The following is a 51,343-nucleotide window of genomic DNA, read 5'->3' as shown; positions in this document are numbered from 1 at the left end:
CCTCCTAAAATTTTTATCACATCGAATGTTTAGATACTAATTAGGAGTATTAAACATAGACTAATTACAAAACCAATTGTACAGATGGAGGCTAATTTGCGAGGTGAATCTATTAAGCCTATTTAGTCCATTATTTGACAGTATGGTGCTACAGTAAACATGTGCTAATGATGAATTAATTAAGCTTAATAGATTCGTTTTGGGAATTAGCCTCCATCTGTGTAATTAGTTTTATAATTAGCTCATATTTTAGTTCTTTTAATTAATCTTCAAATATTTGATGTGACATGAATTTTAGTCGGGATTAAATAGATAGAAATATCCATTTTGGAGTACGCAAATAGAGTACGAGGAGCGCGGGAGCTCGCAAGGCGGTGCCTGGCAGGCGGCTGCCTGCCTGCTCTCCCTGGAGCAGGAGCACACTGCTAGCAGCTTTACGCCTTGCAAGGGACGCATCGGAAACCGCACAATAAATTTCGCGCCTTCCGAGAAAATACAGTGCCGCGCGCACCGCATGCCGTATCTTCTCTTTTTCGACGTGCTTCCTACACCCACTGGCTACTGCGGTGCCTGTGTGCATGGGCTCTAGGCCTATAGCTTCCCAGCATAGCCGCTTGACCTTCAAAGCTCGACCCGGCCGATCGAGACGAGATGCCAGCACGACGACGACGGAGGAGGGACGAGATACGGGACGACTAAATCCGGCAATTTCTTGCTTTTGCACTGCCACCACAAAGTGTCGATCGATCGGTGATCGGAGAAAATTACTGTATACTTGCGCTGCTGGTGAGTGATGAAACGAAATCATTCGCACGTACTGTACGCACTGCATGCATCGATCAAGCAGAGGAAGAGGCAATTCGGAGGGTATGTGTATGTATCCGGGAGGGCATCTTCTCCTGGCTGACGCGTGGAAGAAAGAGGTATGGCTGTGTCAGAAATTAAGCTAGTGGAGTAGTTAATGGAATCATGTTACTTCCGCTTAAACAATAGCATGTGCAGGACTGCAGTACCAAGGTCCTTCCAACGTCTTTTCTTATATCACAAGTATTTCACGTTTTTCCCTCGTAAACAATTCACAGCACAAAGTAACAATTCTTTTATTGCTAAAAATCGTTTCATTATTTCCATCATTAACAAATTTACAGACAAAAACCTTTAAAATTTCTAATTCATATTTTTCTAAAAAAAATGCATGCGCATGTTTAGTCCCAATTCTAAAAATTCATCCACAAAAATCAAATAAAATGTCTTGCATCACCAAGAATGTTCATGAACACATCATAGAATTACAAATTACAGCGACAAAACCAAAATCACGAAAAGATTTATTCACCCGTGTGCATCCTGGAGCATCAACGAGCAATGTTGCACATCATAGAGGGCGACATGGACGGCCAAAGGCCCAAAGGCAGCGGCGGTGTCTCGAGCTTCATGATGTTGGCATCTTCCAGCATGGGACGGCTCACCGTCAGGACTTTCATACGTCGTCGGGATCCGAGCGGAATCGTCGCGCGCTACTGCCGGGATCCATGGAAGCCGGTGCTCCTCCCTCACGGATTGTGCCACGGCCACCATGGCATCGTCTAGATCCGAGCACGCGGAGGCGGGGAAGTCTGTCGGCGGCTCCCTGACGACGGGGAAGTCCGAGGAGGCCCTTTCCTCCATGGATGAGGCGTCAAGTCCCCATCGACGCCCGGCTGACGCGAGCGCCGGACCGGATCTTGCCTCCGCGGTGTCAGGGAAGATGGGGAGGGCCTCCATCCTTAATTGTCATGCCGGCGTCGATTGCATCGCTGGAGTTGAAGGAGAGGCGAGAGAGGATTTGAGAGGAGGGAGGATTTCTCAGGAGAGAGAGACGCGGCGGTTGTGCGGTAATTAAGGAACAGTAATTTTCCCCCTCCGATCTCTCACCTCCCTTCTAATTCTGCTTGCATCTCCTCTCGTTGATTTGAAAATCGACGGCAGCTCAAAACAACCGCCGCGGCAGTTGCCCTCCGGAAGGGATATTCGTCAAGGAGACCAAAGTGTTGTGTCCCCAGGTCACCAAAATCCTAAAGTGCTGATGACCTCTCCGAGTCAATCGACTCACTAACAACGCACGAATTAACAATCCCGACCAATTACAGTACACCACATACTAGCTAGGCAGAAGAACGGAAAGACGGCAACGATGCCATGCATGCCTGCCTGCCTAGAACTGGGGCAAAGGGTGGGCCGGCGGTCCGCGAGTGGACGTCGTCTGGGCCCACAAAGCCATCTCAGGCAGCAGCGGCGCGTGTTGCCCCACATGGCCGCCGCCGCTCCCAGCACCACCGCCGAGCCCCACGGCCCCGCCACCGTAGGCACCCAGCCCCACAACGTCGCCGGCGCGCGCAGCCGCCGCGGCCTGCACCTGCTGCTGCTGGGAAGAATGATGGAGATGCCTCCCCTCCTCACGGCCCACGCCGCGCCCGTCGCCGTCCTCGTCCTCCGCGCCAGCAGCCGCGGGCAGCCGGTGCACCTCGGCGCTGCCGAACGTGGCGGCCACCAGCACCACCCCGTCCGCCGCCATCATCTCCCCGGCCAGCGTCCCGCCGATCACCTGCCCGCCGGCACCCGCCAGCGACACCGAGAACGGCTGCGGCGGCGGCGACGGCGCGGCCACCGCCCCCTCCGTCGACGGCAGCACGGTCCCGGACAGGGACAGCACCTCGAACCGCCCGTGCAGCGTCACCGTGGACGCGGTCGAGGGCGAGGTAGCCAGGCGCAGCCTGACGGCGGCCACCGCGCCGCGGCCGCAGAGCACGGACACGCCCACGCGGCGGCGGCGCGCGAACGCGGCCACCGCGGAGACCACGTCGCAGCCCGGCGCGAGCTCCAGCACCACGGGGCGCATCGCGCCCTCGCTCTCCAGCGTCACCACCACCGGCGGCTTGGGCTTGTTCTTGGACCCTGGAGGACGGCCCCGCAGCTTCCTCCCCGTCACGGGCTCCGCCGGCAGCGCCGGCGCCGGGGCAGGCTCGATCAGCTCCGCTCGGGACGATGCACCCTCATCGGCCATCGGATCGATCGAACGCCGCACGAGCTTATATACAGGAAGCAAACTTTTAGCTGGTACAGTAGTATGAATAGTAAAATGGCTCCAAACTCTTGGCTCTTGCAGTTCAGCAGTAGAGCAGCCAGTGGGAGCTTAAAATATGTGAGGGCTATAGACTAGCAAGGTGTGGGGTTTTTGAAGAGGAGGGAAGCGCGACGCTGTACGGTGGCGGGCGAGCGGTCAGCGGTGATCGGCACCGTCGGTTTCCCGTGCTCACGACTCTCGGTGGCGACCGATGCGTGCCGAGACGTCCAATCCGACGACGCCGTGGGCTCGGTAACCGCCGCCTGCTCTGCCGCCTTTCGCCATGGGTCTCGCGTCTCGGGTCAAATCAGGCGACACTTGCCGCAGCCCCGGTGCAGGAGCGCAGGCTGAGCAACGGGGCTCCTGGTGTGGTCAAACGCAGTTAAAGGCCGGTGGCAACTGGCAAGAACGGTTGCCGCGTGAATCATGGCTCCGCCTGCATAGCATTGCACCACTGCTGCGGTTTCTCCACTGAGATGGGCTCCGCCCGCTATCGCTTTTCTCCGGCGAGCCACGAGCAACCGGCAACGGGCAATCGTGTCCAGGCTTTGCGGCTTGGAGTTGGAGACCAGATCAACTGCATTTCTCTCAACTTCAGCGAATGATTAGGGCCAGTTTGGTGCGTGCGTTACCGTAGCGACGAGCCGAAACGCGAATCAAGACCCAGAATGAACTACAAAAGAGGAGTCAGAAAAAACTGACTTCCCCGGCTCCAGCTCCTCCTCGCTATAATAATGCTACACGAGTGCTACAGGAGGAGGAACCGCACCAAATTAGTCCTTACTCCATTAGGTTTGAACGTAATTTCATATGCCAACGAGAAATCAAAATGGACTGAGACCATGTTTGGAGGGGGTGCTAAAGTTTAGCATCCCACTTTTATCCCACTTTTAGCATTTTTTAGCACTTGTGGTGCCAAACAAGGGTGCTAGACAGCTAAAGTTAGGTGCTAAAGTTTCACACCCCCTTTCCTTTAGCCCCTCCAAGGGGTGCTAAAGTGTGTTAAAAGTGGTCCCCGGTCCCATTTTTTTCCTTGGTTGCCCCCCTTCCTGCACTCCCTCTCTCTCTCCTCCCCGCCACGCCGCCTTCGCTCGGCCCCGTCGCCTCCGCACCCAGCCGCAAATCCCCACCTCTCCATCCCTCCCTCCCTCCGTCCCCACTCCCGCTTCGCCGCCTCGCGCTCTCCGGCGTCCCTCGCGGCAGCTCCGTCGGCAGAGAAGAGGGAGGCGACAGTGGGGCTAGGCCGCGCGAGGAGATCGTGGAAGTGGGGTGGCGGTAGGGATCCGGGCAGGTGGAAGGAGGCGCGCGGCGAGGCGAGCGCGTCCGGCAACGCGCTGGCGCCGGCGGCAGTGTGGGTGAAGGCAGCACGGAGGAGCTGGAGGGCGAGCGTGGCAAAGGCGAGGGTCTCCTGCTCCCGCTACTCGTGCACGGGAGGGGTTGGTGGGAGGTCGTGGGGTCCGTCTCCAACAAGTGTCCTGCCGTGTTGGTTTTGGTTGAGATCTCGGGCTTGATCCGTGCTAGGCACCGCGACGAGGAGCTCCAGCCCCAATAGCGATAGCGAGCGAAGGCAAGGGTCGGCAGTCCGGCAGCCAGGGAGCGGTAGCCGACACGGACCGGACGCGGTGGGGAAGGCGGCGGGGGAGCGGTGGCCCCGCGTTCTGGCTCTGGAGATTTGTGTGGCAAGAACAGGAGACGAGAAGAAAGAGAACAGGAGAGAATGAGAGAGAACAATGCAGTTGAATGAAGGGGTAAATATATATTTTGCAAATCAAGGTGTTAAAGTTTAGCACTGTATCTAAACATTTGAGGGGACTAAAAACTTTATCTATGAGTTAAACTTTAGCATCCGGTTCCAAACAGGATCTACGTCTAATTCCCAGGATGCAACAGCAGACCCGTGGCATTTGGGCATCCGAAGGCGGCAGGCCCGCAGCTGGAACACGAACACCTACTGTCTGCTCCGGTGTTCCCGTTGGATGGCTGCGCGCTCCGGTCCTGCTGCGGCGCACAGTCCACTTCGCCTCGACGCGCAGTCGCCCACCCGTTGGTGGTGGCAAGTGCAGGGTCAAAAGGCTGAAACATAGAGCAGCCCGTAGACGACACAGCAGAGCTGAAAAAGTCTGAGGCTGTAGTCTTCCTCGTGGCCTGCGGCATGAGGCTTCGCGTGCTCCATTTCTGCAGAAAGAGGATACTGTATGACTGCAACTCATTACCAGCTGCATCAGTAAACGGCCTGCCGCCGCATTCCTCGAGCTGTAGCTTTGGACCATCCACCGCGGATTATGAAAGATAGCTAAGGCCCGTTTGGATCGGATTTTGATTACAGATTGTTAGGCCCTCCTCAACAGTATCAATTGTGGGGATTTATAACCTAGAATCGGTCGATTGTGGAAGCCGAAGCATATTAGATTGTAAGAATTGGATATTATTTTTACTGATTTTGTTTGGGAAACTACTCGTTGCACCAATTAGCAAATCTTTTTCTTTTTTATCTTTACTGACATAGGATTTTTTTTATAAAAACGCCCACGTCTTATACCTGATTTATATTTGATAAAGTTATTTGTCGTGGAAGCTGCCCACCAGGGTTTGAGTTCTCGACTCGACACCGGTGCTCGTATTTTTTCTGGATCTATTTCAGGATTTTACCAATTATATTCTTTCAGTGGCAGGCGACGTGCCCGTCGACAACGAGGCGCTAGTGGGTGACTTCGTCAATCTCGAGAATTTGCCGGTTCAATCTTTCGAAGGTGCTCATAGAGGTAATATTGCGTGCGTGTATGTGAGCGTATGCGGCTATACGGTGTGATTCGAAAAAAAAATAACCGGTAAAAGGAATCATGCAGCAAAATTCTATCAGTGGTAGGCGACGTACCCGTCGACAGCGAGGTGCCAGTGGTGACTTCGTTAATCTCGAGGATTTACCAGCTCAATCTTTCGGAGGTGCTTATAGGGGTAGGATTGCGTGTGTGTACGTGAGGTGTATGGCTATATTATAATCAAATTTGCAAAGTCTTCCCCGTCATCGCATTCATGGATAGAAGGATATTATTTCTTTTGGAGAAAACTCGGCAAATATTGGCCTAAAGCTGCTAATGGGCCTTTGTTATGTGGACGCGCAAGGCTGGCTGGTTATATACCAGTGGTCCAAATTACTGCTAAAAAGCGGGCTACCACATAGTGGCATTACCCCCTTGTTTTTCTCAGACGCGCACGAGGGAGGAGAGGAGCGTGGATCCTGTACAGCTTTCGGTAGCCAGTTAGCTATTTGACTTCTGGTGGTTGAGATCCGTGCACGCGATATTATCCATTGGATCCTCCTCAAACCCTAGCCCAAGCCCAAGCCCTGCGCCACCCCCGTCTTAGGTCCCGCCGCCACCCCAGCTCGCGTGCCGCCTCGGGCCGAGCGCGTCGCTGCAGGTGCGCCGGCCGAGCCCGCTACGTGTCGCTGGCCGCGGGGCTCCGTGTGTCGGGCTGAGCGCGCTGCCGCACCTGGGGGCGCCGCCCGAGCGTGCCACGCGCCGCCAGCAGCTGGCCACGGGCTGCGCCGCCTTACCAGAGTTGGAGAAGAAGACTATTTTTTTAAAAATGTTGAATCTTGTTTGAAAAAATGTTGTATCGGGTTTGTTCAAATGTTGAAGTAGGAGGTGAAAGATGTTGAAAGTAATTATTTTTCTAAAAATATTGAAATATAGTATTTTCAGAATGTTGATCTATTTTTTGAAATGTTGAATGTAATCTTTTGATATGTTGAATTTATTTATCTATAAGTTAGGCCTACGAGTCTTAAAGCCATGTTGACGCGGAGAACGACCCAGATGGCGGGTAAAGGCCTGAGATGGGCTAGAGAATGGGCCACCCACCTGCAGGGGCAGAATTCCATGAAGTGCGCAGCTGATGAAGTCACGCTCTCGTAGGCCGCTCTCATCATCGGAGAGGTTCCCTTTCTCTGTTCCGTCGGGCCGCCTTCGGCCGAGGACGAGCCGGCGGCTGCCAGACTGAGGGCCCGGGTAGCCACCTCTGCTGCGCGTTTGACTAATCCGTGACACTCCTTTTCCTTTGTATAGTATCCGATATCGTCGGTGCGCACTCAGATATCGTCGGCACTCCTCTGCTCCATGACCAAGCTGGCAGCCGTCAGCTAGCCCGAGCTTTTCCATTCCCAGCTGACAGAGCCGAGTGGTCGGCTCCGTATTTATTGGGACGGGGGTTCCCTTCCCCTTCCGTCCTCGCAAGCCATCCGGACGATCCCCGATCCCCGAGCACACTCGACGTCGACTCCTCGACTCCCAACTCCCAAGTCCATGGAAGCTGCGGCGGCGAAGCCCGTCCTCCGCGTGGCCGCCATCTGCGGCTCCCTCCGCAAGACCTCCTTCAACCGCGGCCTCCTCCGCGCCGGTACGCCTCCCTTCGCCGCCTGCTGCTCTTCGCTTCGCTAGCTCCTCGTGCCAACTCACATCTTCGTATCGACCCGGCAGCCGCGGAGGTGTGCGAGGACTCCATCCCGGGGCTGCGCGTCGACCAGCTCGACATCTCCGACCTCCCCATCATCAACACCGACCTCGAGACCGACGGCGGCTTCCCGCCCGCAGTCGAGGCCTTCCGCGCCAAGGTCTGCCAGGCCGACTGCTTCCTCTTCGGCGCGCCCGAGTACAACTACTCCATCGCAAGTACGTTTCTAGCCCTGTCCTCGTTTCAGATCTCTTGCCTGCTTCCTCCCCCTCGGATCGGATTTCGATTCGGGACGTATTTTGGTCCCTGAAAACTGCAATTCAATTGGCGATGTTCCACTTCAATAGTTCAATTCAATTGGGGAATATGTTTTGGTTTCATTGAGCAATGAAGTCATCACGAAGATCAATTAAACAGAGCGATGCAAATTACAGGTTACGCACTACTGAACTGTAGCTCAGAGGTTCAGGTCTTCATGTGCATTGCTGCAAAATTAGGTTCCCATCTGGTTGTCATGGTGCACAATGGGTGGGACCGATTTCATCCCCAGTTCACATGTTGCACAGTTATTGGAATGGGTTGGTTCATCTAGTTCTTTGAGAAACAGGATTTACAGGACCTTTGAGGACAGTCCAGGTATAGTGTGTCGGCCATAATCAAATTCCTACACTAATTGAGAAAAATTAGGGGTATTTAGCCTTTAGCAAAAGCATGTCTCCATGATGTGTTGGCTTTTTCCTTTATTCCTTTCTTGCCAAAACACTGCCAAGAAAAAGGAACACCTCATTATTCTTTCCTTCAGACTTTCTGCTGAATATAATCTTTAGTTTAGTTTCTCAGATTACTGTATGCTACTACATTGGCATCCCCTTTGCCCCTGAGGCCTTGAGCAGAAGAAAGCCCATTCCCAACCTCATGGCTGTTCCATGTGAATATGACAACTTCCAGTTTATTAGTGCCCAAGATGCTTGTTATAGCACCTAATCTAATTTAGTATAATGTTTGCACATATCTATGCTGCTTTGGCATGCATAGTTACATCCCGTTATCCAGGAGATGAATCTAAGTTGTCATTCCAAAGCCAATCAGTTTCACTTCCAGAAATTCAACCAGTGTTTTAACATATGGAGTGTGACCTTGAGCTATATCAGTATCCCACTCGTTTACCGCCCATGTATACTCTATATTTTAAAGAACACGGCACTTAACATTGTTCAACATCATTTGCGCCCCATCTCCTTCTTTACATGTCCGCCTGTAATGTAGATTGTAATATATTCTGTGATGCCGAATAATACTTCGCCTACCATGCAGTCAAGAGTGAAGCTAGGACACTGGTATTATATGATTGCTCGTTTGTTCATCTTATGCAGCTGTCCTCTTATAGATAGATAACGGTTCACAATTGTGTGGCAAACCTTGTATCGGATTTTGTGCACCAATGTCCTTCTTTATAAAATAAACACATCAAGCTTTTTCATGTTTGCAAAATCCTGTAGTAGTGTCTGTATTATTGTATTTGTGCCTGTGACATAACTAAAATTAGTTTCTAAATATGTTCTTGTTATAACTTGTTTGTCAGGTAATATGTAATGTGTGCAATGTTAACCATGCAGTTGATTGATATTGATTCCACATTGTCATGTGCTTCTACGTGTGCCTCTTCATTTGTCTGATCATGAGTACATTTTTTTGGTTGACATTTTCATAAATTGCATTTGTGAACTAGTCTAATACTGACATGAGTAGTCCATTGCATAAATCATGTTGATGTAATAAAGTGTCCAAAACTACTCAAGTCGATCTACGTTTTATATATGTTTTATGCTTGCTTTACATGGTTTGTGTTACAATTGTAGCCCCCCTGAAGAATGCACTTGACTGGGCATCTAGAGGAAAGAACTGTTGGGCAGACAAACCTGCTGCGATTGTCAGTGCAGGAGGTGGCTTTGGAGGAGGGAGATCACAGTACCATCTCCGTCAGGTTGGGGTATTCTTGGACCTTCATTTCATCAACAAGCCAGAACTGTGCGTCCAAGCATTTCAGCAGCCACCAAAGTTTGACAATGATGGAAATCTGATTGACGATCAAATCAGGGAGAGGCTGAAGCAAGTGCTCTTATCCCTTCAAGCCTTCACACTCAGGCTCCAGAAGGACTGAATCAACTCAGGACCCTTGCAGTCTGTGCTTCCCTTAAGAAGTGTTTATGACTTCAGTGTATCACATACCATGCTTGGGATTGGGACCTGTAATGCATTGTGGACAGCCTGAAAATTGTAATAAACCCCTGGAGAAATATTCTCCTTTTATGCAGATTATTGAAGATTGGACCACATCTGAACATTCTAAATATTGTGTTTACCTTTCCCAGAGACTTGACACCTTCCCTTTAGTGCAGCAATTTTACATTGCTTACCATATTGGTCATGCACACTTCTATGTTCTTTGTTATGGGCAGTCGGTTGGGCTGACTGGGCCTTTTGGGCTGCTTCAATGTGCAAATTTTGTAATTTTAATATTTTTAGCAACATTACTTTTCAATAGCCACTTGGTAAATTTGGCGTTTTTATGATTAAACAGCTGAAGTTAGGCTAAATTTCGTTATTATACAACCACAGTTATGTAAAATCTCATCTGAATGGGTACTGCAAATCACATAATTCTGTATTTTTTTCTCTGCAGGTATTGAATTCCATCTTATTAAATTTCCATCGTGCATTATCTGGTTTTGATCATATTGCTTGGGGGCCTGCCGTACTACCATGAAGTGGTAAGTAATATTTTTGACAAAAGCCAAATGTGTCCCTTTTGGTTTCGATTAAACTGTTTATATTGCTTGTGCAGGTGCATACTGCAGCATGAATATGACATACAAGGCAACTTTGCACCAAAACAAGAAGTAAAAGAAGAATATAGGTTTGGCAGAAGTTGAATTCATGGACGAACTGAAGAAACTGTCAAGATTTGACAATGTGATAGCAAGAGGTACTACAGTATTCCAGCAAGGACATCTTGTCTACAACCTGTACATGATTGTGATTTTGGCATTCACGATTGGGAGCTTGCTGATTATGCCGTTGTGAAAGACTGACTGCAGAAAGTTGTCTTAGTTCATACTGTCGTCATGTGACAAGAGTTAGGTGAGAATAGTTAGGCCTGGATGCCGTACCTTTTCTTCTGGCTTATTGGACAAGGACAGCATTTCGGAAACTGAAAATTGCCAATGAATCGCTTGTGCCATTAAACATTCAGCAGATCACTAAAGTATACAAACAGATATCAGTAGTAATGCCTTAACTGGCTTGTTGATTCTTATGCAGGGTTCGACGCAGGAGGCAATGAGTTCCAGAGAGCTGCAGAGTTCCAACGAGCAGAGCCACCTGTATGTATCCACCTCCATTTGGAGCTTCTGCCATGGCGCTTCGCAGAAGTTGGGAGTCCATCAGCGTTATGCGTCAGTGTGGACTTCTGGAAGCACTCGTTGCTGCAAAAGAAATGACCGACACGGGACCCCTTTGAGCTCTCAAATCATGCAATGCTAAAGACCAAAGTGGCTTGGGACCTAATCCAACCGAACTCCCCCCTCTGGTTTCTGTGAAGGCAACCCTTCACTTTTTCAACCTCTGCTGGACTTGCAGGACACGGCGTGGTGTGAACAAGCGTGACAGGCACGCACGCACGACCCGACCGACCGAGGACCAACCGTTGCTCATTGCTGCTGCACAATGTATGGAGGCACCAGCTGCTGCCACTTTGCCACTGCTCTGTGTCCATTAGCTTGCTCTTCTTTTGCAAGGTCGTTGTTGCCAGTTGACAGTTGCCGGAGTAGTGGCTAAGCTCATCATCACTGGACCCATGGCCAGGGAAAGATGTTCTTGGGCTTGTTTGGCGTCGTGTATCACGGCCTCTACCACCATCCCTTCCACTTGTTTCATGTAAATGGGAGACCACAGAGCATGGAAAATAGTTGCACGGTTCACCACTCGATCTGGTATGATCACTAGTCAACAGTGAACGCCGGAGTGCTGGTCCCTTGAAGAAGTATCTGAAATTTCGTGGTTTTCCACGGCCTTCCTAGATCAGTACTGTGTATTAGTAAGTGGCACGCGTTGATCACAATTGCTAGTATTTGACTAATTGCCAAGCTAGCATGGCGGCCAGTTAGTAAGCTGCTGAAGGGCTAACGAACGAACCACCACAACCACTGCAGTATAGCTTACCAAATAATCTCAAAAGGGTAGAATGCGACGAGTTCAAGTGAGGCCTAACTTTTGGCTTTACTCCCGTGTTTTGAGCATGTCATTATGCAGAAGTTTCATGGCTTTCAGCTACTACTTAAACATGCTGTCCTAATAAGATCATCTTTTACTCTCGATCGTGTTTCATGCTGGGTTACTGTCATAGGCCAGGATCTTGCCACCCTTTTACCTGATAGATATGAAAAAAGGATGATGGTGGAGGGCAGGAGCGATTGGTGTAGTGGTCGTTCAATCACGAAAACAAAGTCGTTATCTGGAAAAGGAGTAGAGTAAAAGCATTGTAACGTCATCAGATTTTAGCATCTCGAATTTGGTGACGGCAGCATATGCACTCGATTTTTTTTTATATGGGAAGACTAGAAATGCATGATGCTTCTCTCGAACCATTAGCCAGTCTCATATTTTGCTTTTATTAAAAAAATAAAATCAAAACCATTGGTCAGTCAGTAAAATAAAAAAAAATCGTGCGTGTATGGACGATGATGTTTGTGAGACAGACGACTCGTCGGCGGTTGGTGGTGGCGCTTGATGCTGGGTTGGGTGGCCTTCACTTTCGATGTTTAATCTGCAAGTGTGCTCCAGCCAATCTGGTTGACAAAGGCCTCGACCGGCCGATTTCTACGCCACCACTCGCCTCTCACTCTTGTCTGAAGAAAATCCCGGCCGCGTCCACTCGTATAGTAGTGTTTCGCACCCTTCCTTTCAACGCGTCGCCACACCACGCCTACGTGCGGCCGGTGTGCCGGAGACGTCGCCGCTCTGCCGCCGGACATGCCTGCTGCAGATCCCAGGCCAAGTTGCGACTCCAGGACGGACGAGCTAGACCTGCATCGTACGGCATCTGAATTATGCTAGTGCTAGCTTGGCTTCTAGAAGGCCAACTGTGCTAGGATGCAGTGTGGTGTGGAATCCACAAGCCACTGCCATGCATGGTTGTGTTTATTTGGATCCAGTTCGGTTCATTTTTAATATTTTTATACATATGATGTATACTTTCCTAGGAAGCTAACCTTTTGGGCTCAACATTAAGAGGCTGGAGTTGATATTACATACTCCATTTATTTCAAATTATAAGTTATTTCCACTTTATTAAAGACTCAAATTATTTTATGTTTGACCAAAACTATAGAGAATCATAAATCTTTATGGTACCGAATTTATATACTATGAAAATATATTTAATGAAGAAACTAATGGTACTGGTATCATGAATATTAGTACTTTATTGTATAAATTTGGTCAAACTTGAGATGTTTTGACTCTCCAATAAAATTGGAATGACTTATAATTTGAAACGGAGGGAGGACGTCTGTTACTTCCCCAGCAGCAGCAATCTTATTTTGGAGTTGTCCAGCCGCTAATTAATTAACCTGATTGCTGAATGGATTCTCCAAGAGATCTTGATCGAGCCTTAAAAAACGTTGTTCATCAAAAAAAGAAAAACGTTGTTGTCGTCTCCCACATCAACGGAGACGCTACTCTACACTAATTATTATATGTTTATATGCAGCGATGATGTATCTCTTGTCTAGATAAACGCACGCAGCATTATCTAGCGTAACAACTGCATGACAGTGAAGCCGATGCGAGCGTGTGGACAAGCGCAAGGGGGGCGACGAAAAGGAGCTCCTCCAAGTTCATCGATGGCTGCGGTGTGCGAGCTACGTGATGATGTGTGAGCACTAGCTGGGAGGGGTGGGTAGTTGGGCCTCTCTTCTCATGTGGCCCCTGCCCTTCTCATTCGCCTCACCGGCCGGCCGAGCCGAACCTCTTGTGGAGCTGTGGTCTGATGGTCTGTGGTCTCTCTCACACGGTCAGAGACACACACACAGAGCGAGCATCCCGGGTTTCTTGGTCACCTACTCCCCGCCTGACTTTTGGAAGGGCGCAAGCTGTTGCAAGAACACAGCAAGAAGCAAAGCAAGCAACAAGGGGAACAAGGCCGCTTGCTGAGCTACAAGTTACGGTCCAGGCTTTTGGAGCCCGTTGCCTGCCGGTATCTATTGTACAGATAAAGACACACGAGAACAGTCATATAGCATACACCTGGAGGACTGGACCTGGTGTGGAAGCAAGGCATCCTCGCCCTTTGGAAAAATCCAGACGCATGCACAAGGGCTTCCTCTTGCAACTACTCTCTACTCCTACTACCGGCCACTCCACCTTGCCCTCGCGTGCACAGCACACACCGTCTATACTGCTGCTACTGCTACCCTTGCAAGCTACAAAACTTTGCGTCAAGCTTTGCATCTCGGCCTCCTCAAGGCACCAAACCAACATCTTCCTCTTCTTCTTCCAGCCTCTCTCCACGATAACTGTGAGTAGAACATTCCTGCTGCCCTGTCCAGGCTCTGTTTTGTTGTCTGCTACTGTTCCAATCCTTTGAACTTTCATCCGATCCATTCAGTTTGTCCTGGATTACCAGGCCAGGATCATCATCCAAGAAGCCAAGGAATCCGATTGATTCCTTTGATGGAGTCGGCGAGGTCTCGGTACGAGCGGCCGGACGAAGGCGGCGGAGCAGAGGAGGGGAGCAGCAGCCAGGTCGCCGAGCAGGAGGAGGTCCCCTGCGTGCTGGACATCTACATGCACCACGCGCGGGGCATCCACAACATCTGCATCTACGCCAACCAGGACGTGTACGCCAGGTTCGCGCTCACCTCGTCGCCCGACGACGACGCGTCCCTCTCCACGCGCGTCGCGGCGGGGGGCGGCGCCAGCCCGCGCTTCGACGAGCGCCTCCCGCCGCTGCGCGTCCGACCCGGGAGGGTCGCCGTCGACGTGCTCAAGTGCGAGGTTTGGATGCGCAGCTGCGCCAGGCGGATGCTCGACGACCAGCTCCTCGGCTTCGCGCTCGTCCCGCTCGCCGCCGTCGCGGCCGCCGCCGGCGCGCGCCTCAACGACCGGGACTTCGAGCTCTCGTCCACCGACCTCTTCCACTCGCCCGCGGGGACCATACGGCTCTCGCTCGCCCTCCGCTCCGGGGTCCCCGGCGACGCGTGCCCGCCGCCGGACCGCGGCGCCGAGCCGTCGATCGCGTCGGAGGTCGTCATCCTCCAGCCCCCGCCGCCGCCGCCCGTTGACTACTCGAGGATCGAGTTCGATGACCTCAAAGTGGACCGAGAGAACCAAGCCATGGCCGTCCAGTACCTGCCGTTCTTGCACCTCGGGGAGACGCCGCGGCCGCCGGTGGTGGCCATGGAGGACGCCGAGATGAGCACGAGCCCGCGCGGGGAGATCAAGGCAGCGTCCTCGGACGCCAGCAAGAACGCCTCGACGACCAGCACGGTCAGCGACGACAGGGCGGTCTCTGCTTCCGCCGGGGCGGTAGAGAAGCCGGTCGACGAGGCCACCACGGTCCCGATGTCCTGCCGCTCGCCGGACACGCCGACGTCCTGCAGCGGGGAGAGGGCCGACGACGTGTTCAAGTCGCCGCTGGGGGGCATCGACATGGAGGCGGAGCAGAGCGCGATGCAGCGGCAGATCATGGAGATGTACGTGAAGAGCATGCGGCAGTTCAGCGAGTCGCTGCCCAAGGTGCAGCTGCCGTTGGAGCTTGACGGTGTCGTCGTCCAGAAGGAGGAGAAGCCTGACGACAAGGTGATCCACATCCAGAAGCAGCAGGTGAAGAAGGATGGGGCGAGGGTGTTCTACGGGAGCAGAGCTTTCTTCTGAACAAAATCTGCAGAGAGGAAAAATGCACGCAAAGAGCAATCATCGTGCCGCTTGGTAATCAGGTTTTGCTTGCCGATTGATGTTGTTAACTTAATTCATTTGATCATAATAAAAAAGGTACAAATCACATCCTGTAATGTAGTTGAGACTTGAAGAGTAATAGATGGACTAAAATTTTGCGTGACCAGTGTAAGTAGGCTTTCAGTCTTCAGAAACTCGACTCTGGGAAGCCAGATAAGAGTGTGAAGTTTGTGCATTAGCAACAGAGCGTGTGACACGGCAAGAGTTTGAATCAAAGCTACTGCCTAGGGTGTTAACCGGACCTGTTCACGTGTACCAAAGGAATGAAGGATTTCAGATATCTGCAGCTCCCTTTTTTTTTTATGGGAAAAGCAATATCTGCAGCTCCTGATCCTGATGAAGGCATCATGCGTTTCTCTTCAGCTTACAGAGCTTCCAGACAAAGTGACTTCTGCATTATTCTCTTCAGGTCTGGTTTTGTTTAAGAAGCAAGCAACCGGTTGGTGATTAAATTAGCCGCTTTGTTCCGGTAAAAAAAAAATTAGCCTCTTTCTTGAACAACGAGTATGCAAAGGCAATCATGCTAATCAATGGATCCAATCGAGCCTAAACTTGGTGCGTCGCAAACTATCTTTTTTAATATGAACCAAGCTGCAAATAAGTAAAAACCGTTGCTATTTTTCTCTTTCTTATTATGGCGACTTGGACGCGATTGGCAACAGCTGCATTTTGGAAATGCCAGAAGTTGCAAAATGAGAAGGTCCAAGGCCCACGGGCCTGCAACGCATCTCAACAACAGTAATCTACATTCTACATTGAGCACTCCGTACAGGCTAGGCCCAGTTAGCATCAAGCGGCAAGCGGGTTCTGACCCAACAGCACGTAGGAAGGCCCGGGTTTTTTTTACCAAACTTTCAGGCCTAGAGCTTTATTGGCCCCCTTTTCCTAGCCCACATTTGACAGGGCAGCACAGCACGCGATTTGATCAATGTAAAAGATTATTTTCTACCAACCTGATGGGACTGTCCTAAAAAAAAACCAACCTGATCGGACGTCTGCCTGACTATTTTCATACGAGTGTACCTGAAATTTTTTTATTCTTTATTCATTCACTAAAAAAATTTACAAGTACTTATTACTATCTAGCTTACTCATTATGTGAAGCAGGAATATTATCGGGTTTTTGTATGTAAAAAAATAACCTGTAGATTTACCGTGGGAACTTTTTTGTTACTAAAGATCAAGCTAAACATATCTACAAAATAAAATCAAGGGAAAATGGTCCAATTTCTTATCTCAAGTAGTCCCTCCATACCATAATATATATTTTTGTTTAAGTCATCGCATTACAAGATTTGTAGTTTTTTGCCAACAGTGTCTTTGCATAAATGGCCAACAGTGGTAAAAAAAATGTGGGTAATGAGTTTGTGGGGATTATATTGTAGGCAATTGCAAAAACTGTAGGAAAAGATGGAAAATTATACTACAAATCCTGTTGGCCACTTAGAAAGATAATACTAATAGTGCTAACACTGTGGGCAACTTCAAAAGAACTGTCGGGAAAGATGTAGATTCTTGTAGTGTCGAGTATCGCTTAAATCTGGATAACTCTGTAGTTTTCTTGTTTGATCTATTACCTGCAACTATGCATTTGACCTGATCTATCCTCTTGCTAAGATAAGTTCTTTCTATTTCTCAATGCCTAAGTGAAGCATAACTTAATACATTATGATTTTTTCATCATTATTTTTTTACACATTTTTATTGTTGGGGTTAATTTATTATTAGATTCCTAGGCTATTACAATAATAACAAAGAAATAACATACATTATGGGGTTGAGCACTCTGTTCGTTGCCACATACAGTGCACCTCGAGAAGAACTAGCGCGGAGTGGCACTGGCAGACTGGCACTCTGGCAGTGATATGATATACTGTAACGGTCGCCTTCGTGCCAGGTGTCGCGAGGAGACGCCACCCCGCACGAGAAGCGGGCGCCCCGGGCACGCGCCGGCACGCGCCATCCCCGTTCCTTCACGCTCACCGCGCGTGTCGCCTGCATGTCGACACCCTCACGCTCCGTGGTTCTCATTCCCCGTCACCGATGCGGCAGCCGCGATTAGACTAATCACCCCCCGCCATTTTTTTAAACGCTAAAGCCGTAGGGTGAGGCTACATCCCCCTGCACCTGCAGGTATCTCCGTCATTACCGTATGCATGTGTACAAGCTGAAATGGCTGGGAAGGACGGTGATGATCTCATATAAGCCTACCAAACTAATGGTGATGATCAGTGCACTAACATATACTAATGGAGGCATTGATCCGATCGGGTCCGTGCATTGCATTTAACTTGTTAGCAGATAGTACTGACCATGACCTTTTGAATCAAAATTTTGGGGGTGCATGCATGGATCATGGTTGTCGCGCTATGTGCATACACTGACCAGATACAACATGCATGGGGGATTAATAAGCTGTTTATGGTTTCAGATGATCACATAGGCATGTAGGGTTGCTTTTGGTCCGACCAACGACTTGCTATACCAATAATTAAAGCAGTAGTAGTCTAGATTTCGTTTATTCAGTTGACCAATAATTATATTGGGGTGCGAGATATGGCTCTCTTTTTTTTTGTCCACAACTAATCAAGCATATGCCATCTCTTCAGGGGGGAAAGGAGAGGGAGAATACCCCTAAACAGCATATGCCTTCTAGAAAACACGCCTCCACAGAGAATTTATAGGTTCGTGCAAGAAAACAATATATGAGTATTATTTAGTATCTTTTGCAGAGGAAAACCAACCTAATAGCACTTTCATACTGCCTTTGTTAACTAGGTTAGGGGTGAGGCTCTGTTTCTTTTTATAACTAATTAACAGCCAGAGGCCCAGTTAATTCACTCATCACGGCACACCGGTTACGCTCCGAGTCTTGGTAATTAATAATAATGTATATTATTAAGAAAGTAATCTCTCTTTGTTATTGTAACTGTTTCATTTTGCTTTATTACTTGTGTGCCACGCTCATTGAATTTCAGCCATCCATTTATCACATGTGGGTAATTTACTAATTAGACCACCGTTTAGGCAAACACGGAGTATACTAAATTAATCTGCATGTGCAGTGAGCTAGCAACCATAGTACTACTAGGATGTACAGCCAGCAAGGGCATAGTACAACCAAATAGCTAGTACAATGACTCAATGAGCAAACGCACACAGTACAATCAGAGGGCAGTGGCCAAAGAAAAGGGAAGTAACCATTATCAACAATATTAATCATAGTACGTTATAAATAACGAATATAACTAAAATGGCATTAATTGTAATATAACTTATATGTTCCCAATTCTCAGGATTCAAACCCCACTCTTCCCCCCCCCCCCCCCCTCATTTGGAATTTTTCAATAATCGTAAGGAAATTTGACTCTAGCGTTTCTTTTTTTCCATAGCAAATATGTAAAAGATAATTATATCTAACCCATTAATAAAAGTTTTAAATATTTTGGACCTATATATCCACCTTATTACACAAGTAGAATAGGCATACCAGGCCCGATTAAATTTTCTTTACCATTCCAAGCCCAAACAAGCATAATGTATAAATTTTGCTAGAAAAACAATATTTTTTTTATAAAAGATGAATTTTACTGCATGCGATAATATGACTCTATCGGATTCGGATGGACCGTTTCACTAAATTCGTTTCTCTTTATGGAGTCATATATACTACATGTTTGACACTGACATCCACCATCTCTCCTGCTATATAAATAGGGAAGTCATCTCTCTGAAACTGCCTAGGCTAATCAAGCTACACACTCAATCAACAAGAGTTAATATTGCTTGCTAACCATCTCTCAATTAAAATTCGAATAGGCTGGCTAGCTAGGTCCCCTCCTCTCTCTTCTTCTTTTCATAGGCTGCCTCTTTCATCCCTCCTGAGATCTCTCCACGAAGAACAGCATCAGCATCACATTTATTCACAGCAGCTAGCAGGCTGGCAACACGCGGCATGGACCACCAGCTCTTCGACGACCCCTTCGCGAGCAGCATCTCGTCGCTGGAGGCGGACATCTTCTCCGCCGGCGGCCAGCTGCCGTCGCCGCCGTGGCCGGACCTCGACCTCGACGACGACGACATCCACGACCTCTCCGCGCCGGCCGCCAACGCCACCTCCTCAGGAGGCTATGGCTCCGGCGGTGGCTCCGGCTCCCACAGGAAGCTCAGCCACAACGCGTACGAGCGCGACCGCCGGAAGCAGCTCAACGAGCTCTACTCCTCGCTCCGCTCCCTCCTCCCCGACGCCGACCACACTGTAATTTAGATAACCCCAACACACGTCGTCCTCTCTCCTGCATGCAAATTAATCAAGAGAACAAGATCTTGACGATGATGTGTGCTCCGTTGTTCTCGACCGTTCTGCAGAAGAAGCTGAGCATCCCAACGACGGTGTCCCGAGTTCTCAAGTACATCCCTGAGCTACAGAAGCAGGTGGACAACCTGGAGAGGAGGAAGAAGGAGCTGACCAACGCCAATTGCAAACCAGGAGTTCTGAACGCGAGCGAGATCATAACTCCCATTGTTTCTGCGACTTGCCTCAACGACACGGAGATCATGGTTCAGGTCAGCCTGCAGAGCAATATGGCTGCCACAACTCTTCCTCTCTCCAAGTGCATAAAAGTGTTGGAGAACGAAGGCCTCCACCTGATTAGTTCATCGACTTACTCCACCTTGGACAACAAGACGTTCTATAGCCTACATCTTCAGGTACATATGACTACTTCTCAAGATGGTGCTGCTAGCTCTTTCCTTGATGTTGATTTTATCTTGGTTCTCTAATTATTTGATTAATATATATACTTGCATTGGCTTGCTAGATGCTACAATCTAACACTTCTACTCATAATTAATACGCTTATTTCATCAGTTGCGTACGTTTTCTTACTTCTTAGATCCGTTGCTTTCACCTAGGCCTCATCTAACAAATATAATCTTTAGCGGATTATTCATTTTGCCGTATACCCTTAATTAATAAGATATTCATCCATAAAGTCTTAGAAAGATGTAGCCCTTTATAGTTAAAACCAGGATCATAGGAGCCACTAGATCTTGCTTAAAAAAAAGAAATATATATAGGAGCCACTAGGTATAGTTCCAAAAGAAACATCTAGGGGCCACTCGCTCGAGTGGTCCATAACTTTTAATTAACAAGGAAAAGGGAGATAACTGAATACTAGTTAGGTTATTTTTGGATCCAGACTCTAGAGTTAATTAGGCACAGTATAAAGCGTGTTAGCCTGAACGCTAAACAACCTGTCACCTATCATTTAGCTATTTCGAGCTAAACGACCATTCATTAAACACTTATTAAACAGGATAAATGGCTGATTAAAGAGACATGGCTAGCCACTGTGTAGCATTTGCACAACGTGGCTAAACGGCCATGTAGGCGAACAATGAATACAAGTGAACATATACACAATAATGGATATAACTTTGTAAATCAAAAGCTACATCAATAATTGTGACACATTAATATTAGTGTATGTGTTAACTTAGAGATCATAATGTTTTCCTTAAATGTTGTTATATAACATTTTAGGGGAAACATACTACTTTCTAGTTGTTTGACAAAATAATAGTCGAATATAATTGCAAAACATGATTTCGCTCTTTTGCATGCTCCCTCTAGCTGTATAAAAATATATGATGGTCGTGCGTTGGCTTACTGAAAATGGTTGCAACATGTGTTTGCCTTATTTATTTCAAACTCATGCAAACATGCCAATTTAAGCTTCAAAATAATTGTAATTTATCTTTAAACTTGTAAAAAACCACAATTTAGATTCGTAGAGGAAGTTTTAAATATTATAATAACAAGATTATTATTGTGGATCTAGATTTTAGAGTAAATTGACTAGCCACACAACAAAAGTGGAATATACAAAATAAGACAATAATGGATATCGCTCTAGTCCATATGTAGTCATTAATAAGTTGAAACAAAAATTTAACTATCTCAAACTCTCAGTTACACGGGACAAGCATATAGTTTCAGTTTGATTGGAGTTTTGATATAGAACGCTAAGCTAAACTGAGCGTGTCACATTAATAGCACTAATAATGCATATAATAGCTTAGAGATCATGTTTTTTGTTCCTTTAGATGTTTTTATATAACACGTTCCGGAAAAACACAATACTTACTAGTTGTTTGATCAGATTATAGTCATAATACAACTATATCCACAAATGAAGTTTAAATATCCTATACTGATAACAAGATTGTTATAAAATGCACACCAAACAATGAAAAAAATCACATCGAAGGCAAATATTTCACATGAAGAAACAAAACTTTGGGATAAAAAGACACAGATACAGAGAGGCAACCAGATCCATTGTATTTTTGTACAATGATATAGGGCACAGAATAGCACATATTCGATAAAGAATGACAAGTGACAAAGCCACAAACAGTGCAGTAGTGCACCTCCACCAGAAAGGTTCAACTATAGGATCAAAGAGAATTTAGATGAGGAGGTTTCTACATCCTAAACCAACTGTACTTCATGATATAATCCAATACTTAAGCTAGTCCTGCTAGGACCCAATAGCAAGTTGATTTATGAGCCAGTCCTCCCAACGAGTCCAAATGATCCGGCCCACTAGGACCGAGGGAAGACTGAAGGTCTTGAAAAGAAGCACCGATAATTTGAATGTAAGAGTCAATTATAGTATTATACTCATCGCCAAGAGAAGAGAAATTAAGTATGGGTTTTATATGAGTACTCAAGCATGATGTAATTAACTGATGTTACTCTGCTATATCCTATATAAGTTTGGAGATAACATTGGTTTATATCAGTTGGGATACAATTCGAGGCTTTGGAATGAAATTAATAACCTATGCAATGCAGACTTTTTCCTTGTAAGAAAATGGAACATATCAGGGCCAGAAAAGCTCATAATATAACTTTAAAATCTCAAAGGCAGCTTGATATATGTCCTACCTTCTACGAGTAATATATTCAAATTCATTCGGCACGACAATAACTAAAACCAAATGGTATTATGTTCTTATCAGATTGTGATATATATAGATCCTCAAACCAAACATGAAATCAGGAGTATGATGACCCATCACCATGCACTTTACTCATCAAACCAAACCACAAGGGCAGGAACCCTGCCATTCATTTCAAAAGGAACTATATATATGGAATAAGATTGAACCTAATTCAGTGTATTTTTCTCTAACAGAATATATCGAAATCTGCTAAGTTAACAAATTAAAGGTCTTGTACTTCCATATGACTAGCTAACAATATTCATCCTTTGAATGTATTGCACTGACAGAGAAGTCAAAGAACGATGAAGGAGGAGTGTCCAGGATTCTGCGATGAATTGGAGAGGATCGTCAGGAAGAAAGCAGGGGCGTAGCTGCAGCGCATGCGTGGTACTCACATACAGCACTGTCTCGTGCATTCGATCCTATAATTAAGCTAAGCTAATAAGGGCATGCGTCTTAGTTTGTAAATGATGGATTATATGTGTTGTCATGTGGAGTGATCGATCGTTATTAGATCGATGGGATGGCTAAAGCATAGGAGTATAATATAGGACTGGCTAATTAAGAGAGATATAGTACTAGTACTAATGCACGCAGATCCATATATACGTGATATAGTGTATGTCCATGTGTGTTTCCTGTTGACATGATATTGTAAACTGTGTCCAAAATGATATGGTGTTCGATCAGTATATCCCTCATCAGACATTCTAGTATTATTCATCATGCACCATCACCTTGATATGAACGCATGCGTGATAACATACCAGCAGTCTTGCTGTGATTGTATATATAGATAATGAATCGAAACACCTAAATCCTTGGCTGAAACGGATAAAATTTTTCATTTGAAAAGGAGATACTAGAATTTTATTACTGAGTTTGTGGGGTCAGATCGCCCGCTACAATATTTTATTTTGAAAAACCAGCAGGAGCACCGCTCATTCATTTACGAAAGGAATCAATAAAAGTTTTATATAGTTTGTATTACATAGAAAGGAAAGAAATTCGGATCTCAACAAAGCACGCAATTATCATTCGATCTCTGCGCAACGCCATCTCCTCCTTGGCCAGCGAAAAACACTTCTCCCAGTTGTCTTGTATTTCCATCGAAAACTCATCTATTTCATTCTTTCCAAATGTTCCACGCTGTGTATAGTACATGATGAAAGCTGCCTTGGTGCATTTTTGTCTTCTGTATGTGTTCACCAAAGAGTTGCGCCACCACCAGTCTGGCAGGGCCTATGTTTATAGGCAGTTAGGCACCGGCGTTGGTTTGTATTATAAACCGGAATTAAAAGAATTTTTACGGATTACGAAATTTAGATCTGGGATTAAAAAATCTGGTCCAATTCGTTTCGAGATTTTTGTTGAGAATCGAAGGTCAGTTTTCTAGGTGCATTAGTGGACCTAGGTGCATTTTCTCGCAATGCAAAAAGCATCTAGCCAGCTGATGCGCTGCGGCGTCAGAAAACGTAACTCGGCCACAGTAGTACTGGATTTTGCATGCGTTTAAGGCCCAATTGTTCACGGCTTCTCGGGCAGACCAGGAAGCATCCGATTCACGGCCCGGTGAGTGAATGAAGGAGGACGAAGCACCCAACCAACTGCACGGACGTTTGCTCTTTCCACGGAGTTTCCTTCGCCGGCCGGATGGATCGATGATGATGCCGACCACGACGGACGGGACGCGGACACGGCCCAGTCAAGCGGAGTAGGTAAGGTACTGTTGTCGAGTGAGGCAGCGCGCGACGCGCCGTCGCCGAGTCGCACGCGTCTCCAACCATTCGCACGAGTGATTGTCAATAATTAATGCGTGGAGTATCTTAAAAATCAATAAAACTTCCATTATCGGAAATGATCCTCGTTAGTAAGAGTAAGTGGGTAACCAACGTGATCTCCATCGTTCCAACAAAAATGTGCAACCAATCTGTACATGTTGCTGCTCGTCCCTGATTCTAAACGAAATCTGTATGGCAGACTACTACTCAGTACTAGTTATGGCTATCGCGAAGACAGCATCCTCGCCGGCGACCTGAGCCATCTGCTCCTGTCGCTCTCCGCTATCGTCTCCAGCCTCGGCGACCACGGCCGGCTCCTCGGCCCCACGAGCTGCGCGTAATGCCGCTTCAGCTCCGGCGTGCTGCACAGCTCCGCCGCCGACGTTGCCTTCGGCGCCTTCGCGGGGCCGCCGTCGCAGGTGATCACCTTCTCGATGAACTCCGGCAGGACCCTGATGAGCGCGGCGCCGCCGTCGCCCTTCACGTACTCGAACGGGCACTGCCCATCGAACGGTAGCGCCGCCGGGGCCGCCTTCCTCGTCCTCCCCGCCCCCGCCGCCGGCGCGGCCGACAGCGCGGCGAGCGTGGCGGCGGTGAGCACCTTGAGCGAGGGGAACCGAGCCGCGGGGAGCACGAAGTAGGTCCGCCCCGGCAGGAGCTCCTCGCCGGGGGACATCACCGGGATCGGGAGGCCGACGAAGAAGGCGTCCGCGGGGCAGACGGCGTGGTCGGTCGCCGGCGCCGGGAGCTCCGCCGCGACGTCCCCGGCCGTGACGCGGGCGCCGTCGTCGGCGAGCAGCCGCGCCTGCCCGCCCCAGTAGACCAGCCTCACCGCCGCGGCCGTCCCCGGCAGGTGCAGGCACGGGGTGATCGAGAGCCCATTGCCCATTACGCCTTGGCGCCGCGCCTTTGCTATAGATAGAAGCTTCTAACAATAAAGATCGGTACTCGTAGCTGGACTCGTACGAAGTGAGCTTGCAAATGGACTTGGGAGAGGAGATGGAGTGGAGCCTTTCGTTTTTTTAAAAAGAGATGGAATGGAGCCTGGGAATTGAATTTGTGGCGGATGGCTCGGGGAGGAAGAAGAAGAGGGTTATATATGTGAGGGAGGGAGGGAGCGTTGAAGGAGGTTGACCTTGGAACGAAGCTTCAAAGGGGGGTGTTTCATGTGCGCGTCGTCGTATGCTGGGCCTGGGCTGGCTCTGGCTGGGTCAGCGGTCAAAGGCGACGGCCATTTCCGAGGCTACTTGCTCCTATTTTTTTATTGGCACGAGCTAGCTTTGTGTGGTTGGACGACGTGTCGGCTGCCGACTGGGCGACAGGTGGAAGACGCTGGCCTGGCCGTGCGCGGGAATGCGACGTGGCCAGCGGAGCAAGCGTGGGTGATGCGCGTGCGGCTAGTTCCTGATCCTGCCCCGTTGGCTCCGATGTGTCGCCAGCCAGCCTCTGGTCGCCTCGAGTCCATGTTAAGCACGTCCAGCTGAATGGTTTAAAAAGGTGCGTCTATACGTCGCCTCCGGCGACAAAATCGCGTAATATCGCTTTCTATATTTATCACCGCACAATTCAGCTCAAAAAGATTGTTTTTTCAGTGTGACCGTTGCTGAGCCGGTGCATGCATGCAAGAACAGACAAAATTGATAATGTCATCCCATATGTAAAATTCAAAAAGCTATAGATCTTACATCGAGCATCAAAATTAAATTCTGATTACACCATCAGGTGTCTTACAATAAAATCTTCACAACAAGATCCCACTTGACTATATTTCGATGAATTTTTGTATTCATATTTTTTAATTAACATTGCATATTTTCTGCGAGAGATATACACATGGAACAAATTCTACGAACTCATGGAACAAAATAATCATACATATCGAATAAATTATATGAACTCACAGAAAAAACGTATACATGTGCATGCAGTTTTGAAATTTTAAAAAAAGTTAAAAATCATAAACCAAGCATCCAATTGGATTTCAATTGCACAACTGTGTTTCTTTTGATAACATCTTCAAAACAAAAACACACTTGACTATATATGGATTAAAAATTTTAAAATTATTTTTAATATAAAATATTAATTTTGATTACAATGAAAAAAATACTTGAATAAATAGAACAAATGATTGTCTAATGCGAACAAACATAATAACACAATGAACAAATGATTAGAACAAATGATTATAAATAATTAATAAAATACTGAACATCAGGAAAATAATATGATGCAAATAAAAGAGACGTACAAAGAACAATATACTCAGATAAAAGATTGAAAATTTGATATTGTAAAATAAAATAGTAGAATATGAGCATCAAGTTGGAAGATTTTTTTTTTCAGATACATATATCATGAACAAATTATATGAAGTCAAGGAAAAAATTAACTCATAGCACAAATTAAATGAACTGACGGAACAAAAGATCTATATACCTCGAACAAATTGTAGAAACTCACAGAACAAAGTATTTATACACATAAAAAATTATATAAACTCACCAATAAAAAAATTGTACACTTGAAAAAAAATACATTATGGATGTATAACAACATTGTAATCCACGAATCTGCAAGTCTATAAAGCGAACAAATAATTTAACACACAAATCTACATGGTTGACTAGTTCATATCATGATAGGAAAACAAAAATATTTATACATGGCCAACAAATTGTTATAGAAAGAATAATAAAAAGAGAAATTTGTATTCAACAATTAAACCAGTCTATTTCCTTGACCAATTCAATCTATAAAAAATGAATAAATGAGTCAGCTATGTGAAAGAATAATCCTATAAATTGAATACATAATTTTACACTGCACACTAATAATTCTATATAGAACAACTGAATATACTAAGTATCCAAAATTATCCAGTAGATTACTTTGAAATATAATTTTGAATGTACCGTTAAAGAAATCAAAGGGTCATAAAAATACAAAAGAGAATGAGTAAAAATAAATAAAGGAATGGAGAAAGGAAAATAAAATTAATGCGAAAAAGGCAAGATAAATAACGTACCACAAAGAAATATATAGAGAGGAATATACAGAAGAGAATCTAAATTAAAATGAAAAACAAAACATGAATTAAACTACTAAAAAGGAAAATGAAACAAAAGAGAGAGAAGAGAAAGAAAAATGAATAAGAAAAGTGTGTAATCAGAAAATGGTAAAGAAAAGAAAAGAAGAAGAGAGAAGGAAAAAGAGAGGGAAAGAGAACAAGAAAAAAGAGAAAGGATGAAAAGAAATAAATAAATAAAAGAGAAGGAAAAGAATAAAAGTAAAAAGAACTGAGATAAAAAATAAAACAAGAGACAAGAAAAAGGAAAGAACCTATGGAACCTGGAAGGAAATGAATGAAAGGAAAACAACAAGAGAAAAAAAGAAACGGAAAACAAAGCAAATCAGCTTTACATGCATGCACGCACGCATATGCAAACTTACCTGAGCACTCATACACTAAAAGTTCATGTTTTTTTTTAACGATGTGCAACAACCTACCAGTCATACCTGACGCTTGCAACAACCTACCAGTCAATGATGCGCAATCAACCTGTGTGTACTACTAGGGCCGTTTGAAAGTTACTCTACTCTTTTGGGCCAGGTCGCAACAAAACGTTGCCGGTTCAAGTTGAGTCTAGCTTTCGAAAAAAAAAAAAGAGTTGAGTCTACCTAGAACATTTCAAAAATAAATCAGCGAAGAAAGGTTGCGCAAAGACCAGAAACACCCTATTCTGGTAACACCCCTTTTCGAGGGACAAGTCGATGATCTCCCTTGTGCATGCGTAACTTTTGCTTTGAAAATTGAAATACAAAGAAAGTTCTAGACAAAAAAAGGTGATGGCGGCGGCGGCGGGAGAGTGCAATAGATTGGTTAAAGAAAAGATGGTCGACCGTTCAATGAGGATCCAAAGGTTCATGTTTTTTTTTTCATGCTGGTTGCCCGAAAAGATTGGATATTTCAGCCACATGATATCTAGCATCTTCTCCTTTTCTTTTTCTGCATTTCAATGATGGGCGCATTCTAGTATGATTAAACTGAGTCCATGAAAAATTCGTGGGACAAGTAGGTGATCAGCATGCGTAACTCGCTTTGAAAATTGAAATGCATAGAAAGTTGGACACCAAAAGTTCAGTCATGTTGCACATGTCATTAGACGACTAAGCTTCATCGGCACACTGTTTCCAGCCGAAATACAATGCAAATGAAACCCATGTCGGTGTTGTTGTTTATCTAATACTAAGACTTTGGCTCCTCCTCCTGCTGACTGTTCCTCCTCTTGGAATTGGATGGAAGTTGACTGTTCTCCTCCTTGCACGGAACAAATCCGTATTTCCTACTTGATCGTGCCACCAGACGTCAACACCAGTAAAACTGTGGGCTTGCAGCCTTGTATTCTGATTCCGACCGCACCAAATTCTATATCTAGTTTCATTGTCAGTGCAAGTTTCAAAATGATAACGTCTACTCTCTCTGTTCCTTTTTATCTGTCTCTAGAAAATCGTGTTTCCCTTACAAACCCGCTTCCCGAGCGACAAATAATAAGGGACGGAGGGAGTAGGTACACTAATTCGGCCGCGGGATGAACGTAAATCCTGCCGTTCCGTTTTATTTTTCCATTTTGGAAAAGCAGTGCTGTTGCAACCGAAGCAATCAGCCGCCGACGTTTTCAGAAAGCCAAGCAGTCCGTGTGGGGGGTCGGCAGGTAGCTCAACCAACGTCATTCCGTTCAACTCCTTGGTCCTCATATATTGCGCGTGCCACTCCAACCAGTCAACGTTATGCAATCAACCTGTGCGTGTACTGCCTACTAGAGCCATTTGAACGTTACTCTTGGCACTAGCTCTTTTAGGCCAGGTCGTAACAAAAAGTTGCTGGTTCAAGTTGAGTCTACCGAGAACATTTCAAAAACAAATCAGGGGACAAGAGTGGGCAAAGACCAGAAACACCCCAATTCTGGTATACGCTAACTCTATACGCATCGTACATATACTACCTCTCAAACAATGGTGGTCGTGGTTCTACAAATTCTATTCATGCTACCCATATAAGATTCTTCAGTAATCTTCAGAGGGACAAGAACATGGACAGTGCTATCAAAGAAGGAAGAGAAAATTGATCTAAAGAAAAATTGCAGCAGGTTTGAAGTAACTGCTATGGAGTTCTTCAACAAGTATGGCTGGAACTTTAGGAGGCGAATTCTTCAATAGCTGCGCGTCAATTTAGTTGGTGGAGAGTTGTATCAGAACGTGCTGTTTGAAGGGTTTGCCAGTAGTTTGGTGTGATCCTTAAGTCATTGCTCAAATGCTGAGCTTCTATCAGCTCTTGAGTCATGGCGTAAATGCTGAGTCTCTGTCAGGTCTTGAGTCATAGCTTAAATGCTGAGTTTCTATCAGGTCTATGTAAGTTGGCTATAGGCATTCATTCGTGCCCGAGGCCGAATGATTTTATCCTTAATCCAAAAAAAATATAAGATTCTTCGGAGCGCCAATCGATTTGGGCATGCCTCAAGGGTAGGCCAGCTTGCCGCTCACGTACGTGGCCAGGACGTGCGCCGGCAGATCCCTGGCGAAGTCGTCCCACGAAGTGGAAGGCAGGACCACGAAATCGGCGTATTTCCCTTGAAAAAGGCTGCCCACGGCATGGTCCAGGAAGCAGGCGTAGGCAGCATGTATCGTGTGCCTGTTTTCGTTTGTCAGAGACATCCATCCATTAGCATTTTGCAGCAAGATGTATATGCCAAAGAACGTTAAACCGCAGGGGGCTTACGCTTTCAGTGATTCATCGAGGGATAAGCGTTCTGCAGGGATCCAGGGGGCCTCCCATCCAGGAGGCTTACGGGACATTGCTGTCTGAATCGCCTGTAAGGGGTTGATATCTGAAACCTGCAAGACAGTAACAATATACCTGCTAACTTACTATGTGGTGACAGAAAAACAGAGTTCAGGTGTTGAAAAATCTGCAGAATTACGTACAGGCCAGTCGGAACCAAAAGCTAGCTGTGCACCGCCAGCTAACAGTGATCGGAACGTATAGGAACTTCGCTCGGCACGTTCCAACCCAATCTTCTTTGCAGCAGAGTCGGCGTCATCTAATAGATGATCTGGCTGTGAACAGTAAGGCATATATTTCAGAAGATGAACATTGCAATGCGCAATCTGCTTTGCAAAGCATAATACCAACATATTATGCTTTGCAAAGCATAATACCAATATATTATGGTCTCCAAGTAGACAAGTAGCAATGGAACGGTACCTGCACCGATGCAATGGTACCATGTTTGCCAAAGCGGTTTGCTGCACCTGGAGCCAGATGTTGGGCATGTTCAATCTGAGTCCGCAAACAAAGACTCAGTTCAAATTCCATTAAGAAGATAAGAGGGAAAAATATTATTATTCAGCAATATGCCAATCAGAACACACCCGGAATCTACGGTCCTTCATCCCATTCAAATCAACAACCTTTTCAACCATATCCAGCAACATGTCATTAGCTTTATCCCCAATCGCATGTACTGCAACCTGTCAAAAAAACATTATAACTTTCTAGAATGATGCTAGTTGAAAATGAACGATACATCAAACAAAAAATGTCTACCTGAAGTCCAGATCTGTCAGACTCTAATGTTCTGTTGAGAAGATTGTCCATATCTGTCACTTGGAGACCATAATTATCAGGATCACCCTCATAAGGCTGCAAAAATTTACCAATAAGAACTTAAAAACAAAAGTAAACTTAAGTGGTTTGGTAAGTAGAAGAGGAGCAAACTATTCACCTCATGGAACAATGCACTTGAAGAACCCAGAGACCCATCAAGAAAAGCTTTAACACCACCCAGATGTATCCATTGACTTAGTGATCGACCATTCTCACCAATAAGATCCTAACAGATGAAAGATGTATGTTCAAGGTATATTCACGTAAATTAAAGACTTATCACCGAAGAGCTTGGCTTAATTCAAGGAGCAAACTTACAGAAACACGAGACCATGTGGGCATTGGGAAGAATAAGCATACTCTGATCATCATTTTTTGCATAGAGTGTGCCCACTCATAGACATCTTTAGTCATAAAAATACATATGTCAGGACTCAGGAATACAAAGAAGGCCATATATGAAATAACTACAAAAGTGAATCCTTCTAAATCTTGCCCAAGTTACTAGCAAAAAAGTGTTACAGAATACCTGAAAAATCTTGCCATGCTTTCTCTGATGAGGCCCCAGGGAAGTAACTACCCAGATCAACAACAGTAGTCACCCCCCTCATTAGGGCATGCCTACTTGCTCTAAGAAGCGCCTCTCTTCTTTCATGAATAGAAACTTTTTCAATAACATCAAACATAAGCTTCATAGCAGTATCCACTAGAAGACCAGTAGGCTCTACAAGTAACAATAGATGTCAGATAATTTGGTTATCCCTAACTATAAATTTTAATGCGGAACTAACAAGTGAGGTAATAACCTGATAGTATAGTAATAAAAAATTTATGTACGAGGTACCATTAGGTTAGTATAGGGCTGAAGGCAAATGTTAATTAGTCGCATTACCTCCTTCAGCTGTTCTCATGATGGTTCCACCAATTGGATCATTTGTGCTTCTGTCAATCCCAGCAATCTTCATAGCTACTGAGTTGGCTACTCCCACATGACCATCCACGCGTGAGAGCCAGACCTGCAATTGAAATAATTCAGTTGGAAGTCCTGTTGTCATGGCTTCTGAAACGAGGTTCAACTCACTGAGTTTGAAAACACACTGGATTATCTGGTGATATATCATCCAGCCAAGCAGCAGCAGGAAAATCACCACCCCAAACATCATTATTCCACCCTCCTCCTAAAATCCACTGTCCTGGATGCTTATCTGTTCAGAAAATATATAAGTCTCAGAAATGTTGGTATTTTGTAGTCTGTAGAAAGCTTTGACAGTGCTAAAACAAAGCGTTGGCACTTAATCCAACACGCCCCTGCACTACAGCAACCTACTTTTTGCATGATGTGCTACAATAGAAAGCTTCTCGCGGGTGTAACGGAATTCAGAGACAGCTGGTGGGTTCTCAATTTGTGATAACAGGCTTGCATAAGCAACAAACAAATATGACGGCACCTCTGGTAGCTTCCTTGACTCTGCTGATGAAGTCGTCTTTGCTTCTGACCCCTCGAAGTGGCATCCTCGCCAACTGCAGCAGGTTCAGATAGTAGTAGTATTAGAAAGCTAGTAGAGTACACTCTGAGAAACAATTTGCCTAATCTACTGTAACGTCGCTGAGCAAATTGGGAATTGGCGAATGCCCATGTGTAATGGGAGGTAAGCAAACCTGCAGGCCGCCTTCAATGAAGTGCACATGGGAGTCGATGAACCCCGGCAGCACGACGTTCCCGCTGAGATTCAGCTCATACGTGTGGCGACCCTTGAGCTCCCTGACTGATTCGTAGGTCCCGACGCGGAGCACGCGGCCGGCGCGGACGGCCATGGCGGCGGCGAAGGGGCGGGCGGGGTCGGCGGTGTAGATGGTGGCGTTGGCCAGGATCATGTCGGCGAAGCGGCCCCGCGGCGTCCCTGCAACGCGATGCAAGGGGAGAGAGACGAGAGTTAAATCCTGAGCTACAGTGCTCTCCAATAACCAGCGCGAGAGGGGGGAGATGGGTGGAGGGCTACGGCCGGCGGCGTGCGCGGCGTCGGCGTACATGAGAGGCGGGAATCCGGAGGGAGGAGGAAGGCGGCGGCGGCTATGGCAACGGCCGCAGCGAGGAGGGCGGCGCTCTGGGCGGGCAATGCCATCTCTCTCGAGTCTCCAACCAATCGGCGTGGCTGCCCTGCCCCCAGGTCTTCTCAGACAACGCTGTCGTCGTAATCGAGCGAAACAGATGGCACCAGAAAGAAAAGACGCTTTCCGAATCCGAATACGACGTCCAATGAATCATGAATAGAGAAAAAATATCGGTAGTGCTATAGTCGTCCGAGTCGGACGTTCCGCTTAAAAAAATAATATGACGTTTCCTATCTATCCATTCCCATCGACAAATCACAGTACAGTAAAAGAAAATAAAATGTAGAAAAAAAAGATTCAAGATAAGGATTTGAACCCAGGTCTTTGGGATAAGAAGCCTAACTGAACCATAATGTGGTTTGTTGTATACTCCTCGAAATAATTATATACTTATTTCGTTTTTGCCAAGAGGTACAGGATAACTGCTCGATGCTAAGATCTACGGTGCCAAGCTTGTTGCCAAAATCCACGGCGGCAAGCTTGGCGCCACGATAGCTGGCGTCAAGGTCCATACGCAGCTGCGTGGACCTTGACGCCAGGAAGGTTGGCGCCGATACGTGTAAGCTTGACACCAACGTGGATGGCACCAAGCTAAGGGTCCAGATTTTGAAATGGTTCCACTTGGAGCGTATTTGTAAGAATCTTTTATAAAAAGGGCAAAAAAAATAAAATAAAAAAGTCGGCCAGCCCAACATCCTGGCCACTGCAGGAGCGGAAGGCGTCTCTGCATCATTTCCTAATTATTTCACTTGGTTCCATTCCATTGCCCTCTCACGTGCTGACGTGCCTCCGGCCTCGGCTGTCCGGCACACATCACATCATATCGTCATTCGTCACTAGGGGAGCTGGGACTTGTAGATGTCATGGCACGACGACGATGGCAGCAGGGGGCAGAGCCGCATGGAGAAGGCGTAGCGGGTCGGCGGCAGCAGGTACTGCTCGTGCACGCACGGCGTCCAGCTATCGTCCCCGCCCAACCCCATGTGCCTGTGGTCAAGATGCACCTGCAAACACAAACACAAGCCATTTCACCATCACTCTCCGATCAGTCCGGAGCTCGATCAATATAATGTCAGCAGGAGCTCAAGAGCAAACGAACCTCGATGTCATCCCCCTTCACCAGCTTGTGGACATGGGTCGCCCGGTCGAGCTCCTCGGTGCCGTAGTAGCTCGCGCTCATCTGCATCGGCGGGGACTCGCCATGGACCGACGCTTGGAGGCCCAAGCCGTCGGCGTTCCGGAGCGCCACCCACCTGACGTCCGCCCGGCCGCCGCACTCGCCCGGGACGATGTACGGCACGTGAAGGTCCTCCACGCTGCTCTCGTACACGCCGACGTGCGCCGCAGCCTTGCGGTCGGGGTAGCACTCGAACGGGCCCCTCCCGTACCACATGACGTGGCTCAGGGATTTCTCTGCGTTGAACACGACACCGACCCGGGGAAGGGGAGGGAGATCGGCCTTGGGGTTTACCTCATACTCAAGAACCACGTCGCCTGACTCGTAGATCCGGCAGAGCATGTTCACCTGGAAAAGAGTAGACTCGGGAGCTTGTGAAAGAGCAGCATCGTCGGGCTTGGGTAAGTTCCCAGGAAGACCATAGTAGACAGTGGAAAGCTCCACAGTGTTGTCGGGCAATTCCTTCACGGAAAACTGGCTGCTGTAGAACGAGACGTTATCGAGGGAGGCTTCTCTCCATTGCGAAACATAGGGCTTGGTGTAGAAACCTCCTTTGTCGTTGTCAGTTGGTGCGCGCCAAAAGCATGGGAATATCCCCTTGCTCATAAGCTCAACATTGCTGACCTGTTAATTAACAGTAGCAGCATTAGTTTCAGATTTTGACCCCTTTTCCTTTTTGATAATTTCCAAGTTTTCTCAAACAGAGTAAAGGTGTAGACGCTGAGATCAAATTGCAAAAGTTAGTTAAGCTTGGCAGGAGTAATATGACTGGTAGCTAAGTGAAAATGGTTCAAGGATATTATAAAAAATTGACAGAACTGTTGTATAGAGAAAAAAAAGTGGTGGGGAGGATATCCCATTGCAGAATCTATGTTTTTTATTAAAAAAAAGGAACGAATGCAGCAGGACATGGCAGCCCCTTATAATGACAAACATAAAGCTTGAAAAGCATAAGTCATCTTGCCAAGAGTTCAATCACAATTCACAAGCCACAGACGCTCATAAGTTGCAACATGCTCTATGTAAAGCCAGTTAAAATTGAAGCCCTTAAAATTTTCTAAACCAATACAGTGGTGTGGTGATGAACACGCCTGCGTATCAGACACTGTGGAGATGAAACAAAAAGTTTATTTAAATATCTACAGTGCATGTATGAGATAGATTTAGCTGTCACTTGATTTAAACCTGCTCCCTGTTTGGAATAACCCAAATACCCAGTAACACCTCGTTTCAAGGCTTTGAGCCCTTGCCTAGGTTAGATCTTGGCATATACTCCCTCTGTTTTTAAGTATATGATGTTTAGTTTTTAAACCAATTAGCTTGCCCTAAATGTCACATGCTTTAAAAAAATGGAGGGCGTATTATTGTTAATTGCCTAACATAGAAGTATAGAAGTGGACAACACATTCTTTTTTAGTCTGCAGTGAGCATTCTACGTACCTTCCAACTGTCTATTGTTCCCAGTTGACTGTTCACTTTGATTTTCCAGGCATCATTCTTGCTGATTATTACACTATCACCAGTGCGTTCACAGACCAGAGGGCTACTGGAGAATGCTACTGCCTGAAGGTGATATTAGGCTGTAAGGTAATGCAGAAAAAATAGGAGTGAAGTAGTAACAGGATCAGGCTAAGAAAACATACATGGGGAACAAAGCCATTTTTCTGAGGTAAACAAAGTTGTGCTGAAGCCAAGAGATGACCATCTTTAGCCCATCGCGTATGGTACCTCTGTTTCACATTTACAGACAAAAATACTTCTTTGACTGCACAAGTACTCCAAAGAGCAAACCAAGGTGACGATTCCATGTTGATAAGGTGACTAGTCTGCGGTGCTAAAGTTGGAACATTCAGCGAACCAGAGCCCAAGATGCAACCATCTCCTTGAAGAACCCAACTGAAGTCCAAAGCTTCTGTTGTATCGAAAAAGTGTCCATTTTCAATCTGTATGATAATGATGGAACCATTAGATGCACATTGCACAAAGCACACAAGAACATGATTTCATGACTACAAAATATCAACCAGAGGTTACCTTAAGCATGTTATCTGCTGATGATATTTTGATAGGCTGGTAAAGGTATTTAACTTCTGCAACCAGAATAAATCTGGTAAACTAAATTTGGCATCCGGTGGCTTTGGAGACAAAGACATTAATTTAACAAATTGATACATAAGAAAGCAAAACATTTTTCCCTAGTATTTCCAGTTACCATGAACAGCTGGGTGAATTGTCCGATCAGGCCACACAATGCCATTGAGGCAAAAGTTTAGGTCATTAGGAGTATCTCCAAAGTCGCCACCATATGCCCAAAATTTGGATCCATCTGAATCCTCCTTTAGTAAACCCTGACATAAAAAAGGGGAGAAGGATAGCACTGAGAAACAAACAATGGCATAAGAAAAGAAAGAAAATTCATCAATGGTCCATTTTAAGGCATTTTGATAATGTACTAGATTAGCATGTCAAATTTTTAGGAAATGATGAAAGTTAAAGAAAGTCAGTTTGTAATGATCATTTTTCTATTTTTATTCACTAATCAAACAAATAGGTCATAACCTGACCTATCCAGTGAGACACATAATGATGCCTTAGAGGCTTACACACTAGAATCACACAGAGGTCAGTATAAGCATGCAACACCATTTTCAGCGATGTGGACAAAAGGTCAAGAACGGGAAATTAGGCCACAACCTGATCAACCCAGTCCCATATGAAACCTCCTTGGAGCCCAAAAGTGTTGTCTATGGCCATCCAATATGCATCAATATTTCCGTTACTGTTTCCCATAGCATGCGAATATCTTGAAAGCAAAGAGGAGAGAAAAAGTTTCTTTAATCATGCTAATAATACGAAAACTGACAAAGAGAATCAAGTCAATATGTGAGAAAAAAGTAAGCATACTCGCAGAGAATTAAGGGCCTTGTTTCAGATGGGTCTTTTGCTATCTTAATAATATCCCAGACACGCATATACATGGGGCATACAATATCTGTGGATGATGTTCTGGAACCACCTCCTTCATAATGGAGGAGCCTTGTCGGGTCCCTTTCACGAATCCACCCTAAAAGAATGTTACCATTAGATGGGAAGACAGAAAAAATGAACTGTCACAAGGAAGAATGTTTTACCAGACATGGAAGCATGATTGGGACCATATGAAGATTCATTTCCCAGGGACCATACAATAATGCATGCATGATTCTTATCTCTCTCCACCATGCCAACAACACGATCAAGCATTGCATTTGCCCATATAGGTTCTAGTGTAGGATGTTTGAAATGGCTATTTTCATCAAAGCCATGTGTCTCGATGTTGGCTTCATCGATTACGTAAAGACCAAAAATGTCACATAACTCATACCACCTCGAATGCTGGGGATAATGACTATTTCTTACAGCGTTAATATTGTTTTGCCTCATCAAAATCAGATCCTGTCACAAATAGATAGATTGTATAGATCTGAAGTTGGGCAGATGATTAAATTAAACCAGAGAGATGATGTGTTAAAATGCTCTCCAATATGACAGAGGAGGATATCAACCTTGATCATGCATGCTTCTATATTTGTCTTCCCAAGGCGTGGATGGTGCTCATGTCTGTTGACACCTCTTAGTACAACAGGACATCCATTGACAAGCATTTGCTTGTGTGCACGGACCACATTGCGAATGCCCACTTGGCATGATTCACACTCAATAAGCTTCCCATTGGCATCTTTAAGGAGAACAACAAGTGTGTATAAGTTGGGCTGTTAGAAGAGGAAGAATAGTTAAAAGACATAACTTTATACAGTTGGACTGTAATAGTGTAGTTCGGCAGTAGAATTCCCCTTGGATTAGATTTCTTACATGTTCACTAGACCAAAGTTTTGGATTTTCTATTTTTCCACCAAGAACGTAACCATGAAAACCAAGACAAGGGCCTCGACTTGTTTTTGGCTTCGGTTTCAAATTAACCACATTAGCAAATGAAAGATCACCATCTAAACTGATAGATGGTCCAGAATTATCATAAAGTGTGGCTTCAATAGACAAAGTTGAAACATGCTCCCGGTCTTGCTTGTGTGAATCAATTTCCACCTCAACCTGACGTACAAAACAACATTAGAAGTGAATTTAAACATAGCAATATCAGAATAAATATTTCCCTGACAAATGCAAAATCAGCAACTACAACACCTGGATTTTGCCACATGAGAAAACAACAATAGGAATGACAAATGAATTGCCCTAGAAAATGTGTTGCTTGCTGTTTGATGTTGAAAAGGGGGGCCATACAAATCTAAAGCAAGCTAAGCAAGCATCAAAACTGCATAAGTATATAATGTTTGGTCGGTTGCGTAATAAATACAAGATTCTAAATACTTATCAATTATTCCTTTGGTGGTTCAATACTTGATTGATCATGTGATTGTGAATAATAGATATAATTTAATACAGCAATAAATTTTTTAGTTAATTAGCATTCCAATCCAAAAGAATGAAGAAAAAAGGTAAGGAAAAGATCTGCACTCTGCAACCATCTTCACTAGTTTCCCCCACAATTTGGTGCATCATGAATCAAATCATCTCCACTACCCAATTTGCATAACTGATAACCCTGCCAAGATGGGGACTAGAATTACCTCGATATCAGCTAAACTGAAATTCTCATCCATGGTTGCTTTGAAAAAGTAATCTGTAATAAAAATCTGCAAAGAAAATTTTAGCACTTATTAACCCAAAATTTCGGTGGAACATGAATAATCTCTTTAAGGGAAATAGATAAAACAAATAGAAAATGTCAATGCAAAGTACATGTCAAGAGATTGATCATTGATGGCTAACTTGCAGTTGTTGCCTCAGGGAAAAGTTCAAGTTTAGTATGACCTACTATCAGTATGATCCAGTGGAATAACATGCGAAAAACTCAGGTGATGTCTATCTTGGTTTTATTGACATAGCTGATTTCACGTGCGTTGCTAGCCAGAAATGGCTTACAGGATTAACTGATGAATTAATGTGCCATATTTTAACAAACTCATGACATAGGGCACCTTATTCAAGACTAAACGAGGTCAAATTACACCAAATACGAAGCTTAAGTATCCCATATATTTTTTTAAAAAAAAGTTGCAAACAACAGCTAGAAATTCATTTATAATGTAAGAAAGATTCAAGGAGTTAACCTGTGGCTTTGATAGTAGTAGAACATCCCTGTGAATACCAGATAACCACCAGTGGTCTTGATCTTCTAGATAAGAGCCATCACTCCACCTCATAACTTGAACAGCAAGAACATTTTCCTTGTCTGAATCACAAGGATGGCAGCAATCAGTAACTTCAAACTCAGCAGGAAGCCTGCTGTCCTGGCTGCATTGACACATCAAGCCAACACTCAAACAGACAATTCATTACAAATCTATAATAACAAAAAGTAGGTCACCACCGGTATGAGCATTACAATAACGCATTCTGTGCTATTAGAAAACTTCAAGGATCTTCTGCTCTCAAAAGCATCCATAGCAAAATATTTATATCATCTAGACTAACACGCCATAGTCAAATATTTATTTATCATAAAATGAAAAAAAGCAGCTGGTAGCCAGAGGCCCAACACACCTAAATCACAGGAAAAATACACTCATCATAACAAATTTTAGCATTTCTTAACCCAAAATTTCCATGGAACATGAACAATTTCTTTTAGAAGGGAAACAACCAAATAGAAAATGTCAATGCAACGTACATGTCAAGAATTTGATGGCTAACATACAGTACCATTCTTGATGCTATATTCATAAAGAATGCAGAATTTCATACATCTAAGCCTTTGGATAACACTTCAATACAAGAAAACATAATTATAAGGTTGGGAAGAATCTTCACTTCTACAAGTAGAATGTGAGATATGGTAAATTGAAACTAGATTGCTGAAAAGACCTATATGTATAACATGTAACATAAATTTGTTGATCCCACACAATAAACAGTTCGTGCTGCCAAATTTTCTTGCATTTATGAACTTAAGGAGAGAATGCAAAATATATGGGTCAGATATTTAAATAGTAATAAAAATAGCAGGCTTCACTGGATCCATTAGCAGCAAGGAAGTGAACAAGGAATCAGTTTACCATCAAGTGTTAGCTTGATAAATCGTTTATACTGTAGATTACAAATAAAATGGAGTACAAGGAAAACAATTCAATGCATTTCGTTTTTTTTCATACCTGTACCCAATCGGCACCCCATTTACCCAAGCGAAAAAAGCAGAATCAACAGCTTCAAAGTGCAGCAAGATCCTCCGACCTATCAGAATTCATAATCAACTCAGAATTGCTCAAAATGATGGGGAATGTTAGTACTGCATCCATGTAAATATCAAAGACAACAGAATTATGCATGTTGAGGAAAGGAAAAGTGTTCAGAAAATGTCATAAGATGCATCCCACAAGACATAAAAGAATAACATAGCAAAGAAAATAAATTGAGAAACATGTGTGTTAGACAGCTTGCTCGGTTGGCATATTGGCCCATGGGTAACGTGCAGCATCAGGGCTTAGAGCCCATACGCATGGTAGATTGGTTAATTGATAGGCAAGGATCCCAGTTGTGATTCTATAAACCAAACCCTAGGACATCCTTGCCTATATATGCTTGTAACCGACACCTATAAATGCTTGTAACCCTGTATATGTTCCAATCTCGCTTACAATCTGTAACGGTGTAAGTGTAACCAACACAGAACAGTGTGTCCAAGGAGATAGCAAGCTATGCAATAGCCATGCCAAGCCATAAACTCCTTAAGAATCGCACAAACATTGTAAAATCCTTTGACAAGAAGCCTTCCACAATCAGAACTTTTTTTCAAGTTAATGGATCAGATATCCCCTCAAAATAAACAAATATTTATAAGTCAAGGTTATTCAAATCATAACTGGCAAAAATGAAACTAACTTCCTTGACAATATCTTCATTTTATCTAAAACTCTTAGTATTAAGGTCACTTATGCTAGTTGAAATGCAATATAGGATTTGGAGAAGTGAGGATACAAAAATAGGGTGGCAACTATCACCAAACTATCACGATTGCTGCGCAGAAAAAGAATATTACAAAATATTACGTTAAAAACATACCTTTCCACTCTTTTGGGATGTGAAAAACTGTCCTGTAACAACCGGTGGGATTATCAGTGGACACAAATGGTGGATTTATTGGGAAAGGATACGTGGTATTTGTGTAGATTGGACGGTCAAACCCATGCATTTGCCAATTGGAGGGTACTGCAAGAAAGTTGGCTTTCATTTCAGAGTAAATTTCAAAAATGTGCAAAAGAACATGATAAACAATAAGCACTATCTCAACTAAAAAGCATGCCTGGCAAAGCCTCCCAGTTTGAGTCATCAAAATGAGCATCAAAGAATTTCTCGGGAACACTTTCTGCTGAAGGAGCCAGAAGAAATTTCCAGTACCCACTTAGAGATTTTGTGTACGGTAAGCCCTTGGACCAAAGAGCAGCGCTTTCTAAAGCACCGCGAACCGCATCATCATTCCATACAGCAGTGTCAGCATTGAGATAGTTCACATTCCTTCGTTCATGCCAATACCTCAGGGCTCCTATCATAGGAAAGAAAAGGAAGCAAATCGATCAGACAGTTTGAAATCATTAGGACAATTACCCTTGCAAGACTGAATCTGCTATAGAAAGAGCACTTTAGATTGTACCTTCCAGCGTATCCTGTGAGCGCAATGGCACATGCGCGTCCCGCTTTCTCCACTTGAAGAATGACGGATCCTCCCAAGCTTTATATGAACGGTTGGAGGGAGGAACCACAGCACTGGCATAAGCTAATGCCATAATGGTCACACAAGGGTACCGATTTCCTCAAAATGAACTGTTACAAACACATATCCTGAAAAAACATGAAAATACCATCTCAGAACTCAGAAGAAATGGCTATTGGGAATGCTGCAATTGGAGTATGCAATGCAAGCCAGTTAACTGATTTTAGGAGTATGCCACTATGGAAATTGAACCAGGTGCAGTACTACAGTAGTACAGTGGCGGCACTATAGAATAGCAGACCACACTGGATGCGCTTAACAACTGCAGCCGAACAAAGTAGAGTTTCAGGATGGTTTGTAAAAGGCCACTTTCTCCAATTTCCTCTCCAGCCCTGCACACTCTGGTTGAACCAGATCGAAGTAAACACCCGAACTCCTCAGTTCCTCACCGTTGGGTTATCCAACCTCGTCGCCACCTTCGCTCCTCCGAGCACCCTCAATGCCCTCCGCCCGGACCCCTCGCCATTTAACGAAGCCCCTCAGAGCCGCGGCCCCGTGCTCTTCAATCTCGTCGTCGCCGCAGCCCTCGAATCCAACTTCAAAACCTCCCTCCCTTCTTCCCCCAATCGAGGTCAAGAGGATGATACCCGGATCGATCCTTGATCCCAACAACAAACCGATAAAAATAGAAGCAGCCAAGCAATAGAAACTCTATCCGGCGGTGGGGCGGTTGGAGATGAGGATGGGTGTCGTACCTGCAGGGGTGGAAGAAGGGCAGGAAGCGATCGAAGATCGATGATGGGAGGAAGTGATTAGAGATGGATCCTTGATCCCAACGACCAAGACGCGGCGGAACTCTAGCCCGTTAGCCCGAGCGATGTGAGCCGAGCATTCGTACCTGGAACGACACAAGACGGCGCAGCAGGAAGGAAGCGATCGACGAGTGACCTACTAGCTATGAATCCTCTCCGATGAGGGATTGGGGATGGCGGGGTGGATCTGGAATTCAGGATTACAACTGCCGAGTAGTTCCAGTTCCAGTTGGAGTGGATTCAACAAGTGTCTGTTCCTCGTGAGAAGACAAAATCAGCTGTTCCATCGCCACTCGCGCGAGAGTCCAGGACGCTACAGATGTTCGGACGGAGATGGGCCTGGACCGTCGCGGCGGCGGCTTCTTTCCGGCCCAAGTATCAAACGAGGCCTTGTTTGAGTAGACCGGCCGGTGGACAAGATGGCCTTTCTCTGTAATACGATCTTCCAGGGTACGGTGGCAAAAACCAACACGAAAATTGGATTTCACTTGGGTACAAACAGTGCAAAGTTTGGAAGAACAAAGGAGGTGCAAAAAATGCAGCCTAACAGTTTGAAAGTTTTTTTTTAAGTAAAATGCATGAATGGTCATTATACTTATTAGCTTATTTCAATTTGGTCATTGTACTAAGAAAGTGTAAATCATGATTATTAAATTTGCTCAACTGTATTGATACGGTCATTATTAGCTCTCTAGCAATACGTATTCGAATGACGTGGCATCTAACTAGGCATGGCTGAGGTTTTTTTTCACAAAAAGCACATGTATCTTTAAAAATTGCTCCATCGTCGCATTGTCTTTTCATTTATTTGTTTCATTTATCCCTCCTCTTTCTGATTCTCTTGATTTCATCTATAATCCCTCCTGTTTAATTCCGTTGCGGGACATCTTTTGCAAATTCCACTGTGGGTAAATATACATGTTTTTTAGGGGAAACCCTCAGTTAGGCCACGTTGGATGCCACGTCATCCGAATGCGTCACGATAGAGTCGCGTAATCTTAATGACTATGATATACACTTTCTTAAGTACGATTGGCTAAATTGAAACAAACTAATAAATATAATGGCCATTCATACATGTTACTTAATTTTTTTTATGAAGAAAGAGTTCTTATTGGCGCATAGCATTTCTTGTTTATTGGTCCGGAAGAATCTCATTGTCCGGTCGTCGCGGCCGTGCCCACCCCAACCCCAAAGGAGGTAGCAGCAGAAAAGCGCGAAAACGACAAGCGTGGTACGCCAAATCCCGGAAGCAGTTGCGTGCCTGCCCGCCCCCATGCATTCGCATGCAAATGGCATCCTCCTCCCTCCCGGCTCCCGCGCAAGGCAAGGCTGTCATGACAAGCTAGCGAGCGAATAGCAAAGCGAGGGGGAGCAATTTGCAGGGCGCAACTTGGCACCGGATGGATGGATGCCCAAATGCAACGCATCCTGACCATGCGTGCGTGCATGGGCTTGAACTGAACCGATTGAAATTGAATTCCGATCCAGGGACACTTTTTTTTCTATTTCGGCCGGTGGCGGTGTGATCAGAGAGATCTCCGGATATTAGTAGCTTATTCGATCCGGGGTGATCCTGCCGGATCCTGCCCTATTCCCGCCCAACCACCCGTAGTTGCTTCGATGCTGCGAATACCGCCATAATCTAATGCCATGCCAGTATGGCACACGTACGAAACAGTGTCTGCTTACCTTTCTTCCTTATTTCTTTATAATAATTGTTGCTGTTTATTTATTCTCATCTTATCAAATTCAATCATCCTGTGTGAATCAACGCCTCTTATTGCTACAGTCCCGTCCTAGAGATTTTTCAGCTCAAGTTCATGTTTCAGTTGCGTCGGAACGGAGATCCGTCTGTCACCGCAACGCTGTTTCAGATCGGCGTGGCGTGGAGCCGTGGACCACTCCTAGATTGTTTGCTTCCCCACCGTCAAGCTGATGCGAAGCAGCTTGGGTCATCTCGTACACACACACGCTGGGCCCTAGGCCACTGCTTCTCTTCCTTTTATCAGCTCAACGGTGTGGTAGCAGGAAAGATGTGCGGTTGATGCCACAGCACAATTGCATCCGTAAAAAACCATCATCAGCAGAAGGGAAGAGTAAAACCGATTGATCCACCGAACTGTGCTGTGCAAAACCATCATCACAGGTCACAGCCTTTGAGCCAGTCAGTGGCATAGTAAGCCATCATCAAATTAAAATTAGCCTAAACAAGAGCATCCAAAGGCGCTGCCTTTATCTACAACTTCCTTTCCCCCAACCCCCTCCCATCTTTTTCTAACGAACACACAAGGGTGTCCCTGAGCACAACAAAATTTGCAGGCCGAAGCAGCTACTATATAAGTATGCCGTAAATTGTTTTTCACTTCGAGCTAAACCCCCACCCCTTCCTCCCAAGGAGCTAATGATCCATCCATCCATCCATCCCATGAATGATTAGCCCCTCCAAAAGAACAGCAGAAGAAAGAAGGAAAATTAAATTCTTAGTAGGGAGGTGGTTCTGGTTGGTTGGTTGATCAATTCGGTTGCCTTTTCAGGTCTCCACTGCCAGGCTGCTATTGGACAGCCTTGGCTTGGTGCTCTCCGGCGACGTGAGCCCCTCCTGCTGCTGCTCCATGGCCGCCGCCTTCCTCTTGTTGCTGCCGTTGCAGTCGCTGATGGCTGCTGTTCCGTCAGCGGTCGCTTCTGCCACGGCCTCCTCCGGCTTGTGCGCCGGCTGTGGCGGTGGCTCCAGCTTCTGCTCGGGCTCAGGCTGTATCTGCGGCTGGCACATCTTGGGCTCCTTCCTTTTCAGGAGATGAGACTTGAGCTTCTTCATGTCGGCGAGCTTGACGGGCTTCAGGAAGAACTCCTCTGCGCCATCTTCCAAGCACCTGCAGTTTTTGAGTCCAATCGTTAGCGAAAAATGGGAGGGAAACAGGTTGCCTGGAAGGGAGGAAAATTTTAAAATAAAATCCTCTTCTTTTCCCCTTTGGTTTCTCCGCTCTGCCTCTGAGACGAGTGCTCACATCACTCCAAGGACAGGGCAGGCATGTCAGAGATCTTTGCTACCACAAGGAAAAGATCCGGTCTTATGAATTTCAGGGCTCTTTTGACTCAGCGCAGCCCCAGCGCATGATCGTGTTTCTTTAATGAATGGGTTCCCATCCCAGAAATTTTGACCACCGGACAGTGACCACAAAAATACTCGATAAAACTCGAAAAAGAAGAAAATATAGATATATAGCTTTTTGCAATAAATCCGTTTGGGGTGTGTGTGTCCCCGAAAGATTTCATGAGATCTTGGCCCACCACAGCAAGGCACTGAGAGGGACCTTTCCTATGCTTTACATCGCTGTCGCCAAGATATGCGATCTATGCATGAAAACACAGCGCATTCATTGCCCTTCCAATCCCACTCTTCCATTACACAGCAACGTCAAGGGAGCTGTTCTGGGGAATTCCCTGGATTTTCCCCTTCCTTTGCCATGTCAAATCACACTACTATACCCCTCTTGAGTTCTTATCTGAAAAAGATCAAATCTTCTACATTTGGCTGCTATCAGCCTTGTTTGAATTTAATTGGACACTTTGAGGAAATTCGAAATTTTTAGGCAGGCAGTAATGGTTCAGCCAGCAGAGAGATGAGCTTACTAGGAAAAAAAATTCAAGGCAGAGTTTTGCAGGAGTATTTATTTGTTTGCAAGCTTTAGACCTACAACAAAGCAAACAGACTAGCCGGCCTTTAACTATAACTAATCCAAGGCACAAAATTCAGAGGCGAAAGTTGCAAATCTTTTAGTGCTCCAACTAGTTAAGAAATCAATCCCAACGCCTGAAGAAGCCTTTCTGCGAGCACTAAATTAAATAATCCCTCTGCCTCAGGCATTCACCCATTCAATTCTTTTAGGCAAAACTGGTAATCTGGCATGATGGCATTATATTCCTTATGCTCCCTAGATTACCCCCACCCTTTCATTCACCAAGATATGTACCATGTACTGCACTGCTAATCAGTTCAGAACCAGGGAGGCAGGAGGCCAGAACAGTAAAAAAAACAATCATTTCCATCTGGTACCTCAGGCCATGTACGTACTGATTCTATGAACTGCAGTAATAGCTAAATTCTCCTGCCTAGTGAGTGGACCAACATGATAAATGCTGGATGAAAACAGGACGGGATAGTAAGGAGGAGAGAAGGTTTAATTTCAATGCAGTTCTGAGCTCACCTGTTGATCCGGGCAGGCACATTCTCAGACGACATGATCACCACAGGAATGTCCTTCAATGAGGAGGACCCCTGGATTCCAAAGTTGGCAAGGAAAGAACAGAATTTTACTCCCGCTGTCGTTGTGGACCATGAATATTTATGAACGCCCAAACACGGGAAAAGAAGGAATTTAAGGCGCTCAGCGAATCTCACCTTCACCCGCTTCAGCAGATCATACCCTGTCATGCCCGGCATGCAGTAGTCAGTGATGATCAGATTCACATCGATCTCCTGCTAGGGGAGGGAGGGAGGCAGACACGTGATTGGTCACAGTCCAGAACAAAGACCAACAATCGGAGCAGGAGATGATGGAGGTGAGCAGAGCAGGCAAGTACCTGTTGGTCAGGGGAGGAGGAAGAAGGCGATGATGGGTCGTCCGCCTCATCCCTCAATCCCAGCAGCTCCAAGGCCTTGCTCCCGGAATCGACAGTGGTCACTGGACAAGGATTCAATTCAAAGGAGATGAGGAAAAAAAGAATCGGTGAGAAGAAAGAAGAGAAACATTTCCTCCCTCGCATTCAGTCGAAGGCAAACAAATACACACCTTGGTAGGACGAGTTCCTAAGCAGCATCTCGATGAGCTTCCTGTCGATGAGGCTGTCGTCCACCGCGAGAACGTGGAAGCGCGACTCGGCGTCGACCACCGTCATGGCCGCGGAACGACGAGAGCCAGTACTAGAAACCGAACGAATCAATCAACCAGCACGGCCGGCCTCCCTTTTGCTCTCCTCCTTGAGTCGCTCAGGGAAGCCTCTCTTCCTTGCTTGCTGCAGGCGTTGCTTAACGGTGGCTAATGCAGCATCTCGGGGGGAGGGCAGCAGCGGGGAGCAGGCGGAGGAGGATATAGGACATAGGAGGCGACCACCATGGCACGCCACATCACGGCAGCGGCAGAGGCAGAGGCAGAGGCAGCACCACCACCATCGCCCCTCAGGAAAGCAAGATCCGACCGGATCACGCGCCCGAATCTCCACAGCAAATCGGCTCCATGATTTCCCCTCCCCCTCCTCGCCTTTTCGCTGTGGTCTCTGCTTCCGATGAGTTGGTTCTTGGCTTTGGTGTGGTGTTGGTGTGGATGGCAAGCAAGAGGGAGGAGGGGAGAGAGAGAGAGAGAGGGAAGGGAAGGGATGGATGGGCTGCGTCTCCACTCGCTGCTTCCTGCCCTGCACGCTGCTCCTCTCCCCTCCCACAGTTCCTTCCGGTTGCTTTCTCGCTGCAGTCTTTACCCACCCCTTTTGATTTCTCTTGTGGCAAATTTATGGATGCCGTGCCTTCTAGTAGCTTGCTGATCGGAGAGCACGGCGCGAGGCCGAGGAGGTCGTTGAGATTCGTGCCGTGCGATGAGTGAGTATGTGGTCGCATTGTCAGGTCATTTTGCCAAGAAGAAAGGAGAAGAGAGTCCTGACAATGCTCGGCTCCAAGACAGCATGCATTTGTTTGGTTGGCAGTAGGACAAGATCTGTGACAGCGTATCGAAGTCGCAGTAAAGCATTTGAACTGCATGTTTCGTTCATACGATGCGAGGCCCCAGACGAGACGAGAATATACAGCACCTTTTGTCTGAGACTCCCAGCCATGCATCGTAGCGCATTTCTCCCTCCGTATCGTTGGAATTTCTAGTGCCCAAGACTCCAAGAGTGAAAGTTCTCCACGGTCACACCATGCGCGTCGATCCGTTCCTGCTCACGGTCAATTCTTTAACCGCAGGGGACGCAAAGCGAGGCCGCCTTGGTCTTCCAAGCAAAGGGGGGGGGGAGCCCAGGCCGTCTCGTCTCGGGCTCTCGGCTCTCGCCCGGTCGCCGTCACCCTCATGGGCGGGGCCCGCGAGGATCCTCAGAGGGGTACGGTAGGGCCGTAGGAGAAGCGCTCGTGCCGGCGCCTCTCCCTCTCCTCCAGGTGGGCCCCGCAGCGGAGGTAACGGAGGCAGGTCCATGTGACCCGCGCGAGATCTGCCCCCGTCGTCGCCGCGACGCCCACACGCCACGAGCCCCCGAGCCTACCCCGCCTCGTCCACGGCCGGCGCGTTGCGTTGCGTCGCGAGCCGAGCACGTCGTCGTCATGACCTCGCTTCTCGCCTCAGCCAGCACCACCCAACGCCGGAGAGAAATGGTTCATGCTGATCCTAAGAGCAACCAACAGCTGGAGCGAGGAGCATCATTATTAGCACGGCGTAGGAGCTTGTTTTCCTCAGTTTCAATGGGCCCTAGGATTATCGACCGGGATAATTAACATATCGTTGTTGTTGTTGTTGACTCTATAATTCTTCAAAGGCTGCCTACATTGTATAGAAATTTATTCTCGTCAAAGGGGACTCTTTTTTTCCAACCCGGCAAATGATTTGCTTTTTCCGAAGACGATGTGGGGCAGGAGGAGGAGAGAATGTGTTGTGTGCTATCGAGAAAGTTAAAAAGTCGGGAAGGGGGCACCACTAAGCGGTTGTTTGGATAATAGATGCTAAACTTTAGCACATGTTAATCGGACGTTCGGATGCTAATTAGGAGGATTAAATATGAGCTAATTATAAAACTAATTGCATAACCCCCGGGCTAATTCATGAGACGAATCTATTAAGACTAATTAATCTATCATTAGTAAATGGTTACGGTAACATCACATTGTCAAATCATGAACTAATTAGATTTAATATATTCGTCTCATGAATTAGACTCCATCTATATAATTAGTTTTATAATTAGACTACATTTAATATTCATAATTAGTATTTATACATCTATCCGATATGATAGGTGCTAAAGTTTAGCGCGTGAAAGCCAAACAATCCATCATCCTCGGTCTCGTTTTCGTGGACTCATGTTCTCCTCCGGCCGGCGTTTTCGGCCTGTTATTTAATTGCGCACGTCGGTGTCAGGGTTTATGGGGAAAGGGGGAGCAAAAAGACAAGTTGAATTGCAAACACATGACATGAATGATGCAGCCACAGACCTACTGGTAGACTGTAAACATCGTCCGGATTGCCTAATGACTTTGCTGCTTCTTTCTCAATTATATTCATGGGCTTAGTAAGATTATCATCGTGTACAAAGCAATTCAACAAAATGGTTGGAGTTTTCTGTTAAAACCACTGGAAGAGTAGAAGTAGATTCTGTCGAGTTAGTTTGAGGAAAATTAGTTTATCTGTCGAGTTAGTTTGAGTGTTACTAAAAATAATTTGGAGGGAAAAATTAGTTTATCTGTCGAGTTTGTTTGAGTGTTTGACTAGTCAAACCGTTCCTTAGTGCTGACGATCTCAAACTTCCTGCAAGGACAGTTTGTTCTTAAATTTTAATGATGATAATGCCCACCAAATGGATGTTACTTTATGATGAGAGATCCTGTTGCAACTGGCCCTTAGCTTCCAAAAGGGAGTGCGCTTTCTGTTCAGCTGATCTCCTACACCGCCAGGCGCCACCTCCGCCTGTGGAGTTAATATGCTTACGCAGATGGAAGATACGGGACGGATACACGCACGCACACGCACCGAATCGGAGCACAGAAACCTCGAACGGCAGGCAGGCAAGCATTTAAAAACTGGCAAAGATTTGGGCGACGTGACCATCCAAGAAGCGTGGCGGGATTCGATCGAGACGGGGGCCGGGCCGGAGATCAGATCAGAGAAAAAAGAGTTACGACGATACGATCCGATCGACCCATTCATCCATCCATCCGCCCGATCTTATCTCGCTTGACAACGATGCGTCCTTTCTCCTTGCTGACGACCAAAGCAGACAAGGCAAGCGAAGCAAGAGATGTTTCTGACGATGCTGCAGCGACGGGACGTAGTCGTCAGGATCACCAGGCTCCTACCCTACCCTTGCTGCCTTCTTCTCTTCTCTTCGTTTCTCCTCGCGGAGAAAGCGAAACAGCTATCGCTGTAGCTCGGGACGACGTGATTAAGCAGCGCATGATGCATATGCTCTTGGACTTGTACAGATAAACCTTCTCTTTATTTTACCTCCTCTGTTATGTTAATGGCGAGCCCATGTCAACTTCCTCATCCTCCGATTCTGCGGATATGAGCTCCGTGATGTGCAGTATTAGGGGGCGTTTTCTTCCCGTGTCTTATTTTTAGCACGTGTCACATCGAATGTTTAGATACTAATTAGGAGTAGTAAACGTAGACTATTTACAAAACCAATTACATAAGTGGAATCTAAACGGCGAGACGAATCTATTAAGCCTAATTAAAGCTAAT

At 45.9% G+C, this 51,343-nt stretch overlaps 8 protein-coding genes across 13 annotated transcripts; 3 read left to right on the top strand and 5 right to left on the bottom strand.

Moving 5' to 3' along the window:
• Positions 1-2,045: 2,045 nt before the first annotated feature.
• LOC101772189 (AT-hook motif nuclear-localized protein 28) lies at positions 2,046-3,043 on the bottom strand. Its single transcript, XM_004972295.2, has one exon. The coding sequence runs from the start codon at positions 3,041-3,043 to the stop codon at positions 2,195-2,197; it is 849 nt and encodes a 282-aa protein (XP_004972352.1). The 3' UTR covers positions 2,046-2,194.
• A 4,186-nt stretch (positions 3,044-7,229) lies between these two features.
• Positions 7,230-9,937, top strand: LOC101752880 (probable NADPH:quinone oxidoreductase 1). Its single transcript, XM_004971242.4, has 3 exons — positions 7,230-7,501; positions 7,582-7,773; positions 9,415-9,937. Exons 1-3 carry the CDS (start codon positions 7,408-7,410, stop codon positions 9,714-9,716), a joined length of 588 nt encoding a protein of 195 aa, XP_004971299.1. The 5' UTR covers positions 7,230-7,407; the 3' UTR covers positions 9,717-9,937.
• Positions 9,938-13,672: 3,735 nt separating this feature from the next.
• On the top strand, positions 13,673-15,677 carry LOC101786750. 2 transcript variants are annotated; one of them, XM_004971241.3, is made up of 2 exons: positions 13,673-14,132; positions 14,241-15,677. In XM_004971241.3, the coding sequence occupies exon 2, from the start codon at positions 14,288-14,290 to the stop codon at positions 15,488-15,490; it is 1,203 nt and encodes a 400-aa protein (XP_004971298.1). In that variant the 5' UTR covers positions 13,673-14,132; positions 14,241-14,287; the 3' UTR covers positions 15,491-15,677. The 2 variants fall into 2 exon arrangements, with proteins under 2 accessions (XP_004971298.1, XP_004971297.1); XM_004971240.3 differs by having other exon boundaries at positions 14,223-15,677.
• A 3,642-nt stretch (positions 15,678-19,319) lies between these two features.
• LOC101786076 (transcription factor ORG3) lies at positions 19,320-23,293 on the top strand. The gene is made up of 3 exons (XM_004971238.4): positions 19,320-19,829; positions 19,940-20,281; positions 22,873-23,293. The coding sequence occupies exons 1-3, from the start codon at positions 19,527-19,529 to the stop codon at positions 22,954-22,956; spliced, it is 729 nt and encodes a 242-aa protein (XP_004971295.1). The 5' UTR covers positions 19,320-19,526; the 3' UTR covers positions 22,957-23,293.
• Positions 23,294-24,407: 1,114 nt separating this feature from the next.
• LOC101785677 lies at positions 24,408-25,472 on the bottom strand. Its single transcript, XM_004971237.3, has one exon. It carries the CDS (start codon positions 25,253-25,255, stop codon positions 24,590-24,592), a length of 666 nt encoding a protein of 221 aa, XP_004971294.1. The 5' UTR covers positions 25,256-25,472; the 3' UTR covers positions 24,408-24,589.
• Positions 25,473-29,562: 4,090 nt separating this feature from the next.
• Positions 29,563-33,215, bottom strand: LOC101785274 (putative amidohydrolase YtcJ). Its single transcript, XM_004971236.3, has 14 exons — positions 33,063-33,215; positions 32,693-32,934; positions 32,482-32,554; positions 32,132-32,238; positions 31,926-32,049; positions 31,563-31,757; positions 31,352-31,437; positions 31,152-31,259; positions 30,974-31,069; positions 30,799-30,897; positions 30,632-30,706; positions 30,352-30,483; positions 30,146-30,261; positions 29,563-30,058 (listed from the first exon to the last, which is right to left on the bottom strand). Exons 1-14 carry the CDS (start codon positions 33,154-33,156, stop codon positions 29,884-29,886), a joined length of 1,722 nt encoding a protein of 573 aa, XP_004971293.1. The 5' UTR covers positions 33,157-33,215; the 3' UTR covers positions 29,563-29,883.
• Positions 33,216-33,484: 269 nt separating this feature from the next.
• LOC101783800 (beta-galactosidase) lies at positions 33,485-43,188 on the bottom strand. 4 transcript variants are annotated; one of them, XM_004971232.2, is made up of 19 exons: positions 42,846-43,188; positions 42,540-42,748; positions 42,031-42,218; positions 41,683-41,922; positions 41,442-41,588; positions 40,535-40,613; positions 39,494-39,677; positions 38,951-39,016; positions 38,175-38,411; positions 37,868-38,074; positions 37,454-37,757; positions 37,227-37,386; positions 37,017-37,125; positions 36,535-36,670; positions 36,357-36,412; positions 35,966-36,265; positions 35,763-35,885; positions 34,245-34,946; positions 33,485-34,149 (listed from the first exon to the last, which is right to left on the bottom strand). In XM_004971232.2, exons 3-19 carry the CDS (start codon positions 42,161-42,163, stop codon positions 33,982-33,984), a joined length of 3,351 nt encoding a protein of 1,116 aa, XP_004971289.1. In that variant the 5' UTR covers positions 42,164-42,218; positions 42,540-42,748; positions 42,846-43,188; the 3' UTR covers positions 33,485-33,981. The 4 variants fall into 4 exon arrangements, with proteins under 4 accessions (XP_004971289.1, XP_022682315.1, XP_004971290.1 ...); XM_022826580.1 differs by having other exon boundaries at positions 42,540-42,845; positions 42,989-43,188; XM_004971233.2 differs by lacking the exon at positions 42,540-42,748.
• Positions 43,189-45,011: 1,823 nt separating this feature from the next.
• LOC101783141 (two-component response regulator ORR4) lies at positions 45,012-48,399 on the bottom strand. Of its 2 annotated transcripts, none has more exons than XM_004971229.4 (5): positions 47,696-48,399; positions 47,487-47,587; positions 47,305-47,385; positions 47,111-47,181; positions 45,012-45,775 (listed from the first exon to the last, which is right to left on the bottom strand). In XM_004971229.4, exons 1-5 carry the CDS (start codon positions 47,799-47,801, stop codon positions 45,436-45,438), a joined length of 699 nt encoding a protein of 232 aa, XP_004971286.1. In that variant the 5' UTR covers positions 47,802-48,399; the 3' UTR covers positions 45,012-45,435. The 2 variants fall into 2 exon arrangements, with proteins under 2 accessions (XP_004971286.1, XP_004971287.1); XM_004971230.4 differs by having other exon boundaries at positions 47,305-47,382; positions 47,696-48,398.
• Positions 48,400-51,343: the final 2,944 nt, after the last annotated feature.

Source organism: Setaria italica, chromosome V, assembly GCF_000263155.2.
Source record: "Setaria italica strain Yugu1 chromosome V, Setaria_italica_v2.0, whole genome shotgun sequence".
Lineage (NCBI taxonomy): Eukaryota > Viridiplantae > Streptophyta > Magnoliopsida > Poales > Poaceae > Setaria > Setaria italica.
This window is presented reverse-complemented; position numbering and strand designations above follow the sequence as displayed.

Excerpts from the sequence above, each read along its gene's own strand:
- LOC101772189 (XM_004972295.2), bottom strand. The coding sequence starts at position 3,043 with ATGGCCGATGAGGGTGCATCGTCCCGAGCGGAGCTGATCGAGCCTGCC.
- LOC101752880 (XM_004971242.4), top strand. The coding sequence starts at position 7,408 with ATGGAAGCTGCGGCGGCGAAGCCCGTCCTCCGCGTGGCCGCCATCTGC. Across the intron at positions 7,502-7,581 it reads CCGCGGCCTCCTCCGCGCCG|CCGCGGAGGTGTGCGAGGAC; the intron begins GTACGCCTCCCT and ends TCGACCCGGCAG. Across the intron at positions 7,774-9,414 it reads GTACAACTACTCCATCGCAA|CCCCCCTGAAGAATGCACTT; the intron begins GTACGTTTCTAG and ends TTACAATTGTAG.
- LOC101786750 (XM_004971241.3), top strand. The coding sequence starts at position 14,288 with ATGGAGTCGGCGAGGTCTCGGTACGAGCGGCCGGACGAAGGCGGCGGA.
- LOC101786076 (XM_004971238.4), top strand. The coding sequence starts at position 19,527 with ATGGACCACCAGCTCTTCGACGACCCCTTCGCGAGCAGCATCTCGTCG. Across the intron at positions 19,830-19,939 it reads TCCCCGACGCCGACCACACT|AAGAAGCTGAGCATCCCAAC; the intron begins GTAATTTAGATA and ends ACCGTTCTGCAG. Across the intron at positions 20,282-22,872 it reads TCTATAGCCTACATCTTCAG|AGAAGTCAAAGAACGATGAA; the intron begins GTACATATGACT and ends TTGCACTGACAG.
- LOC101785677 (XM_004971237.3), bottom strand. The coding sequence starts at position 25,255 with ATGGGCAATGGGCTCTCGATCACCCCGTGCCTGCACCTGCCGGGGACG.
- LOC101785274 (XM_004971236.3), bottom strand. The coding sequence starts at position 33,156 with ATGGCATTGCCCGCCCAGAGCGCCGCCCTCCTCGCTGCGGCCGTTGCC. Across the intron at positions 31,070-31,151 it reads CAAGTGCATTGTTCCATGAG|CCTTATGAGGGTGATCCTGA; the intron begins GTGAATAGTTTG and ends AAATTTTTGCAG. Across the intron at positions 30,898-30,973 it reads CTGACAGATCTGGACTTCAG|GTTGCAGTACATGCGATTGG; the intron begins GTAGACATTTTT and ends TTTTTTTGACAG.
- LOC101783800 (XM_004971232.2), bottom strand. The coding sequence starts at position 42,163 with ATGGCATTAGCTTATGCCAGTGCTGTGGTTCCTCCCTCCAACCGTTCA. Across the intron at positions 38,075-38,174 it reads AACTTTGGTCTAGTGAACAT|CCCAACTTATACACACTTGT; the intron begins GTAAGAAATCTA and ends CTCTTCTAACAG. Across the intron at positions 37,126-37,226 it reads AGGCCCTTAATTCTCTGCGA|ATATTCGCATGCTATGGGAA; the intron begins GTATGCTTACTT and ends TTTGCTTTCAAG.
- LOC101783141 (XM_004971229.4), bottom strand. The coding sequence starts at position 47,801 with ATGACGGTGGTCGACGCCGAGTCGCGCTTCCACGTTCTCGCGGTGGAC. Across the intron at positions 47,588-47,695 it reads TAGGAACTCGTCCTACCAAG|TGACCACTGTCGATTCCGGG; the intron begins GTGTGTATTTGT and ends ATCCTTGTCCAG. Across the intron at positions 47,182-47,304 it reads ATCTGCTGAAGCGGGTGAAG|GGGTCCTCCTCATTGAAGGA; the intron begins GTGAGATTCGCT and ends TTTGGAATCCAG.